Here is a 72089-nt window from a genome sequence, read left to right as displayed (position 1 = left end):
TAAACGACGTTGCGAAATTGTACCGAATACCTTCCGGAAATGAAGGAAAGTGGCATGATACCTTAGCATGTTTCTCTGTCATTCTGAATCTCATGGACGAACAGAGTGAGCTGAGTATCCAAGATCTGCAGCATTCTTGTTGATTTTTAAAGAAGAGGGTTTCTTTCTCCAAGATCGTCAAAATGCTTGACAATAAAACACGTTCGATAAACCTACAACTGATGCCATATAGGCCTATAATGATGTGCATCTGTTCTACGACCTTCTTTGAATGCGGAAAACACCTTGACGTTTGACAATAGCTAGGTACCCTTCATTGCTCCAGTGCTCTTCGACGAACTACTGCTGTAAGGGGAGCAAGTTTTTTGTCATAATGTCATCCGGCCCAGTTGCCTTTCCAGTGTTGAGCAGTGTCGGTTAATATTTATTCTGCGAGCGCTTGTCTTAATAGATGACATTTCGACATCAGTACGGTGACTGAAGGAGCATTTTCCGCGGTGAAACAATTTCGGTAGACTGAATTCAGTACTTAGGCTTTCTGTGTATCGTCTTCCGTTTGGAGCCAGTATAGTTACTGAGCGATTGAATAGATGATTTCGATCCGGTTACCAACTTTACATCAGACCAAAACGTCTTAGAATTTTTAGTTAGGTCGTTATGCAAATTTTTACAATGAAATTCATTGCATGCTTTTCGAAGCGCTCTCCTCACTCTCCTTCTGTTTGTCTACTAGGTTAAGCCTTTGCTTAAATCTGAGATTAAGCTGTCTTTGCTTTCGCAGCAAGTTTCTAACACGGCTTCTGAAGCACGGTGGGTCTTTCCGTACTTCCATCCCACACAGTCTTCCTTGGGACATACCTGGTGGTTATAATTAAAGTGCTGTTACTCACAGATGTCCAGTGTGGACTGTAATTATCGCATGGCAGCGAAACTTGGGAAGTATTTTAATGTGTAAATGTCTAACCGATTTACACTGTGAGAAACATTAGTCCTAATTTTGACCGCCAAGTGCAAATCTGGCGCTGTGAATGCAAGAAAGACATAGAAACGCTTCCATACGGGTTAGGAACGGAGAGTCCACTGAAAGACAAAAGAAGCAAGTGAGAAAGGCATAATATTGATTTAATTATTAACCGCCGCTTATACAATTTGTTAAATATGAGGATTGGAAACGTCGGCGAGATACTGCATCCGCAGATCGGCGTCATCAACAGTTGCTCCGACAGTTTGATGGAATCTCAGTAACGCGTTCCTGTCTGTAACAGCCTTCAGATGAGGTACAGACCGAAGTCTCATGGACATCAGGTGACCTTGAAGGCTTTGCATCTGGAAGAACCTCCAAAGCGCGGACAGTTACGTGAAGCAAATCTTCCACTGGGCGAGCGCCTTGAGATGCTCCCGCATATTGCACGAAAACAGTCGTTTCCTCAAAGCTGCGCTCTTCCAAAGTAGGAACTGCATGCCGTACAAGATTATCTCGATAACCTGCAGACGTCACGGGACATCTGACAGGCCCTCTGAGTGTGTTCTCTTCAAAGAAGAACGGACCGAGAATAAAGATTCTTGTGATTCCACACCACACAGTCACATACGGCGCCTGCAGTGGTTCTTTGTGAATGACACGGGTTTTATCAGTACCTCAAATTCACCTGTTCTGTGTATTCACTGCAACCTGGTGCGTAAAATTTGCCTCGTTAATCTATACAATATTGCCCAGTCACATGTTATAAGCTTCGATGCTTGCCAGAAACCGAAGATCAAATACAGAGCGTTGCTGCGGGTTATGAAGGTTCAGTTGCTGCAAACAAAATTTTCCGCACTGTTGACTATCGGATGAACCATTCTTGACACCGTACGAGTCCTAGCACTACTGGGGAACGTCCTGCACCTTCCAGATGCCGCACCACCCTCACCAGTGTTTTCGAATTTCAGTATCGCGTTCTGTAACCGGGCCTCTCCTCACACCTTTCAGTCGGCGTTACTCGATCAGTGCCGCACTATAATTGGTGTCATTCACAGAAAACGTTCACCAACAGCACACTGCCAGCTTTACTCTTTGTCTTCCTCATCTTCGTTCTCAGAGCTGCCTATAGGATGTTGACAGGTTAGATGCGGTACTCTGTGAATTCTCTCTTGTCACGCTTGCCAACCAAACTTTTTCCTTCCTCTCTTAACATTCCTTGTAATACTCATAATCACAGATGGCTGCCTACTCGACGTTAACTGACTAGAAGATTTCGGGTCTGTTAGTTGTTACGAAGTCTAAGACATTGCCTTTCCTGCTCCAAGTAATTCTCAGACAAGATATTCAAAATGATTATTATACTGGAATTCGTTTCTGCGGCCCCAGTTTTAACTGCGTGATTCTCGCATTATATAGATTTCGAGGTGTAGCCTCCCCCCCCCTCCGTCCCCACCCCCCTCCGTCCCCTCCCCCCCACCCCCACCCATTACAACAGCATGATCAGGAAACTTATTCATGATTTTCTGCAGCTGAACTCTGAAATGCGTTGGTACTACTACAGTCACAGACTCAGATGGTCTATAAAACCAGCCTATTACCGTGTGTGATATACCTTAATGCTTCCTTTTGCTCAGACTATCTCACATTGGGGATCTTGCGATAAGCTCTCAATTAAGAGTTCTTTAGGGCAATAAATAGGCTACAATCACTGGCGCGTAGGCTATCTCGGGTTGTACACCACTGGCCAATACAATTGCTACACCAAAAAGAAATGCAGATGATAAACGGGTATTCATTGGACAAATATACAGGGTGATTCAAAAAGAATACCACAACTTTAAAAATGTGTATTTAATGAAAGAAACATAATATAACCTTCTGTTATACATCATTACAAAGAGTATTTAAAAAGGTTTTTTTCACTCAAAAACAAGTTCAGAGATGTTCAATATGGCCCCCTCCAGACACACGAGCAATATCAACCCGATACTCCAACTCGTTCCACACTCTCTGTAGCATATCAGGCGTAACAGTTTGGATAGCTGCTGTTATTTCTCGTTTCAAATCATCAATGGTGGCTGGGAGAGGTGTCCGAAACACCATATCCTTAACATACCCCCATAAGAAAAAATCGCAGGGGGTGAGATCAGGGCTTCTTGGAGGCCAGTGATGAAGTGCTCTGTCACGGGCTGCCTGGCGGCCGATCCATCGCCTCGGGTAGTTGACGTTCAGGTAGTTACGGACAGATAAGTGCCAATGTGGTGGCGCTCCATCCTGCTGAAATATGAATTGTTGTGCTTCTTGTTCGAGCTGAGGGAACACCCAATTCTCTAACATCTCCAGATACTGTAGTCCAGTTACAGTAGCACCTTCGAAGAAAAAGGGACCAAAAACTTTATTGGCTGAAATGGCCTAGTCAACAGCGCCTCAAGCGAAGAAATGTACAACTAAATGAAACTTTATAGCTCCCTTAATTCGCCGATAGATAGTGCTTAGCTCTGCCTTTTGTCGTTGCAGAGTTTTAAATTCCTAAAGTTGTGGTATTCTTTTTGAATCACCCTGTATTATACTAGAACTGACATGTGGTTACATTTTCACGCAATTTGGGTGCCTAGATCCTGAGAAATCAGCACCCAGAACAACCACGTCTGGCCGTAATAACGGCCTTGATACGCCTGGGCATTGAGTCAAACAGAGCTTGGATGGCGTGTACAGGTACAGCTGCCCATGCAGCTTCCACACGATAGCACAGTTCATCAAGAGTAGTGACTGGCGTATTGTGACGAGCCAGTTGCTCGGCCACCATTGACCAGACGTTTTCAATTGGTGAGACATCTGGAGAATGTGCTGGCCAGGGCAGCAATCGAACATTTTCTGTATCCAGAAAGGCCCGTACAGGACGTGCAATATGCTGTCGTGCATTATCCTGCTGAAATGTAGGATTTCGCAAGGATCGAATGAAGGGTAGAGCCACTGGTCGTAACACATCAGAAATGTAACGTCCACTGTTCAAAGTGACGTCAATGCGAACAAGAGGTGACAGAGACGTGTAACCAATGGCACCCCATACCATCACGCCGGGTGATATTCCAGTATGGCGATGAGGAATACACGTTTCCAATGTACGTTCACCGCGATGTCACCAAACACGGATGTTGTAAACAGAACCTGGATTCATCCGAAAAAATGACGTTTTGCCATTCGTGCACCCAGGTTCGTCATTGAGTACACTATGGCACGCGCTCCTGTCTGTGATGGAGCGTCGAGGGTAACCGCAGCCATGGTCTCCGAGCTGATAGTCCATGCTGCTGCAAACGTCGTCGAACTGCTCGTGCAGATGCTTGTTGTCTTGCAAACATCCCCATCTGTTGACTCAGGGATCGAGACGTGGCTGCACGATCCGTTACAGCCATGCGGATAAGATGCCTGTCATCTCGACTGCTAGTGATTTTTTGGTCATCAGTCTACTGACTGGTTTGATGCGGCCCGCCACAAATTCCTTTCCTGTGCTAACCTCTTCATCTCAGAGTAGTACTTGCAACCTACGTCCTCAATTATTTGCTTGACGTTTTCCAATCTCTGTCTTCCTCTACAGTTTTTGCCCTCTACAGCTCCCTCTGGTACCATGGAAGTCATTCCCTCATATCTTAGCAGATGTCCTATCATTCTGTCCCTTCTCCTTATCAGTGTTTTCCACATATTCCTTTCCTCCCCGATTCTGCATAGAAGCTCCTCATTCCTTACCTTATCAGTCCACCTAATTTTCAACATTCGTCTATAGCACCACATTTCAAATGCTTCGATTCTCTTCTGTTCCGGTTTTCCCACAGTCCATGTTTCACTACCATAAAATGCTGTACTCCAGACGTACATCCTCAAAAATTTCTTCCTCAAATTAAGGCCGGTATTTGGTATTAGTAGACTTCTCTTGGCCAGAAATGCCTTTTTTGCCATAGCGAGTCTGCTTTTGATGTCCTCCTTGCTCCGTCCGTCATTGGTTATTTTACTGCCTAGGTAGCAGAATTCCGTAACTTCATTGACTTCGTGACCATCAATCCTGATGTTAAGTTTCTCGCTGTTCTCATTTCTACTACTTCTCATTACCTTCGTCTTTCTCCGATTTACTCTCAAACCATACTGTGTACTCATTAGACTGTTCATTCCGTACAGCAGATCATTTAATTCTTCTTCACTTTCACTCAGGATAGCAATGTCATCAGCGAATCGTATCATTGATATCCTTTCACCTTGTATTTTAATTCCACTCCTGAACCTTTCTTTTATTTCCATCATCGCTTCCTCGATGTACAGATTGAAGAGTAGGGGCGAAAGGCTACAGCCTTGTCTTACACCCTTCTTAATACGAGCACTTCGTTCTTGATCGTCCACTCTTATTATTCCCTCTTGGTTGTTGTACATATTGTATATGACCCGTCTCTCCCTATAGCTTACCCCTACTTTTTTCAGAATCTCGAACAGCTTGCACCATTTTATATTGTCGAACGCTTTTTCCAGGTCGACAAATCCTATGAAAGTGTCTTGATTTTTCTTTAGCCTTGCTTCCATTATTAGCCGTAACGTCAGAATTGCCTCTCTCGTCCCTTCACTTTTCCTAAAGCCAAACTGATCGTCACCTAGCGCATTCTCAATTTTCTTTTCCATTCTTCTGTATATTATTCTTGTAAGCAGCTTCGATGCATGAGCTGTTAAGCTGATTGTGCGATAATTCTCGCACTTGTCAGCTCTTGCCGTCTTTGGAATTGTGTGGATGATGCTTTTCCGAAAGTCAGATGGTATATCGCCAGACTCATATATTCTACACACCAACGTGAATAGTCGTTTTGTTGCCACTTCCCCCAATGATTTTAGAAATTCTGATGGAATGTTATCTATCCCTTCTGCCTTATTTGACCGTAAGTCCTCCAAAGCTCTTTTAAATTCCGATTCTAATACTGGATCCCCTATCTCTTCTAAATCGACTCCTGTTTCTTCTTCTATCACATCAGACAAATCTTCACCCTCATAGAGGCTTTCAATGTATTCTTTCCACCTGTCTGCTCTCTCCTCTGCATTTAACAGTGGAATTCCCGTTGCACTCTTAATGTTACCACCGTTGCTCTTAATGTCACCGAAGGTTGTTTTGACTTTCCTGTATGCTGAATCTGTCCTTCCGACAATCATATCTTTTTCGAAGTGCTAGTAATACGAGGCCGTTGGGATCCAGCACGGCGTTCCGTATTATCCTCCTGAATGCACCGATTCCATATTCTGCTAACAATCATTGGATCTCGACCAACGCGAACAGCAGTGTCGCGATACGATAAACCGCAATCGCGATAGGCTACAATCTGACCTTTATCAAAGTCGGAAACGTGATGGTACGCATTTCTCCTCCTTACACGAGGCATCACAACAACGTTTCACCAGGCAACGCCGGTCAACTGCTGTTTGTGTATGAAAAATCGGTTGGAAACTTTGCTCATGTCAGCACGTTGTAGGTGTGGCCAGTAGTGTATAGTCCTTTGTGGATTTAATATTTCGCTGTTGTTCATTTTCGGTTTCATCTAGATTTCTTTTCCTAATACTAAGTGCATGTTACGAGTATTACGTTTTGTTAAGCAAGACTAATACCGTGACGTTACCACGGATACGCGTGCGGGTTACTAATACACATCGACATTTTTTCTGATGTGCAGGACCAAGAGTTCTCGTCTGACAGTAATGTTGCTGATCTATCTTCGATTGTAAAGTGTTTTGTGACATCGTAGAAATCTTTTGTAAGTCAGTAATCTCATGTTAAGGATTAATCATTTCTGCACTGTATTACAAATTACGAAGTGTCGTTTTATGAGTTTTTCTATTGTTTGTGACATAAATGAGAAGAACACGTGCTGATGGTGGAGACTCGCAGAGTAGTGCAGATCTGGTTTGTAATGTATGATTTTGAATGGGGGAACAAATTTATTGTATGATAAATTTGAGAAACAGAGATGATTTGTTAATGCAAATAATGATTTCTAACTTCTTTCTTATGCATGAAATGGTATTTTATGAAAAGAAAACAGTAACAATTTTGCAATATTTTATAAAAACTTTATCAAACGATGTATTTATACAGATGTCACATATATTTTTCACATACTCTACACATATGTACAATCGTAAATCTCTATAAAAACTGGAGTTGTATCTACCGATTTATGTAATAAATAACTAGTCGGTCTTAAAATGAGTTTAAAGATTTAAGTGAAATCCATTTGTACTGAATAATAATTGTATCAAAAGAAATAAATATACGTACACTTATGAATATATGTACAAGAAATTATAGTTATATACACATTCATAAACTGAAACGTTCAGTGAATAAATGAGTGTTAGGCTGTGACGCAACAGAACGAAAGAGAGGTTATGGCTCTGCCACGTCGCACTCGGGCAGCCATCTGTAAGCCGGCCCAGCAGCGTCACTGCACAGCAAGCACGGTCGTCCCAGCTGTGGTCTCCTAGCAACCACGAAAGCCTGCTGTGAGTGCCGCGGACAGGAACAGGGCGCGAGATTCAAGGGGAGGTCGCAGGCAGCAGGCCGCGATCATCACGCGGGCGACAGGGTCGCCTCCTCTTCCCGCCGCTGTTGCCCCTCCTTCTTCGCTCCGCGATTCAGGTAAACAGCAAACCTGCAGCAAACAGTAGGCGATAAAATCTCGTATCCACTGCATCCATACTACTATATGAATCTGTTTATGTACAATGCCCGACAAAACTATACAACACCCTCGAGAACTCTAATTCACAGGCACCAGGGTATAATACGAGCATGCGTACTGACGGGGTTATAATATTACTGACACATCTGTCGCGGTCATCGACGATCGTATGGAGTTCAGGAGGGCTGTTCGTGCACCGTATGTTTCGACTCTGCAGGCAGTAACTGTGCTGAGTTCTAGGGTAGAAACATGCCCGCCGCCGCCGGTTTGAATCCTGCCTCGGGCATGGATGTGTGTGATGTCCTTAGGTTAGTTAGGTTTAAGTAGGACTAAGTTCTAGGGGACTGATGACCTCAGAAGTTAGGTCATGCCCCGCCAACGAGTACAGCTTCACCCATCTGCAATCTCATTGTGGGCCTACGGGAAGCTGGATGGACTATCTATCGATTGCCGTAATGTTGGGCAAAATTGAACGCTGGTGTGTACTTGTTTACAACTGTGGTCTTTGGAACATTCCCACACCTATTGACCAGGCTCTGGACGTTCTTAAAGATCGCCGCATTGTGCGAGCAGCTGTGGCCCCCTGAAAACCATCCAAGCATGAAATAAGGGCACCTGTTGCACCTGATGTGACACGAGAAACCAGTGGGAAGCGACAGCTTGCAGTAGAATTAAGATCAGGTGTGCCTCTGGGTAGGCTACCACTGGCACAACGACACCGCCGAGCGCAGCTACTCCAGAGTCGTGAAGGAGTTGACTGGAGAGTGGAATGGCGCTCTGTTGTCTTCACTGGAGGGCGTGGGCTCTGTGGGCGAGTGTTGGACATACACGTGTATGACGTGGACCTGGTCACCTGAGAATTCAGGAGTGCATTGGTCCACGACACACAGGTTCCATCCCAGGATTCGTGGCGTGTGTGGGTCTGTTATAACTGACAGTCACAGTTTGTGTTTCTGTAGGCTAAAGTAACCAGTGACCGTTACATTTACAGCCTGCTGTTTCTGGGACAGGAAAGCGACGTGCTTCTTCAGCAGTAAAATGCACGTCCACATACGGATATTGTGACAGAACGTGCCCTTTCTAGTGTCCAACAACTGTCCTGACCAGCAAGATCACCAGATCTCTCACCAACTGAACAGGTATAGAACACGATGAAACAGGAACACACGCGTTTTCCAAGGCCTGCAAGAATCCTTACCGCATTGCACCAAGAGGTACAAGATAATTGGGACCGTCTATCGCAGGATGCCACTCGGCACCTTCAGGATCTTTTGCATGTGAGAATACACGCCTGCTTTACCGGGAACTTGGACATATATTCGTCCTGTATCAATCACACAATAAAGAGCGTGTTATACATAACTGTACCGTTACTCCGCGTTAGCAGTATCCCATCCCAGAGTAAAATCTAAAAATTATTTAACTTTTTAGAGGAGATGACGCTATTTAGTATAGTTCGACGTTTGTAGTCCTATTTGTCGGCAACACCTCCCCAATGTCTGATAGACTAGCTTTCTCTGTTAGTACCTGCCATGAAAGATAAATGAATCTAAAGTTTGGAAGTTGACAATTAGTTCAAGTCTCTGTCCCTGACCTAGTCATGAGACAAATTTATGTTTTGATTGTTTTCGAACTTCTCGTCTCGCTGTAGGTATCTATCGTCCGACGGGTGTCAGCTAAAAAGGCTTGTGGCAGGTGGCTGGGCTCCACGCAGGCCGGGCTCCCAGACTGGCCACTGTCATCATCATCATCATCTCTATAAATAGAGTAAACCACAAGAAGATAACGCGGAAGACAACCATGGCTACCTCACGCAGTACTGTCAGCTGGCAAACGTTGACCGCAACCAAAAACAAATTACTACTGGCCGTTGCAGACACGACGATAAACACTAGTCTCCCTTTCATCTGCTATGACTGACGCACCTTATGATCGTTCATATTCGCATACACTTTCTTGTTAGAAGGTTCCTCTTCGCTTTCCGGCGGAGTACTGAGGATCGTCAACACGTAGAGGTACACACAGTTCCCGACGTACTACCATCCCCTCTCACGACTTTCGCAATGAATGAAACTAGATTAGATTTACACAACTGTGAACAAGGTTATACGCAAGCGAAGAACTTAGTATCGTCTGCAATGATGAGAGACTTAACTCTGTCAGTGGAATGACAACGCTAAGCGTGAGATATGCGGTTGTTACTAAGAATATATATCTGTGGCTGTTCAACCAGCTTCAAAATTTAATTTTCATACACTGCATTTCAATGATTGTTCTAATCGTGTTCAATAATGACGCTGCAAGCTAGAGTCTTACAAATGCTTCCAACATGGAGTCCACCAAGACTGTGCAATAGTATTGCATTTCAGCCGAGTATTAAGTTTGTAAACATTTCTTTCAATCAAACCAGAAGCTCGACAGAAGACAACTAAGTCCCCACTTACTTGGCGAATACAGATGGTCTATGGAGTTACGTCCTCTGAAAGTGTCACCGTTTCACGGTGTGTTCCATGAGGTGAATAGTACAGAAAGTGTGACATGTTGTTATTCCTGTCATATCATAATCGTAGACTAGGATATATTGGTGTAAGAATACTCACAGCAGCACAGCGAGGTCGAGTGCCATGATCCCCGCGGACAAAAGGTGGAAGGCTCCAGGGAAGTAATCGATGGTCGCCTTGAAGACGGCGTTGTAGATGGGAGGCCCCGCCAGAGGCGTCAACGCCTCCAGGGTGACCGCCAGCGCGAACACCTGGCCTGTGGACACACGAAACGGACGGGGCGCTGCTAATCAGACTCTCCACGCTGCATCCACATATACACCTTGCGCCTCAAACAAGTAACCATACGGAAATTGTTCCTCAATCTTGGTAGTACTGAAATCGGATACAGTCAGTGAATAGACTTAGATCCTAGTCTTCTGTATTAACCTATTCCACACCGAAAGTGATCTGGTGGTTATTCCCTATCTTAAATTAGAGTCTGCCATTTCTCAAGGTTCAGTACCTACAATGATAATACTGTTACTGTTCTGTAGTGGGCTCAAACATGTTTGCAGAATTTTTGATTAAAAGTTGAATGAACCTTCATCGCTACATCTTCCTATGATCCGTTCTGGCTGTGGCAGCTATCTGAAAAGACGAGGAATTCGGCTATCACTTTCAGCATAAACAGAACAGTGGCGCTCGACGTTAATAGGGAGGGAAACACCAATATCGAAATGAAGGTTTCCTGGCTATACTAGTCATGTTGCCGTGTAACACTATAAAAGCTTCCAACGTTTTGGTCACATTGAAGGTGTCCATATTAGATAAGCGAGTACTAATAACACATGACGCCGTCGAACGCCTCAAAGGGTATTTTGCGAAGGTACCTCATTCTTCCATTACATTTCATATCAATATTCGTACATGCAATGTATGAACTGCACCCTACCAAGAATTATGTTGCTCAGTGTCAGTACCCTCTCATTACGGTTATAAAAAAATAAGTAGAAAGTTGAAGCCATATTTTGACAGTTTTTTAGACGAATTGAAAAACTAACCAAGTTTAAATTTCTGTACAAACTATTCTTCATTCACTGGAACACAATTGTAGTTATAACATAGTTTCTGGTGTTTTCTGTCTCGCACCTTCGTGTCTCCAAGTAGATTCCTCTTCGTAAAATGCTGATATCCTTCTTACATTTCCAGATTCTTTACGTTTTTCCCATTTATAGTTGCTCAAAACTTTCGATGTATCAAATGAGAATCTGAGTCATTACAGATAACATTTTTTATGGCAAACTAATTCTCGGTAGAGAACTGTTCGTTATGTTACTTTTCGTTATCATACTTTGATTTGATGGATCTCTCCATGGTATCTTCTTCTGTGCCATTGTCTTCGTTTCAGAGATGCACTTACATTTAATATCATCAGTTATTTGTTGCACATCTTATCATCAATGGCTCTCAGTGCAATTGTTACTCTCTACGGCGTCCTCTAGTAAAATGTGCTAGCAATTATCCTATCATCCATACGCCCCTGATGGCTACAGTTTTTCACAAATCTTTACCGGTTCTGCTGATAGCCTCTTATCTTATTAGTACACTTAACATGCTGCATTCTTCTGTAACATTACGTCTGAAATGCTTCGATCTCTTCTTTTGCGGTTATCCTAAATATCATGATTCACGTCAATAAAACACTGCACTCCAGAAGTACATCACAGAAATTTCTTCCTCCAAATAAGATACATGTCTGATACTAGAGGAGTTCTTGTCTTAAGATGTGTTACCTCTCCTCGCGTTAAATTATGATCTGAGTTGGTGCCTACTCCTGGGCATGCCTTTCACTACATCATCTGATTTTGAAATCTGTGTCACATCATGATGTAGTACAGCTGGTATCTCTTTGCGTCTTCTAGGCTTTTGCAAGTACACCTCCTCCTCCTCCTGAGATTTTCGAATGGCGTATTCGCTATTATTCGATGGAATTTATGGCACAAATTATTCGCTGGAATTTATGGCACAATTCAAGGAACCATTCTCCTGCCTCTTTCCTATTAAGGAGCTCCTATTCTCTCATAACTCAATTCTGTTTTCCTGTTCTACATAGTTCCAATACTCTATGGTTATTAATAATTCTTCTCATTATTGCATACTAAGTTACGCGTTCAATTCTCTCAATGGTTCTCTTCATCTCGCCATATTCTGCTAGGAATGTTGGGATGTATATCTCATCTGTAGTCGTTCGCATTCTTTCGGTTTCGATTTTGGTGAGAATAGAGATATCACTGAATTTTTCACTATAACTTCTTCGTTGTCCTACATTCCCATAATGAAAAAATCCTAATCCTGATCCTGATATACTGTCTTATATTGCTGTTCATATTACCCTATATTCGTCTGGCGATATATCATTATTTTGTTTTCATTACAACTCCCAAGGTACTACTAGGATTATTTTTAGCATTACATTTGTCTGTTCAGACTTTGTAGCTTCCGTAACAGCCTTCATATGCTCCAGATTCGGATTCATAGAAAGTTATCATCCCTCTGGTTTTTCGCTGTTGTTGCCATGGTGTTCCAACGTTAAGCAGTACACTGTAATCCACTGCTGTAAAGGAGATCGTTTCTCAACTGCACTCACCTATCTCGTCCTTGGTGACCAGCCTCGTCAGCATCGCCCTGGCCAGCACCCAGATCAAGGCTCCGAAGCAACTGATGGCTCCGCCTGCAAACAAATCAGAACACATTTAATTGAGAGGCGATCTGTAGCGCCGGACTAGAGGAGTGGTGGCCATGGCGAAGAATAATACTCGTACAAAGACACATAAAAAACATATGAAGCTTGCAACATTGAGGAGGAAGCTTCATGGCGTAAACATTGGAATAATATAGACTAGGAGTCGGGAAAGTGGTTGTTGTTAATGACAAGTCATAGCCAATAAAACGTCGCGGTGTAGTTGACAACTTACCCAGAAACATAAACCAGGACTCCGGTGATATGGCAAAAATTATGGAGGCAGTGATCTTGCAGGAGAAGGTGATGAGGGCTATCCAGCCGTCGCCCAACTTGAGCCACCGCACGAACACCATCACGCCCACCAAGGTACCTGCAGACAGCGAGCGTGTTGTGTTGAAACAGTAACTCACTTGTTCATCGATCGAGTGAACCAGTGTAAATGTATGTCGATCATTGCCTGGTATTCGTAATTGAAATCTAAAATCTAAGAACGCCGAATATTTATAATCTTATTGAAAGACAATCTGTTCTACAGCTACTAGCAACAAAACTGGAAATATGTTTCTAATTCACAAGACTTTTACTCAACGTCTCTTAACACTATAAAATAATACTCATTAAGTTGAAAACAAAACCGGACACTATTACTAAGCAGAACGTGTGAACTGGACAGGACACGAAGAAATTCTCATATAATTGCTGGATGCCCAGTTGCGGTTGCACCTCGTATGGCTTTGAGCACAGAGAGAGAGAGAGAGAGAGAGAGAGAGAGAGAGAGAGAGAGAGAGAGAGAGAGAGAGAGAGAGAAAGCTATTTCCAGATCAATCTACGATTATCCCAATTGAAGTATTTTTAATGTTAACTGTATTTTCACTTGTCTTAAATGAATAGCAAATACTTCGGACATAGGTGGAAGCAGAAGTAATGCGTAGTGCCTCACCTACAGCAGTGGTGCCATTGTTGAAGAATCCATACAGAAGGTTCTGGTCTATCGTCCAATGGAATTTGGCGTTCACGAACTGGTAGTTGGCTATGCCTTCTCCTGAAAACATGTAACACAGTATTACGATTCGTATTTTATACGATGTTGCTTCCTACACGACTTTCTAGGCTAGGTTAATTAAACGTCTCTGTATAATTAATCTTTTCTGGCAATATTATTAAATCGAAATGTTAAAATGTTGTAAATAATTCGAACAGCTGTTTACCCTGCTAATAACACGAAAGCAAGTAATTGAAGAAGTTAGTGATTGTGTTCAGTCACCTCTCTCTATATTCTACACTAATTCATAGTTAAACAAAATAAACCACTCCTTGGAAACTGATGGATGGAAAGCAAGAGAAGAGACGCACAAAAAATTATTCGTCAAGAGATAACGAGGTAACAGTAAGCATAGTTAGGGAAGTGCTACAACCTTCAGAAGAAGAGGGTCCAATGACTTGATTCGAGATGATCTTAAGGGATTTTATTACAAAGAACGCTACTTTCTGCATTTTTCCCTACTGCGTAATGATCGCTGTCACGAAATACTATATTGGTTCAAATGGCTCTGAGCACTATGCGACTTAACTTTCTGAGGTCATCAGTCAACTAGAACTTAGAACTAATTAAACCTATGGACATCACACACATCCATGCCCGAGGCAGGATTCGAACCTGCGACCGTAGCGGTCTCTCGGCTCCAGACTGTAGCGCCTAGAACCGCACGGCCACTCCGGCCGGCAATACTATATTCTCTAAACGTTATTCCCTTGTGAAGAAGAACTTAAGCGTTGCGACCTTGTAGACATCTATGTAGGGAGTACGTGTTAAACAGCTTAACGTTCCGAACAGTTTTCAGTCATAAGGTAGACCTGGTGCGTATCTGCTGAATCGAGCTTGAAATTAACTGGAAAAATTAACTGAAAAGCCATATGGAAAATCTCTTCGATGTTTTTCGCTTTCAGCCGGCCGAAGTGGCCTAGGCGCTTCAGTGCGGAACCGCGCTGCTGCTAGGGTCGCAGGTTAGAATCCTGCCTCGGGCATGGATGTGTGTGTGTGTGATGTCCTTAGGTTAGTTAGGTTTAAGTAGTTCTAAGTTCTAGGGGACTGATTATCTCAGAAGTTAAGTCCCGTAGTGCTCAGAACCATTTTTTTTTCGCTTTCAGAACCAATATTACTGTAACAAAAACAGGTTCGTAGGTTTCTTTCGATGGCGAATGCGTGGACTGGCCGTACCTTGGGAGATGAGGACACCAGTGACGACCACGAAGATGACGATGAGGATGGCTGAGCGCCCGTGGTGAGGCCGCTTCATCAGGGACGTCTTGAGCGCGTCGCGCACCAGCTGGGGGCGGAAGATCCCCTTGCAGCAGCCACAGCTCTCCTGTGCGCACGAAACACGTTTACGTCAGTTTTCGCTAAACCTGTTGCAATTTCGTATGACTTGCAGTGAGAGCTCGGTTCATCTCGAGGCCAGCAACTCACGTCTTGCGGCGGCGTGTAGGGCGCAGTGGTCTCCGACAGCAGGAAGATGGAGTAGAGCAGACACAGCAGCATGAGGCCGGCGGCCAGCGCGAACATCCCGTGGTAGTTGAGGGCCGAGTACAGCGGCGAGGACAGCCCTGACGCCACCATCTGGGCCAAGTACATCGAGGCGTCCAGGATGCCCAGTCTGCAATCAGAGATTTCTGGGTGTCAGGAGAGATCCAGTCAAAAGGCTCTACTAGCTCTGCGATGGAAATGCCGGTTTCTGGCCCATTACATTTAGATCACAATTCCGCCTGTGCCACTGCTATGGTTTGTATTCGCAAGAGATTGTAGTTAACACGGATGCACGCCACTTCCAGTGTAAATGATATTTTTATTAACACGACTAGTTTGCTACAGGCCATCTAGTTTGTCGGGTCGCGTTCGAGAAGTATTGTGTGATAAATTTACAACTGAAGCCGGATTCTCAATCTTATCAGTATGATCATCAGTTCCGTTTCCAAATCAGACCTTATGGTGCTTTTATGCCATACTGGTGTCGTTACGTGCATTTCCTTACAATCAGCCTAAGATACTACATAGTACTCAATTCCATTGACGAGCAACTGACGCTGACTTTGACATTATTATGACAATACGACCATAGTGTCTCCAGGCGATTCATAGAGAATGTTTCGGTTTAATAATAGCAGATTTGTTCCATAGACTTAATACAATATTACATACTGGACTTTAGATAAATAATTTCTAAATCAGTCGGCTTCCATCGACTTTACCAAACCAATTGTAATTGTCAGCCATTCATGTCAGAAGCGACAAATATTGTATCTTTATTTATGGTATAATATTTATTTTACAAGTGTAAGTTAGCAACATTTTGTCTCCATATGTGTAATATTATACCAGTTTGCTTGGATATTTTATTCGATATGAGATTGCCATTAACGATGGGTGCCTAGGTAATTGATCATTTCTTTGACTGACACTGGATGACACCAAGTATTAACATTTGCTGTAGTGTTGCACGCCTGGGAGTTACTTTGAGCTGAGCTGGATGCTGGCGGCAGGGTGCCGTGACTGTTTCGCCTTCCTGTGACAGCAGTGGTTGGCAGAAGGCTGGTTAGAAAAGTCGCCGTCGTGTTCAACTGAGATGGGTGTTTGTTTGCTCTAAAGGGAACAGCGGAGAGGCAGCGATTTTACAGCCCTGAGGGCGGCCTCCCCATGGCGAGGCTGATGAGTGGACGTGAGACGCACTAATGCCGCGAAATAAATCAGGGAAAACACCCAGTTGGTGGAAGATGGCTGTGGAGAGCGATAGCATCTTCCAAGAGAGGGACACATGCTTTTAGTGCAAAGCAATGCGCAGAGGTCACAAACGGCGGATGCGAGTTGACCCATCGCAGATCTTCTCACGACAGGCAGTGAGCCACGTTTCCTTCCAGAAAGCAGAGAAGTGAATTTGACTCAATCGTAGGAGGAGTTTTAGACTGCCCTCAAACAGTGTTCTCTGTGTAGTATGAACTGCAGGCCATTGACTGGCAGCTTTATGACCAGTGTAGTAAGAGGCATTGCTTTTGTAACGGACGCGGGGATTCGTTGAAGGAAGCACACAGGCAGATGCTGTAAGCCTCGGAGTGAAAAGGGGAACTCTCCTGCTGATGTCAATAGAGAACACGTCACGCCGGTAGCGACTTACAGACATCGCTGAAAACAGCGTCAGGAGAGAGTTTCACTGTTAGAATTTTCGAAGCGCCGATTTCCCGATTAGGAATGAATTAAATCGTTTCTACGTAAGTATTCTTTGCTTCTCTGTAAAGTGCTTACTTACGAACTTATACCTTAGTTTAGTTTCTATTCCTGGCTTATGAGCAAAGAGAAATCTCGAAGATATCTATTCAACATTATCGACCTCCTAATTAAGCTAGAGTAGAATATCAACATGCCTAGATACCTCAACTAATGTATTCCTCTAAGTATAGTTTGTCAATGGTCTTTTTGAGTACAGTGACACTGACATAGATGAAAAAAATTAATTCGATCTCAAGTTGCACACACTCCACTAATAGCCTCATCTGAATGAGTATAATATGTATTAAACAATGAGCACCCACCTGAGCTCCTTCTGCCCCACAGGGCTGACGTCAGCAATGTAGACGTTGGCAACAGCCATGAGGTTCATCATGCCGCCACTGAAGGTGGCGACTATGGACGGCATCAGCAACCACTCTGCCGCTAGGTCTGGAATCGCAGACAGCCCAGAGAACAAGCCATAGCTGATGGCGTTTCCTGAAAGAAAGGTGACGATTTTTAGAATCGCTCGCTATCGTTAGCATGATGTTGTTCAGGGTTAGATTATTCATGACAGCTCTTAATCTATTAGTGACTGCAGTGGGCGTAAACTGTGAAGTAATCCCAGTTTGGAAGACATGTTAGAATAGTGAGAGACAACTGCTCTGGACATACCGGCAAAGGACCAGATGAAGATGGGACGCCGTCCAAACTTGTCGCTCCAGCTGCCGATGAAGAGTGACACAGCGGCTGGCACGACTGCCTCGATGATGCCTTTCCAGGTGGTGAGCGTGCTGGAGTAGGCGCGGTGCTCGTTGGTGCACACGTCGGGGTCGCTGGAACCGCACACGCGTTCCAGGAAGAGCCCGCTGACCACCGAGTGTGTCGTCACGTACGAGAACATGAAGAGCACCACCAGCGGCTCCACCGTCGGGCGGATGCGCCACCACTTCACTGCAACACGACGCACTTGTCTTAATTGCTGAGTATATAACCGTGACCCCGAGACAAGGAATTAAAGAGACTTGTGGCCTCGTCACCACTGAGAAAGGCAGAGACCCAACTATCATGTTCAAAAGTGATGCCGAGTGTTTTGGGGACTGCCACGGTGAGATGACAGATTACATATGTAAAGGGTAATCCGTCACAGAGGGTACTTCCGAAGTCTCCTTTTTACGGGAGGCCGTGAAGACGAAGCATTTCGGGAAGCCCTCAAAGAGCTGGTTTGGGTGCATAGCCAAGCCCAAACTAAGTCTGCACCGCACACAGACACACATGCTGAATGTCTGGAATTTTGAATTTGACCTCGATCTCAAATTTTCCTGACATGGCATTCAGCAACGTCATCCTGTTACCTCGGAAGAAGAAAGCATTGCATAGCAGGTCTTTCCAAAATGGTGAAGAGGAGGTTTTAAAGGTTTAACGGTTCCTGACGGCCAAAATACAGGCTTCACGCGCCAGAGTCTCCACCAAGTCAATCATATTTGCGTAAAATTTGTCGCACTGGAGCGTGAATGTGTTGAGAAGGTGTAACAGCTTGATTTCTTCAAGATGAATATTAAAACTTTGTGACTACCCACAGCATTAATATCTGCTTAGTAAAGGCTTTCATTTCAATTGATGCTTTCTTTTGTTGTTGTGGTCTTCAGTCCAAATACTCGTTTGATGGAGCTCTCCATGCTACTCTATCCTGTGTAAGCCTCCTCATATCAGAATAACTTCTGCAATTTACATCCTTTTGAGCCTGCTGACTGTGTTCATGTCTCCGTCGCAAATTCCCCTCCCCCCTTTCACTCACATACAAACACACTGCCCTACAAAACTTAACTGGTGATCTGTTGATGCCTCAGAATACGCCGTATCAAATGATCCCGTTTCTTACTCAAACTATGCCACAAATTTCTTTTCCCTCCAGTTCTGTTCAGTACTCCTCATTACATACACAATCTACTCATCGAATCTTCATCATCGGTCTGCAGCACCACATCTCAAAAGTTTCTATTCTCTTCTGGTCGGAACTGTTTATTGCCCACGTTTCACTTCCATACATGGCTACTCCAGATATATACCTCCATCAAAGACATCCTAACATTTTAATTTACGAGTTCAATCACTGTTAACAAAGTTCTCATCTTCTGAAACTCTTTCCTCGCGTTTCCCAGTCTACACTTTATATCCTTTCTATTTCAGCCGTCATCAGTTATTTTACTGCCCAAATGGCAACACTCCTACTACTTTTAGTGTTTCGTTCCTGTCTAATGTCTTCAGCATCGTCTGATTTAATTCTACCACATTCGGTTAACCTTATTTTACTTTTATTGGTGTTCCTCTTATACCTTTGTTTTTTCAAGACACTGTCCATTCCATTCAATTGCTTTTCGAAGTCTTATGCTGTCCCTGTAGAATTACAACGTCATCGGCATACCTCGGTGTTTTTACTTCTTCTGCCTGAACTTTTATTCCCTCTAAAAAATTCCCTTAGGATTCCTTTACCGCTAACTCAATGTTCAGATAGAATAACATCGGCCAGAGGCCACAACCCTGTCTCACCCCCTCCTCAACCAGCGGCTCACTTATAATTACCCTCTGGTTCTTGTACCAGCTGTAAATAGCCTTTAGCTTCCTGTATTTTGCCTTTGCTGAATCTTTGCTCGAAGAGATGTCGATGGGTTGATATCACCTCACATGTTCCTACATTTCGCCAGAATCTATAGTTATCTTTCCCGAGGTTGGCTTCTACCAATGTCTCCACTCCTCTGCAAATAATTGGTGACTGTATCTTACAACCATAACTTATCAAACTGATAATTCGCTAATATTGACACCTGTTATCATCTTCTTTCTTTGGAACTGGAGTTAGTTCATTCTTACTTCGGTCATACGTCACACCGCCATACATCTTGCACAATAGGTGGAATGTTTTTGACGCACTCCTCTCCCAAAGACATTGGTAGTTCTGACTGAATTCTATCTGCCTCCAGGGACTTTGTTTAGGTCTCTCAGAGCTCTGTCAAACACTTTACCAATTATCAAATCTCCCATTTCAACTCTTTTTGCGTCCTCTTCCCTTTCTATGATATTTCTTCGAGTTCATTTCTGTTGTAGAGTCCATCTGTAGAGTCCTTTTACCTTCGAGCTAGTCCCTTGTTTGGTTAGTACTGGTTTTCCATCTGAGCTCCTGATACTCATTCAGGTGCTCCTATTTGCGACGAATGCTCTATAATATTCCTATAGGCTGTATCTATCTTTCCCCTAGATAGATATATTTAATCGCCTTGCATTTGTCCCCTAGCCATTCCTGTTTAGTCATTTTGCAATGTCTGACAGTCTCATTTTTAGTCGTCTATATTCCCTTTCGCCTGCTTCACTTGCTGCATTTTTATATTTTCATGAATTAAATTCAATGTCTCCAGTGATATCCGAGGATTTTAACTAGACCTTTTCTTTTGCCATTTGATCCTCCTCTGCCTTCAATATTTTATCTCTGTCCATTCGTCTTCTACAGTATTTACTTCCCTTCTTTAAGGCCGTCGTTGTCTAATGTTAACTATGAAACTCGCAACAATCTTTGGCTCTTTCAACTTATCCTCGCCCCGCCTCCTTAGTTTCTTACATTTTTACAATTTCTTCAGTTTTAATCTACAGTTAATAATGAAGAAATTGTTCAATTTATTTCTTAAATTCAATTTCACTGCAGTAGTCATAGCTGTTCTAAATAAAGCGACATATGTGAATTACTGGTGGATCAAGGTTCGAACCCGGATTTCCCTCCTATCGCGAGTGCTCACCTTAAGACCGAGGCTACGCTAGCAAGCGTGCCGGACCTACCCAAACTTCCGTACATCGCAACTTATCTATTTCTTCTCATCATTTTTAATTCAATTAAATAGCTTTGTGACATATGGAAGTTTGGGTCACTCCTGAGGGCGTTCTAGGATAATTCTAGTGGAGAGGCAAAGTCCTGGAGCCGCGCGGGATTAGCCGAGAGTTCTAGGGCGCTGCAGTCATGGACTGTGCGGCTGGTTCCGCCGGAGTTAAGAGTCCTCCCTCGGGCATGGGTGTGTGTGTTTGTCCTTAGGATAATTTAGGTTAAGTAGTGTGGAGATGAAGAAACTTGCACAGGATAGGGTAGCATGGAGAGCTGCTTCAAACCAGTCTCAAGACTGAAGAACACATCAACAACAACAGTGTGTAAGCTTAGGGACTGATGACCTTAGCAGTTACGTCCCACAAGATTTCACACACATTTGAACATTTTTTTGCAAAGTTAGGGTTCGAATCACATCTGTATCGCTCACAGCTAAGTTGCATTTCAGAAATTAATTTCAATATTTGAAACTGTATTTCTGTATCAAATATAAACTATTCAGAGTCCACATCTGCGCCTGGAAATGTCTTACCGTTAATCTGTTCCTAAATCTCCATCTTACAAATACATAAAGTACCTGAAATCTTACTGAGTCTCCACGTCTTTTCCACCGATGATTCGTAAACCAAGTGTTAACGGTGATTAAATAATACACTGTGCAAAATTTTACCATATGGTTTCCTTTTTATTTCATTTCCCCTAGTCCATATCTTCCTACTACTTTTCCTTCTCTTCCTTTTCCTACTGTCGGAATCCAGTCCCCCATCACAGCTGAATTTTCATCTACATTAACTACGAGACTAATCTATCTTTTCATCATCTGCGGAGCTATATGGCATATAATCTTGCATTAGGGTGCTGGGTGTGGACTTCATATCTATATTGGCTGTGACAATGCGCTTATTGTGCTATTCATAGTAAATTACTGGGACTCCTATTTTCTTACTCATTATTAGTTTTACGCCTGCATTACCTTAATTTGATTTCTTATTTAGAACTCTGTACTCACTGGATTAAAAGTTCTGTGTCTACTGCCACCGGACTACACTAATTTCCATTGTATCTAGCTTCATCCTACCAACTTGCGTTTTTAAATTTTATGGCCAATCTTCCCTATTAAGGGATGTAAGATTCCACTCTCCGACACGTAGAATAGCTGTTTTGTTTTTCCTTGTGACGACATCCCCCTGAGTACTACCCACTTGGAGATCTGAGAGGGGACTATTTTATCTTCGAAATATTTTACTCAAGAGGATACAGTCTCCATTTAATCATACACTAGAAATGCATGCCCCAGGGAAAAATAATGACTGTAGTTTGTTCCCGCTAACAGCCGTTCGCAGTACCAGCACTGCAAGGCTGTATTGGCTAATGTTACAATTCCAGATCAGTCAAGAATCCATCCTGTTGCCCCTGCAAGTAATGAAAAATGCTCCAAGTTTCATAACTTGTATCCTTCGTTGACTTACATACTATCCGAAGCAGATGCCTTGATTCAGTTTTTAATTGATGTGCTTTTCAGTGGAAATTATACTACATTTTTCTGTAAAGTGCAGTTTAGAGGGAGCTTGATGAACATTTTACCACGTGTGAACTTACAGGTCTCCTGTTTTCGTTTGTGATTTGCAGTATAGTGAAACCTGAGCACTGAGAGAATTACTTTAAATCTGGATGAATGATTTCACTGCTTTTCATATCACAAGAAGAGCCAATTAAACTGGGAGGCGGTAGTCTATGTGACGCGATAGTAGACTTAGATCATGAGCTGCCAGGAACTAATGTCCCCATTGTTTCGCAGACGTGTACCTACAGTCCAGGGTGGCAGGGAGCTGTGGTAGTCGAGAGGAGGTCTATTCACGTATACTGAACTTTGACATTGGGCTCGTCTCAAAATCAACACTCCATTCCTTATCAGCTGTGAAGGCCTCCGAAAGAATCCTGCCAAAGTCTGTTTGTGAGTGAATGTTACATCTGGAGCCAGGCGGGGCGATACCTTTGTCCCTCCCCTCCCACCGAGGTGTGAACGCAACCCGCGTGGCATGCCTGGACACACACTCACCTGCAGGCCCTGGAGAGACTTCTGCAGGCTCGTCCTCCACGCTCCTCTTCTCATCAGACATCACTTTTTCCGGAGATGCGACGTCAACCGTAGATTTCATCGTGGCTGTTATCAAGCACTCTGAAAAGCAATAAGAGAAATATGAATGCAACATGACTTTCAACGAAGTGATTTCTGGCGCTGTGCGAATCGCGATTTCGAGATAAAGATCCGTGATAATACATGCGTGAATAAACTGTGGGTAGGGTAATTGTGTTTCGTCCTATGTGAACACACATAATCACTTCGTGAACTGCAATAAAAATTAAACATGACTTTCTTCTTAGTAACACAAGAAAATCTTCAGTGTTTTTGGAAAATGCACTCTACAGGGATGGAAAGTTAAAAAACGATAAGGTGCGTTCAACACAGGGAAAAAGTCTTCTTGAATCATTTAGCGTGTCAATTGTTAATGTTAACGGTACGTTATGATGATAATTTGCGTCATTAATTGTTCCACTATAATCTCAGCAGCGTTCCTAATTGATAGAATTTTCCTGCGCATAAATGCGAGTGACGCTGCTATTACGGTTATAATTATCATTATCCTACTATTACTATAATACTCGAAATATTTTCTCCAAAAAGGAATTGAAATTCATTGTATCAGTCTAACAGATTAAAGAAGGTTTATAAGCTTCTGTGGAGATATCTAAATCTTCCACTTATACGAGTATATCCCTCGACTTCAGTGCCAAACTCAGTTTCAACAAAAAAATTTCTACATTTTAGACAGCATTATTGAGTAATATAATAAACCGCCGTCTTGACCACTACAGCAACTTACATTCATCAGTGTATGATTTATGTAAAGTTTAGATTGTCATGCTGCAAGATGAAACAATCTAATATCTAAACCTCGCTGAGTCTGTTTATTTCAGTATAATATGTGTTGTTAACTGGCGATATTCGGATCTCATCGAATCTCAGTTTTTCATTAAAGTTTTTACAGTATAATGGTGTTATACATTTTAGCGTGTTAGTAATAGACTGAATATCTTCTTGAGAAGATTCAGTCGGAATATGTGTTATATTCCGTCCAGAAAACGGAATTTGCTGAGATAATGTTTTTACAGTATATGGTACCCTACAAAGAAGTAGTAGTGATATATGGAAGGAACTTAGCATTTCCAGAATGAGTAATAGATCAATGAACTAAAATGGAAAGAACATTTGAGCGAAAGAAGAAAATGGAATTCCAAAAATCTTGCTTCAGTACAAGCCAAAACGACGATGGAACGTACCAAGGCCCGTCCACAGAAGGGAAGAAAATTTCACATAAACAAAGAATCAGACTCACAGACGCAAGCATTGAAGACATGGTGACTCTTTCATATTAATATCTTATATGTGTTCACCAGTAAGGGTATATGTTACGGATGAATGTACAATATATCGGTATACCAAAATCCGCAATTTTTTGTTTTCAATGCAACTCAGTATATTAGACGAAACGCTAATCATAGATATCACGATAGAGCGCACCTTTCAAAATTCGTTCTACTACGAGTGTTTCTAATATATTTCATTGACCCGGCAAGTCTGTGACATGACAGGGTCGATTGAGAGTTATGAAACGAGAATCATCAACGGACTCTGAAGTGTCTTCAGAAACTGATTAGCAACGTGAAGAGATTACATTATTGACGCTTCCTCGTTACGATTTGGAATGAAATGTTAGTTTAACCTTACTGTTTGCTGCATGACGCTTTCTTTTATGAAAAAATCAGAAATTATTCTGAAATAAATTCAATAATGTTATGGTATTTGACATAGCATGCCAGTCAAGCTCAATCGGTAGACGTAATGTTGCATAGTGGAAGAAATTAACTGACCTGAAGAGAGATTGATAAAAAACAGAAATCGCTTATTACTTAAAATTTCTATTGTACTTGAGCAGGTAAGTAATAACTGTGGTGAAATATAAATTGGTTCTACAAGACACAATTTCTTTCTTTATAACCTGAGAGTTGACAACTATTTGAGCACTGGAATGACAGTGAGCACGAATGGTAACTGATTGATTATGTTCAATCATTTGTGATTGAAACAGGTGTCCAGCTTTCCGTTCATAGATATTGCCTGCAAAGGATTCAGCAATGTTGCAAGTATGAGGGAGATATCTATGAAGCAAGTTCAGTAGAGGTTACTGATTCGTGAGAAAAGAGTTGAGTAATTTTTCTAATGTTGATTAGTTATATGTGAAAAGCGCAGATATAAAAAAATTGAAATGACAGACAAGAGAGAAAATGAAATACAAGTGAAATTTTAGAAACCAGTCTCTCTCAAAAGTATGTGTGTTTAAAGAGTAATTTTAGGCACTAAACCTGTTCTGTGGCCTCAGGTGTGGTGTATATCTATTGATGGTGAAAGAAAAACACTCACAATCAATACCATAATAAATTATCTTGAATAGGGACTGAGAATGGCTGCTGAGTGACGGGAGTATTTTACCTAGCTTGTTGGTAATACACGACGTTCTTCGCAATTAGCTGTTTTCGTCAATGAACATCCGAGTGGTGTAACGAGATATTTTCCAGTGAGACACTGGGTGTCGGTGGACACATTCCACCATCCGTCTGTTTTTAGATTGACTACACATTCATATTACGTACAATGTACCCACAAAAAGAGAGCAAATATATCTGACGAAGCTTAAGATGGGTACGTACTCGATTTAACATTTACGACATATTAATTGCAACACTTAAATTACACTACACTGCAGTACCGCTCGTCAGTACAGACAGAGGCACACAGCAGAAGATCTCACCTGTGTCGTGGCTAGTCGTACCTGCAAGACTTGCTCTCTTCGGCTGCAGATGTGCTTTAAATACAGCGAGAACCGGATGTCACGGCGATAGTGGATCCCGATAGCCGCGATCCCCCGAGATAAGTTTTCACGTGACGGAGTACATACTGTCAGTAAGTATTTAATCACTATATCGTTTCCTGCCTTTGTGGAATCGGTTTTAAAAATATCGCCACAAAACATGATCGTTGCGACCTGAAACAATCGAGCTGGATTTCGACAACATAGGTCACGACATGGAGCTGCATCTTAGGTTATATGGCTCTTGCTACTTGTGAGAAAGCAGGGGAAGGCTCGAAAGGCCTTCATGTCCAGTGTAGTAAGCGATATTTGCTCCTTCCATAATGCTGCTGTGTGGTAACTTACGTGTGATGATTGGTGTGATGCAGCTCACCACACTAGTTTGTTTCTTCATCTCTACATAACTCTTGCAAACTACATCCACTTCGACCTTCTTTCTGTATCCAAGATTTGGTCTCTCTCTACCCTCAGGGTGTCACATTGCTACCGATTTCCACTTTCAGACACGTTCAGCCATAAGCTCGTTCGTCCTCAATACGACTATAGCTCTTCAGTAATTATCTGATCCACCCTTCTAATCTTCATCATTATTCTGTAGCACATATTTCAGAACCTTCTCTCGCTTTTCGTCTGTGCTTTATATGGTCTACGTTACACTTCAAATACTCTCAGAGAAGATTTCTCAGGACTGAAATTCATGTTGGTTGTTAAAATATATCTCATTTCCACTTAAAACTTCCTAGCTGATAGGCCGTGGTCGATGTATAAAACTCTCTCCTGACGTTTCGTCTCCGACTGCGGGAGACATCCTCCGATTAAAAGCGGCGAAGTTTTAAGTGAAGACAATACCGGCCATGAAAGCCTACATTGTATGATCATATATATATCTCTTTTCAAAGAATTTTTTCTTTCTATTGCCAAACGTTTTTCTTTCTATAGCCAATCTGCATTTCATATCCTCTAACTTCCTCCATCATCTGTTATTTTGCTCCACAAATAGTAAAACACGTTTCCTGCTCTCAGTGTTTCTGTTCCCACTTTAATTCCCTCAGAATCGCCTAAGTTAATCGACTGCATTATATTTCCCGTGAGTTACCATTGTTGATTTTTTTAACCTCTTTTAATACACTGTCCTTACAGTTCGACTGAACTTCCAAATCTTTTACTCTCCCTGACAGAGTTACAATGTCATCGATAAACCTCGAAGTTTTATTTCTTTCACTTGTATTTCATTTCCATTTGCAACTCTCTCCTTTATTATCTTTACTCTTTTCTCATTGCATATACTGAGTAACATAGGGAGGGGATACAGACCTCTCTCACTCCCTTCACACTGCTGCTTGCTTCTGATATCCCTCAACTTTAAGATATGAAGTCTGGTTTACTTCAAGTGTTAGATAAACTCTCTCTATCTGTATTTTATACTTGCTAACTTCAGAATTTCAGAGACTCTATTCCAGTCAACATTATCAAAAGATTTTTCTAGAACCACAAATGCTATAAATCCAAGTTTTTCTTTTTGCAATCGATATTTGCAATAATTCTTTGGGTCATCTAAGGAGTATCTTGTTTACTGAGTGGTTTAGCGATGGGTGATTATCGCAAAGATCCTAGTAATTCTGAGGGAATTTCGTCGATCCTTCTACATATCTTAAAGTTATCCGCTGTCTCAGCGATGCGTCGTGACTGTTTTACTTACGTACAACAAAAAACAAACCGCCTTCACCCTCAAATCATGATTTCTATTTCAGTGCAGGAAGCATTTCGAGCCGTGGGGCTCAACTTCAGGTACTTGATCAGTCTATACCATTTCTCAGACTTACGTTAATATTTGTCCTGCTAAGAATACATAGGTATATTACATAGCAGCACATTTCAAATACTAGTTTTACAGAACTAAGACAAAATTGAAAAATTGTTCTTTCTACAGGTGGTTACACGACTTTGAAATACTGTATGAGTAGACATATTTATGTAGGTATAACGTATTTTACAGACCATGAGATGCTCTTTATTTTTCGACAAATTGCCTCTAAAATTCAGATTCGTCTTATACTCTAAATTAATATGAAACTATTGAGTGTCTGATTCAAAATTTACAGACAGTCTTAAAAATGGCCATATGTTCGATGCCACTGGAAACCATCTCTATCTGACGCGAATGAATTGAACTGGCAGCAGCAGTGCACCGACGCTACGAAAGTAAGTTCCACATAAGCTTGTTAACACTGTGTGCTTCATGCCATCACAAACCCTGAACACTGTCTAGCCTATGATGCGTCATTGTAGTCTGCGGCGCTAGTGAACTTGAAATGAAAGTGATTTGTGTTATAGGTATCAGTACAATATTTTTGTTAGTAGCTAGTTTTGCAACGGAAAAAAATAAAAGGTGTCCATATGATGCGAGCTATAAATTGAAAGTAACAGCATATGCAGAAAAACATGGAAACAGAGCAGCTGAGCGGCATTTCGATCCTCCCCAACAGAAAAAAACCATTCGCGTTTGGTGAGCTAGTAAGGAAGAACTGAAAAAATGAGGAAGACTAAATGTGCAAGTAGAAGACTGAATGCAGAATGGTAAAAACTAGATGATGACGTATGGAAAAGAATTCAAGGACACCGTCAAAATGCATTGTAATTAATACAAAAGCGATTGAAATGCAGCCTCGTAAGCTAGGGCTACAGTGGAACTTTAGACTTGATGGGTGGAGTCGTTTGGTGCTACAGGTTTATGAAGAGTCATGGACTTAGCATGAGAACCAAAACCAAAATATCGCTGAAAATGCAACAAGAGTATGGAGAGAAAATATTATCTTTCCAGGCTTTATTATTCAAGATCGAAAGAAAACCTGAGTGTAATCAAGCCAAATAGCGAATACAGACGAAACTCCTCTGATATTTGATGTGCCGAATAACAGAACTGTTGCCCTGAGCGGTGCTAATATTGTAACATTAAAAACAAGTGGACATGAGAAAATGCACTACACCGTTGTCCTTTCATGTTGTGCTGGCCGTAGTAAACTAAATCCAATGATGATTTTGAAGCGCAAAACAATACCAGAACCTTCTGAAATACAGCCAGGTGTTGCAGTTCACGTACATGACAAGGGGTGAAGGGACGAGGCTGGTAAGAAATTGTGAGTTAACAGGGTCAGTGGATAAAACAGGCGTGGTCCAGTGAGAGAAGACATTATTGTTAGACATTTCAAGAAGTGCCACATAAGTAACGGTCTCGATGGCAGTGTAGACCCTCGTATATATGAAGAAAACAACGATGACGACGAAGACGAAGAAGAAAGTTCAAATGACAGTTTTCAGGTATTTTAAATCTCAGTTCGGTTTTATAAACTACGAATTTGTTTTTTGTATGGTTCTGCAGTTTAATAACAAAAATGTTTAAAATGTTATTTTTGTTCAAATATGCATTTCATGCCGTATTTCCATATTTTAGTCTAGCCCCAGCATGTATGAGAGTTTCATCGCTAGAGAACTGGAATAGTGTCTGAGCTATAGATTATTAGTGTCATTATGCAGTATATCTGTCATCAAATGGTGATCTGAATGTTTTAGTGTAGTCCACTATTGGAACTCTTGTGTGTTGTCATGATCGGTCATGACAAGTGCCATTGTAACTGAAGTGATACAGAAAATTTTGATTGTTAGTTCCACTCTTATGATTAGCAGTTGGGAGATATTGTTGTGTTGGCAGTGTTTGAAACCAACCTGCTGACTCTTATTGGGGTTGAGTGTGAAACTTGACAGTCGAGGTTGTACCCGATTTTGCACATCTGTAAGGTGATAAGTTCATTGAAAATAATGCTTTTAGTAATTTTGCTTAATTTATTTACTTAGGAAAGTTCATGCTGAATTATGAAAAATTTTTGTTGTCAGTTACTATATGAGGTAATGTGGGGTCTTGACTGCTGAAATTTTTATCTTTTGCTTTGCTAGTACTGGTCATTTACTGCTTGTATTTAATATTTATGCTTTTCAGATGTACTGTTCTTTTCTTTGTGTGTCTTTGGGAATCTTTGATTATTTCTTTGGACATGTCTGAATTCATGCTGTTAAACAAACAGATTTGGGGCTTCGCCAACCGGAGATTCTGGAAGGAGGTGTACCTACGAGTGTACCCTGTATTAAGATTTGAAACTTCCACTTTGAATGTAAAGAAAGACAGTGCTGGTAAACTTCTACGTTATTTGATACTGAAACAGCTGAGTAAAACTGAACGTACTCAGACAGTTTTCTCTTTACTTATTCTGATCATTTCTAAACTGACACATAATATTTTAGCGCAACGTAATCTGACTCATAATAATCCCTACAAAAGAATAGCCCTGACTAACAATAACCTATACCCTCCATGAATCACTTACCTCACAAAAGTCTTCGTTACTCGAACTACCTCAATACAGCGAGCGCCAGTGCTGCCAGCTAAATAAAAGATTCTAACTGCTGAAGGCACTAACTATGAAAGATTTTGATAGAGAACAAACAATGTATTTACCTTAATAGTGTTCAAAAGTCATAATATACATATAAATTCTTTACATCTATTTTAACAAGTTTCCTTTTTCTGAAGGACACACGTCCAGATCTTCCGCTCAAAACTTTGGCATCTCTCTCCCCACATCCACCGCTGCTGGCGGCTGACCTTCAACCGCCCAACGCTACGGTCTGTTCACATCCAACATCCCAACACTACACTAGCGAATAATCCAACAATGAGTCCAACCAGCCGCAGACTACACACAGCGCAGTCAGCGATTTTAATACAGAGCGCTACGTGGCGTCACTAACATAAAAACCTAAACAGTCTACTTACAGATTCATTTAGGATGTCGAGAAGATCACGCAAATTAACCAGTGTCAAATGGCACTTTGTTCTATGCAGGAGTTTTAATCAGCGCAGAGTGATTTACTGCGTGTAGCTTACAGATTAACAGTAGCGTAAAAGTAATGGGTTAATTAGCACAATTGGAGAATTTTTCCTGTAATTCAGGAGTCGAATGATGCAGGATAGTCTGCTGGACGCAACAGTGATGTAATCAGTAGATCCCAAGGGTTAGTTTGAAGTGGTACCACATTAATTGTACTAAATCAAACATTACCAGTTATCGTCTTTGGAAAGCGACTGAGATACTCTGTAAACGCACTGCTTTAAAATAATTGATATCACAAAAATTTCACAGGCATACATCTTTATCTTTATACCTAATGAAGGCGCAATAACTGACAACCAGTTTGTTAACTAATACATATTATATAATGTTACACCAGTGTCCCATGTCTTTTCAAACATAACGAACAAAATATTCTACCAAGAACCAACAGAGCTACCAACTAAAACATATTACAAAAAGGAAGGACATAAAGAGATGGGGCCCCTTTATGAATTGAAAACACTTAAGGCTGAGAGTGCCGAATGAAGAAGAATATTAGGTAGGATATTGACAGACTATTAGATAGAATATTCCCTATAACAGGAGAAAGGTACACAATAGATGTCAAATGAGTAGCTTCAATAGCTGTAATAGTGAATGATGAAAATGAACAACTGGGAGATAAGAACAGACAGAAGAGAAATCCTTGGATAACTCAGATCATATTAGTATTGATGAAAGGCGAAAATATCAAAATATAGCAATTAAAGCAGGCAAAAGGAAATATAGACATCTAAAAAATGAGACTGACTGACAACGCAAAATGGCCGAGAAGGAATGGCTAGGATACAAATGCGAGGATATAGAATTATACATAACTGGGGGAAGTATACATAAAAGTGTTCACAGGTATGGGGAAGGTAGATTTCTCTTACAGGAAAATTAAAGAAATATTTGGGCAAAACGGGAGCTATAGGGATATCAAGAGGTCACATAGCAATCCAGTACTAGGCAAAGAAGGGAAGGCTAAATGGCGGTAGAAATATATAGAATTTTGTTTAAAAATGTGCTGCAGAACTAAAAGTGTATACCGTATTTTAAGGACTAGAAGGAGCTACGGATTGTAAGACGCACCATAATTTATAAGCACTTTTTTTTAAATAACATATTTAGCATTTCATGTTCAAAAACGCTAGCCTGCAGGTTGTGCCACTGTACTTTTCCACTAACGTCACCTGTGCAATGTCTTCAGCAGGTTGTAAGCATCGGTCATGGTCTGATATGTGTAATTGAGAGTGCATTATGTAAGAGTCAAATGAAAACAAATGTGGGAAAATTGGTGATGGTCATATGGAGGAACTGAAGCCATAAAACCTTGACTTTTGAGCAACGCAAGAAAATCATTTGGTCAGATGAGTCTTGTTTTACACCGTTCCCTGTAACTTGGTGCGGGTTCGGTGATGACTTTAGCAGGCATATTGTGATGCTGCGTGGTCCCCCGTAATTACTCTGCAAGGTCAATGCACCGTCAAGGATCATGTGGCCAATTTGGCTGATCAGGTCGATCTCTCGATTCAGTCTTTGTTCCCCAGTGGTGATGCTGTGTTCCAAGAAGACAGGACTCGTGTTCACACAGCTCGCGTCACCCAGAACTGATGCTGTCAGTTTACCGGAAGTGCCACTATTTCGCAGGAACAATCGTAAAAGATTCCTTTGAAAAGCATGCAGAATATGTACTTACACATTCCAAGACTATCAGAAGCTGTTTCGAATGCCAACGGTTTTCCTACACCGTATTATACATAACAAAGTACTGTGTTTTAAGTGTTTTCATATTTTTGCACATTTCCTGTAGACTAGAGTATGTATTGGTTCCAAATCAATGTTTCAGAATATCAAATGAAGAAAGATTAATCTGGAGGCAAAACTTCAGTATTCAACACAGACTTTCACACATCACTTCTAACAACAAGTTCAGTCCTTAGTTTCCGAGTTGAAAGAGTAAAAAACATTCCAGTGCAAAATTAAATTGATATGCACTCCACAATAGCGTAAAATGCCATATAACATCAACAGACCCTTCAAAACGCTAATCCTCCCATCAAAACTTACAACTTTCAGTCGGAGTGATCATAGAACATCGTCCTGTTAATCGTCTGTATGTGTGAGTTTTTGTGGTTTATGGGTGCTCAATGGCTAGGTTATCACCACCTGTACAAATATTAGGAGGGACGAATGTGATCAAAGTGGTATAAAATGAAAAAGAACAAGTCTTACACAAACACACAGACTATCTCGCAGCCTCCCTCACTGCCAGCTAGACAATCACACCAGTTCGCATCATCTAAGATAGTGTAAAGTTGAGCATATGGTCTGAACTGGCGAATAAGAAACACGTAACATAAGAGAAAACCTGAAGTAATTACACAGGAAATTGTGACTAGCTGATACTTGACAAAACACATGGACGGTCTAGCCATACATTTCCGACCACCTTTGTTCAATTGTCAGTTAAAATAGAGCGCAAAACACGTCACAAAATAATCTGCTGCCCTCTTGTCTGAGCACAGTCTATGAGTATCTGGCGCACCGTGACCTGTTTGCCACAAGCACCACACAAAGGAGAGTCCTCTCGCCGGAGCAGGAAGCCATGCATCATAGGCCTGTGTCCTGTGCGAAGACTTGTGGGAGAGACCTCATCCTGCCTGTATGGCTGGAAGGGGGTACGACACGACAGCGTTGTTGACATTATTAGGCGCAGCTTATTTTTTGTAAATTACAGCTACTCTTCTTCCCATTGACACACAATTCTGTAACTCAACAGTAATATGGCAGCGTGTGGGGGTGGCCACACTGATCTATCTGAGAATCACCACACGCTTCCTTGGCTGTTACATCCGCCATTTATTTACCTTAATACCTACGTGCATTGACACCCAGAAGAGAGGAAAGACATCTCCTACCCCAACCTTCATAGCTGGAGAAGGCGTCCTGGATATCCTGGATTGCTGTATGTGCTGAATTGTAGAGAGTGAAGGACACCCAAAGTTTCGGAACGCCGGCCCCTGGTGGCCGAGCGGTTCTAGGCGCTTCATTCTGGAACTGCGCGACCGCTACGGTCGCAGGTTCGAATCTTGCCTCGGTCATAGATGTGTGTGATATCCTTAAGATAGTTAGGTTTAAGTAGTTCTAAGTTCTAGGGGACTGATGACCTGAGATGTTAAGTCCCATAGTGCTCAGAGCCATTTGAACCATTTGAAGTTTCGGAACAGCCGAGGAAATTACAGTCACAACACGTCTCATCTGCTCCACTGCCCTCAAGATCCCGTATAATTCGAAGTGGAATATGAGGTAACTGGATCTCGAGGAAAGTAACAAAGGAGCAAACGGAGTCCCCTTGTTTACACCTACGCCTGAATACAGCTATACACTTGTGATGCTCATTTGAAAAGTCATAAAATATTGTATGAAAAACACTTGCAGCTAGTAAATTAGTCCTGCATAGCTCTACATCTAAAATTACTCTGTGCCTCCGCAGTAAGTAAGGTAGGAGTCGATGAAAAGTGGCTCAAGTACATCTTCCACTGCATCCTGAATGACCTTGCTATTCGTGGACGATTGAAGAAATAGCTTTCCATAGCTAGACAGGCAACAGTGAGGAATTTTTATGCTTGATGCACAATGAGGAGCTGCCGCCGGACAGTGTGTGGCGGTTCCCCAGTCTCAGCACAGGGACCGTCTAATGGTGCTCGTCCTCTAGACACCCGTGGCCAGCCTAATCCCGTCATGGTGGACAGCATCAATGATCTTCAGGTAAGAAGGACTCGCCGATATGTATACCATGCGCCCACAGTGAGTCCATCTGTGATGTCATGAAAGTCCTACAAATTTGGAGTAGGCATATCCTGTGTGCTCCGCTAGAACTGTGGCTGTGTCAGTTCAACACATTCAGTGCTTTCTGGGCCCTAGCCTTCAGGTTCCTTAGGCGTGGTAACAAAGACAGTTTGGAAGCCCGAAAACCTCACGAAATCTTTAAAATATAAAATGTTTTCTTTCATATTCAAATCTAACAAATTAAAAATACAACGGTAAATGCTATAATTAAGAATACCTGCCTTTGCAGCCCACTCCTCCAGCCTCTTCACAGTAAGCTGCAACTCCCGAGTCGCTGTTGCAGTTGTAGAGGAGGAGCAGAAAATTGCAATATTGTCCACAAATAAGGAACACTGTACAGGACTCTTTACTGTAGGTATTTCGCTGTTTTTGGCTACGGAAGAGAGCCATCACTTAAATCACTTTCATACAGAGCTCCACTCTCGTGTTCATAACTATTCGACAGCATGTCACCAACTCGCTGCCAAAAAAGCGTATAGATAAGAAGAACAGAGGGAATATGACGAGATCGCCACGAAAGGCACATTGGAAGAGTCTTCCTAAAATACTGTGTCCTGACATAGTCTCATACACCTTACTGATGTCAAGGAATATATCTATACAATGCTGTTTACATAGGAAAGCTTGCTGGATCGCCTCTTCTAGCGGGATTAGGTTGATGGTAGTGTATCAACATTTCCTGAATCCACAGTAATAGCGACTAAGGAGATGTCGGCCTCTAACATCCATACCAGACGATGACTCACCATTCGCTCCATGCCCTTTCTTACATAGATCGTTAATTCGACCTTCCAATAACTATTGGGACATGTCTGGTGTTTGATTGGTAAGAAACGAGATGTCAAAGTTACCATCCTCCAAAATTTGGGAAATTGTCTTGTCTGATATATCATATTAAAACAGTGAAGCAGGACTTATAAACTCTTCAAGCTGTTCGACTTCCCTAACATTACATGTCCACAAAAACATCCATTTGTACTTTGAATTCCATGTAAACTTGTAAAGGCAAACGTATATGAATCCGCTGTATCTTTCGCCTACATCTGACCATCTATTAATTCTGCACCACCTAAGTTCCTTTTGCGCTAAAAGCACAAGAAAACAACTAATTCCATTTAAAAAATGAATAAAAGTGTGAAAATACACCATTGCAAGCTTATCCAACTTCAGTATCACTACAGACAAGCCCTTGTTTCTGAAGATGTCTCTAACACCTGCTGTTGACATGTCAGCACACACAATAAAATTAATTTCTCACTACAACGCATTAAATAACCAGCCTGAAGTTGGGTGATTCAATATGCAGTTCATGTCACTCCTGAAGCACTTTAAATTATCCCCAAAAGACAGAAGGAAGGAGCGACATCAGCTTGGTTCAGACTGCTGCGCTTTGACACGAGCAACAATCGAACATTAATGAATAGCTGCGAGGTCTACATCTCAAATGGATGCACTTCACAAGCAGTTACTGGTGCTGACGGTAAACTAGGAGACCCACAACAGGCGAAGTAAAGAAGGAGAATCAATGGGTGGCCCACGGGCGTGGAGGCAACACGATTGTCAGGTGTGCTGGAACCACAGACGTTTTGGCTGCAGTTAGGCCACCAAGTTCAAGTTCCCATGCACATTCTCAAACTGCCTCAGCAGCCTGCAGTAGGCGCGGCAGGCCGCACTGTTCCACAAACGCGCCAAATCATAAATGAAGGATCTATCGTACGCAGACCCGAAAGCCTAATATGAACTGCCCTTACATCTACTGAAGAAGAAGGAGTATATAGAGGGTCTATACAAGGGCGATGTACTTGAGGACAATATTATGGAAATGGAAGGGGATGTAGATGAAGATGAAATGGGGGATATGATACTGCGTGAAGAGTTTGAAAGAGCACTGAAAGACCTAAGTCGAAACAAGGCCCCCGGAGTAGACAACATTCCATTGGAACTACTGACGGCCTTGGGAGAGCCAGTCCTGACAAAACTCTACCATCTGGTGAGCAAGATGTATGAAACAGGCGAAATACCCTCAGACTTCAAGAAGAATATAATAATTCCTATCTCAAAGAAAGCAGGTGTTGACAGATGTGAAAATTACCCAGCTATCAGTTTAATAAGCCACAGCTGCAAAATACTAACACGAATTCTTTACAGACGAATGGAAAAACTAGTAGAAGCCAACCTCGGGGAAGATCAGTTTGGACTCCGTAGAAACACTGGAACACGTGAGGCAATACTGACCTTACGACTTATCTTAGAAGAAAGATTAAGGAAAGGCAAACCTACATTTCTAGCATTTGTAGACTTAGAGAAAGCTTTTGACAATGTTGACTGGAATAATCTCTTTCAAATTCTAAAGATGGCAGGGGTAAAATACAGGGAGCGAAAGGCTATTTACAATTTGTACAGAAACCAGATGGCAGTCATAAGAGTCGAGGGACATGAAAGGGAAGCAGTGGTTGGGAAGGGAGTAAGACAGGGTTGTAGCCTCTCCCCGATGTTGTTCAATCTGTATATCGAGCAAGCAGTAAAGGAAACAAAAGAAAAATTCGGAGTAGGTATTAAAATTCATGGAGGAGAAATAAAAACTTTGAGGTTCGCCGATGACATTGTAATTCTGTCAGAGTCAACAAAGGACTTGGAAGAGCAGTTGAATGGAATGGACAGTGTCTTGAAATGAGGATATAAGATGAACATCAACAAAAGCAAAACAAGGATAATGGAATGTAGTCTAATTAAGTTGGGTGATGCTGAGGGAATTAGATTAGGAAATGAGACACTTAAAGTAGTAAAGGAGTTTTGCTATTTGGGGAGCAAAATAACTGATGGTGGTTGAAGTAGAGAGGATATAAAATGTAGACTGGCAATGGCAAGGAAAGCGTTTCTGAAGAAGGGAAATTTGTTAACATCGAGTATAGATTTAAGTGTCAGGAAGTCATTTCTGAAAGTATTTGTATGGACTGTAGCTATGTATGGAAGTGAAACAACGACGATAAATAGTTTGGACAAGAAGAGAATAGAAGCTTTCGAAATGTGGTGCTACAGAAGAATGCTGAAGATTAGATGGGTAGATCACGTATCTAATGAGGAAGTATTGAATGGGATTGGGGAGAAGAGAAGTTTGTGGCACAACTTGACCAGAAGAAGGGATCGTTTGGTAGGACATGTTCTGATTCATCAAAGGATCACCAATTTAGTATTGGAGGGCAGCGTGGAGGGTAAAAATCGTAGAGGGAGACCAAGAGATGAATACACTAAGCAGATTCAGAAGGATGTAGGTTGCAGTAGGTACTGGGAGATGAAAAAGCTTGGACAGGATATAGTAGCATGGAGAGCTGCATCAAACCAGTCTCAGGACTGAAGACCACAACAACAACAACAACAACAACAAGATTCCTAGGAATCGTTCATTTCTACTGCCGATACAGCAGAGATACAGGCACCACCGGAAGCAGCACTGACAGGTCACAACGCCAGAGGCCAGCAGCCCCTTCCGTGGACGCCAGAGATGCAACATGTCTTTGAAAAGGTAAAAACCAGCTATCAAAAAGCACTTCTCTTGTCTCATCTAGTCTGTAATGTATCATTAGCAGCAATAGTAGATTCTAGCCAGTATACTACCTAGCTTTCCATCAACAATTTGAGAAATGTTGGAAACCTCCAGGTTTTGTCCTCCTGCAAAAAGACAGAAACACAAACGGATTGAAGCGCACACAACCAAGCGCTGCTGTCCGTCCCCGAAAGAATGAAGCACTTCTGTGTTTAAGTAAAAGCAGTTGTTGTTGTCGTGTTCATCAGTCCAGAGATTGGTTGCCATTGCCATTGCTAGTCTACATTTTATCACCTCTCTACTTCGACCATCATCAGTTATTTTGCTTCCCAAATAGCAAAACTCATCTACTACTTTAAGTGTCTCATTTCATAATCTAATTCCCTCAGCATCAACCGACTTAATTCGACTACATTCCGTTATCCTCGTTTTGCTTTCGTTGATGTCGATCTTATATCCTCCCTTCAAGACACTGTCCATTCCGTTCAACTGCTCTTCCAGGTCCTTTGTTATATCTGACAGGATTACAATGTCGTCGGCAAACCTCAAAGTTTTTATTTCTTCTCCATGGATTTTAATTCCTACTTCAAATTGTTATTTTGTTTCCTTTACTGCTTGCTCAATATACAGATTGAATAGCATCGGAGATAGGCTTCAACCCTGTCTCAGTCCCTTCTCAACCATTGCATCCCTGTCTTGCTCCTCGAGTCTTATAACTGCCATCTGGTTTGTGTACAAATTGTAAATAGCCTTTCGCTCCCTGTATTTGATCCCCCGCTGCCTTCAGAATTTGAAAGAGAATATTCCAGTTAACATTGTCAAAAGCATTCTCTAAGTTTACAGGTGCCAGAAACGTAGATTTGCCTTTCATTACTCTATCTTCTAAGATAAGTCGTACGGTCAGTATTGCATCACGTGTTCCAGCATTCCTAGGGAATCCAAACTGATCTTCACCGAGATCGGCTTTGCCAGTTTTTCCATTCGTCTGTAAAGAATTCGTGTTAGTATTTTGCAGCCGTGACTTAAACTGATAGTTCGGTAATTTTCACTTCTGCCAACACTTGCTTTCTTTGGGTTTGTAATTATTATATTCTTCTTGAATTCTGAGAGTATTTCGCCTGTCTCACACACCTCGCTCTTCAGGTGGTAGAGTTTTGTCAGGACTGGCTCTCCCAAGGCTATTAGTAGTTCTAAGGGAATGATGTCTACTCCTGGTGGCCTATTTCAATTTAGGTCTTTCAGTGCTCAGTCAGACTCTTCACGCAGTACTATATCTCCCATTTCATCTTCATGTACGTCCTCTTCCATTTCCATAGTATTGCCCTCAAGTACATCACCCTTGTATAGACCCTCTATATACTCCTTCCACCTTTCTGCCTTCCCTTCTTTGCTTAGAACTGGTTTTCGATCTGAGCTCTTGATATTCATACAGGTGTTCTCTTTTCTCCAAAGGGCTCTCTGATTTTCCTGTAGGCAGTATCTATCTTACCCCGTAGTGATATATGCCTCTAAATCCTTACATTTGTCCTCTAGCCACCCCTGCTTAACCATTTTGCACTTCCTGTCGATCTCATTTTTGAGATGTTTGTATTCCTTTTTGCCTGCTTCATTCACTGCATTTTTATATATTCTCCTTTCATCAATTAAATTCAGTATCTCTTCTGTTACACAAGGGTTTCTACAAACCCTTCCTTCTTTACTTACTTGATCCTCTGCTGCCTTCACTATTTCATCTCTCAAAGCTACCTATTCTTCTTCTAACGTATTTCTTTCCCATATACTTGTCAATCGTTCCCTAATGCTCTCTCTGAAACTCTCTACAACCTCTGTAAAAGCCAGATAATGCGAAATCTGTACTGACCATAAACCAGTTACGTTTTATTTTAAGACGCTCAAAGAGCTTTCGAATCTAGTCTTAACGATCCCTGTGTGAATGGTACATAAGGGATTGTAGTACATTCCTAGAGTCATCATTTATAGCCAGTTCTTGAAACTTTAAAGAAGGCTTCGAACAAGCCTGTGACAATTCTTGGTCTCCCTCTCGTATACGTTCAATATCAGCTGTTAGTCCTGTTTCGTACGGGTCCCGCACATTTGAGGGACATTCTAGGACTGATCGCACCATTCATTTGTGAGTAGTCTCCTTTGTAGACTGATTGCACTTCCCCAGTATTCTACTAATAAACCGAAGTCTCTCACTCTCACCTGCTTTACTCATGACGGAGCCCAAGCGATCATTCCGTTTCACATCCCTACAGAGTGTTACACCCATGTATTTGTATGAACTTTCTGACTCCAGTTGTGACTCATTGCTATTACAGTTGTAGGATACCACGTTTTTTTTCTTTTTCTTAAGTGCACAATTTTACACTTCTGAACATTTAAAGCAATTTGCCAATCTTTGCACAACTTTGAAATCTTATCAAGATCTGACTGAATATTTGTGCAGCATCTTTCAGACAGCACTACATTCTAGAAAACATGCGTTATCTGCAAAAAGTCAGAGGGTACTAATATATTGCCCAAGGTCATTGATATAAAATGTGAACAGCAAGGGCCCCAACAAAGTTTCCTGATGAACTCCTACACCTGAAGAAGACTATTTTTCCGAGATAACATGCTCCAGCTTCCCGGCCAAAAATCCTCAATGCAGACACAAGTTCGCTTGATAGCCTCATGATCATACTTTTGACAATAAGCGTAGTTGTGGTACGGAGTCGGATGTTTTACGGAAATCAAGAAATTCTGCATCTACCAGATTGCCTTCGCCAAAAGCAAGTATTTCAAGTGAGAAACGTTACAGTTCGGATTCATATGATGATAATTTTGAAATCCATACTGGTTGGCATGGAGGTTGTCAGTCTGCTCGAGATACATTATTATGTTTGGGCTCAGAATGTATTCTAAGATTTTACAACAAATTGTAGTCAAGGATACTCGACGGTAGTTTTGTGGATCAGTTCCATTGACCTTCTTGTACATTTGTGTGTCCTATGCTTTCTTGCAACCACTGGGCACAGTTTTATATAGAGGGATGTACAATAGATCATAGTTACAGTAAGGACTAATTCAGCCAAAAATTCCGTATAGACTCTGGTAGGGACTCCGCTGAGCTCTGAAGCTTTGTTCAGTTTTAATGATTTCAGCTGTTTCTCAACACCACCTTTCCACTGATACCAGTATTAAACTGGGTCAGTTCTTCTGTGTTTTCACTACCTAATAGAATATTTGAAAAAGGAGTTAAGCATTTCATCGTTTACTCACTTCGTATGTGAGTGACTGGACACTCACTGTGGTGCCATTAATAGCCTTTACATACAACCAGAATTTCTTTGGGTTTATTGAAAGATCGTTTGACAATATCCTGCTACGGTAGTCACTGAAGGATTCACACATTATTCTCTTGACAGCCAAATGCGTTTCAATTAGCCTCTCTCTACCTCTAGTCCTATGCTTTGTTTCGCACCTATTATGGTACAGTAGCCACTGTTTCTTTATGAGTTTCTTTACAGTGACTTTATCCCACGGAGGGTCCATCCTATAACTGTTCTACTGAGTACGTATCCATCCAGTGCAAGGCCAACTAATCTTTAAAACTTGAGTCACAGTTCCCCTACATGCTAGACAACTACAGGAGTATTTAAAAAGGAATTCACCAGTCTTCCAGCTTACACAAATGCAGTTCATAGATACCAAATCCCTTATTTTGTGCGATATGTCTCGAATCAACGATAAGATTTGTGTCTGGTATTCTATGTAAAGCAGTATTTGACCGCCTTAACAATTTTTTCCTTCCCAGCACAAAAGTCACCATTAAACTAAGGACAGAGAAATTTGTGGCCCAGCATTAAAAAAGACTGTCGCCAGTGGTCCAGAACATGTGTATTATGTCAACAGTGCACAGTTGTCAGACATAAATCAAGCCAGTGTGAGAATTTCCTGAAATAACAATCCGTTTCTCACCTGTATACGTAGATTTTGGGGCCAATTTACGCCATCTGAGGTGTATCCCTATGTATTTACGGCTATTGGTAGATGCATTCGCTGGGCTAACGTGCCGTCAACCAGTGACATCTCAGCGGAAACAACAGCAGAACTTTTTTAATGACTTGGATTTCCCAATTCGGCTGTCCTGCTCATGTCACTGCGGGTCGTGTGCGGATAGTTATTACAAGTGTATATATTGTTCTGCGATCTACCTACCATGCATTGCCGATGTTATGTTTTCCCTTTGTTTCCCTTTCGACAGTTCCTTGTTTACTTTCGCTTGTCACGGTGTATTTATGCACTCGCCACAATTAAATGTTTATTTTATTACATGCGTATTACTGAATTATTACTGTCAGTGTTACGGAAGAATCCTATAAATCTTTATTTAGAACGCTGGTAATATGCCTGTAGTTTGAGTCACATTCATCAGACGTACGGTATAAGATAAATCGCGAGAAGTGATTTGAAGTGTTGTTGATAATTACATTTAGTTACAGAAAAAGTTAACGGCAGACTAGGATTCTTTAGAAAAATTCAGGAAAGATTTAGGAATCTGCTAGGCAAAGCGCTTCAAGAACCATCGTTTGACTCTTTGTTCTTGGAGTGTGTTGTAGATATATAGTAGAACTAATTATCGATTTTAAGTAAACATTAATAAGATGAAAATACTATAAAAATAGAATGATGCATATAATTGTAACACATAAGAGAATCATTGAAGCGTTATGAAAGTTCCACACAGGTGTTCAGTGGAAGCCTTGGAGAAGAAAAATCGTTCCTCTCGTCATATGTTGCAAGATGTCGTTCAAGAGTTCGATCAAGATCATAATCGATGTTGACATCAACATAATAACCTTCGGATAGACGCCAAAAGACTACGATAAGAAACGCTTTTACAATTACAGAGATAAATAAACCAAACATATCTTTCACTTCCTCCGCACTTTACACCAGACTGAATGTACTGGACAGCTGCTTGCGTATCACTGGCACAAATATAACAGCACAGATAACTCAAGTATTAAATTTGTTACTTGCGATTAGTCTTTAATGTTGCTCAAACATAATGAAAAACTACATTATAGTCCAGAAACTCACAAAAAACTAGGTTATTACGAAATGAAGATGTTTCCAAGTTATTTCAGCCCAATTCTCAAGGTGTGTTATCGATGATGTTTAGTGCAATACCGAAAGTAACTCTTATGAGTGTGTAATCTCACATCCTTGTTAACCAAAGGTTTATGATGAGGGCATTTTGTTTCGAATCTATAATTCACTGTCGTTTCCTGTGGGATATAATTTGTGAATGTTGTATGCCACTTAAGTCGTCTTCTTGCAAGCGGATTCAAACCGAAACTGATCAGTCGTGGAAATAATGTTATTTAGTCGTATTTGCGAAGAATGCGATCATTTAAAGAATACATTACATTTGTGGTACTAATGATAATTGTACTAAATCAAGAAAGAGCAGGGTGTAAAGCCCAGAGTATATTTCCCGTGGTTTCACCGAACTGCTTATGGCGAATTTAGGGATAATCCCTTTGAAAATCACACAGTTGTTTCCCTTCTTCTATCACTGTTCAATATGAGCTTCTGCGCTTGTGCTCTGTTTCTGATGATCTCGTCCTCCAGATTAGCACTTGCAGCCTATGTCATCATTTATTTGTGCATGTATTCCAATCTCAGTCTTCCTCTACAGTTTTAACCCTCTGCAGCTCCCTCTAGTACCGTGGAAGTCATTCCCTGATGTCTTAACAGATGTTCTCCCATCCTCCCCTTCTTCTTGTCAGTGTTTTTCATGTATTCCTTTCCTCGCCGATTCTCTCGAGAAGTTACTTATACCTTACCTTATGAGTCCACCTTCCTCAAATTAAGGCCTACGTTTCATACTAGTAGACTTCCCTTGCCCAGTAATGCCTTTTTTGTCATTAATAGTCCACTTTTTATTTCCCCCTTACTCCATCTGCGGAATTCCTTAACTTCATCTACTTCGTGATCACCAATCCTGATGTTCAATTTGTCGTAGTTCTCATCTCTGGTACTTCTCATTAATTTCGTCTTTCTTCGATTTACTCTCAGTCCATATTATTTAATCACTAGACTGTCATTTCCATGCAACAGATAATGTAATTCTTCGCCACTTTCTCTGAGGACAGCAACATCATCAGCGAATCTTATCACTGATATCCTTTCACCTTGAATGTTTATTCGACTATGAAATCTTTCTTTTATTTCCGTCATGGCTTCTTCGATAGCTTCTTCCAGGTCGACAAATCCTACGAACGTGTCTTGATTTTTCCTAGTCTTGCTTCCAATATCAACTGTAGGGTCACAAATGCCTCTATGGTGCCCTTACCTTTCCTAAAGCCATGCTGATCGTCATCTAACACATCTTCAGTTTTGTTTTCCATTGCTCTGTGTATTTTTCTTGTCAGCAACTTGCATGCATGACCTGTTAAGCTGATTGTGCAATAATTCTCAAACTTGTTGGCTCTTGCAATCTTCGGAATAGTGTGGATGATATTTTTTCGAAACTCATATGTTATATGGCCAGACTCAAACATTCAACACACTAATGTGAATAGTCATTTTGTTGCAATTTCCTCCAAAGATTTAAGAAATTCTGATGGAATGTTATCTATCCTTTTGCTTTATTCGATCTTGATCCATAAAAAACCCTTTTCATATCTCATTCTAATACTGGAGCCCACATCTTTTCTATATCTTCTCGGGTTTCTTCTTCTGTCAGTTCATTAGACAAGTCTTCACTGTCATAGAAGTCTTCAATGTACTTTTGTACCTATCGGCTGTCTCTCCTGCATTTAACAGTGAAATTCCGATTACACTCATAATGTTACCACCCTTGTTACTACTTTCACCGAAGGTAGTTGAAATCTGGTTTCGGAGGACAGAGAGGATCAGGTTGGAGAAAGGGGCCAAGGTCAATTACTGTTAGTTATACAAGAACACACACAACTTTATTCCTCAAACCAATGCACAGTTTTCTCTTTAAAACAACAAAGATCAATTCACGGCTGAGGGCCCAATTAACTTCTCCAGAATACGTTTAAACGATTGCTTTTAAAACACCAGGATTTAGAGTAACGGCTGAAGGCCTTACTTAAGTAAAAATACAATATCTTCTCGGCTAAAGGCCGAAATAATATTTCAGATCAGCCAAGGAAATTCTTTAAAGCCAAGCATTTACAAATTCCGGCTAAAGGCCAGACTAAGGAAAATTTAAGTTAATTCTTCGGCTGAAAGCCCAAATAAAAAAAATTTCTTTACATAATAAAAGAGGGACTTTAAAGATAAGCCTTTACGCAGTACAACATAAAAACATCTTAGGATATCTTGAAGTATCTTGTCAGTTAAAGTCCCAAACAGTTACTCAAAAATGATTAAAGACAATCCTAAGATAAACATTTACAGAACGCGGCCGAAGGCCGTTTCAAGAATTCAAGATAATTAAAGAGAAACCTTACAGACAAGGATGTACATCGATAGATTCTGAAACAAACGTGGCTGAAGGCCTAAATGCAGAACAACAAGAATTTTAAATGAAACACAGGTGAAGCCCTAATCTTAAAGGTGTTATGAAGTTCGGCTGAAGGCCATATACTAAACATAAAACAAACAATATTAATACACGGCTGAAGGCCTGGCACAGTACCTGAAACCAAATAAAATGACAATCACAAACAACAAACAGTGGTGCTCAGAAGTGTTCCAAGGGTCGGCCTGGGGAGGAAACTCTAACCACAGTTCAGGTGAGACAGACAGCCAAGCGTAACACTAAACAATCGGGTTGCAGCACGACCTACAGACGGCTGACGAACCAACCAACCGCCCAATCAATTCCCATCCACCCAACCACCAGCACGACAACCGAAAGTACAAGCGAAGACGAGGATCGCAGCAGGGTTACGCGTTAATAATTGGCGTATAAACACAGTCAAGGCACAATAAACACTCAAAGGGAAAAGAGAACAACACCAAGCTGTCGAACTACACGCTGTGCCGGACGGCATGAACACGGCTAGGAAAACACACCGCTGCAAAACTACACTAACGACCAGGGCAGGTAACCGGAATGTTAATGACGACGAGACAGAGATACAGCTGGTGCATTTCACTAATAAATTATAATAATTTCAATGGTTAAACACCATACAGGGAGACGGCTGCAAACTTTTGCCGACTCCAACACACCATCGCATTGCTGCATGCGGGGACAGCCCAGGATGCAACAACCAGCAATCAACGAAGAGATGTCACAACGGTTGAGCTTTCATGATGGTATGCAGGTGTGGTGGGCGACGAACTCAGCAGTTTTCGCAGCTAGTGCCACACAACTCCGACCGCGCGTACACTCCGGCCAGATCACACACCGCAAAGACTTGCTCGTTCAGATAGTAACTGAGGGAGGAATAAGACGCCACTCGAAGGTGACAAAATTCCCGAAAGGAAAAGAAACGGCATTAACGCGAGCCGACCACGGCTCAGTTGTTTTGCCCTTTCTATATGCTGAGTCGGTCCTTCGAAAATCACTGCTTTTCCGATTTCTTCAGATTTTCCATGCAGCCATTCCACCTTAGGTTCCGTGCATTTCGTATTTATTTCCTTCCTAAATGACTTGTATTTTGTATTCATGAATCTTTTTGGACATTTTTGAACTTCGTTTTTTCATCGTTTTTTCATCGATAAACTGAAGTATTTCTTCTGTTAGCTATGGTTTCTCTGTGTCACCTTCTTTACACCTATGTTTTTCTTTCCAACTTCCGTGTTTGCCCTTTGTAGAGATGTTCATTCTTCTTCAGCTTCAGTGGCTACTGAGCTACTCCTTATCACAGTATCTATAGCATCAGAGAACTTCAAGCGTATCTCTTCATTCCTTAGTATTTCTGTATCCAATTTCTTTGTGCATTGTTTTTCCTGGCCAGTCTCTTTAACTTTATCCTACTCTTCATCACTAGTAAATTGTTATCTAAGTCTATATCTCCCCCTGGGTACTCTTTAAAATCCAGTATCTGATTTCGGAATCTCTGCCTGCCCGTAATGTAATTAACTACAATCTTCCCGTATCTCTCGGCCTTTTCCAAATGTACCTCCTCCTCTTGTGATAATTAAACAGAGCTGAAATTTATTGCAGAATTCAATTATCGTTTCCCCTCTTTCATTCCTTGTACCATATCCCTTTCTTCTGTTCACTGTTCGACACCAGCATTCCAATGACCCATGACTATTAGATTTTCATCACCCTTTACGTACTGAATTATCTGCTCAGTATCCCCATATACGTTGTGTGCCTCTTCATCTTCAGCTTGGGACATCAGCGTGTATAGATGAACTATTTTTATCGGTGTCAGTCTGCTGTCAATTACGATGGTAACAATCCTGTCACTGATCGGTTCTAAGTCAATCACTCTCTGCCGTACCTCCTGCTGCTGTTGAGAGTATCCTATACTCATCTGATGAAAAACGCTTGTGTTCTTTCCATTTCACTTCACTGACCGCTACTGTATCTAGATTGAACATTAGCATTTCCCTTTTCAGATTTTCTAGCTTCTCAACCACGTTCAAACTTCCGACGTTCCACGCCCCGACTCTTAGAACGTTATCCCTTCGTTGGTTATTCAGTCTTTTTCTCATGGTTACCTCCCCCCCCCCCCTTGCCAGTCCCCTCCAAGAGATCCGAATGGGGGACTAGTCCGGAATCTTTTAACACTCAAGAGCTCATCATAATACCTTTTACAAGCCATATGTGCTGTCGGTACACATCATGTGGCTTTAATGCATTGATTTCCAATGTCCTTCTGCATCCTCATGCCGTTGATCATAGCTGATTCTTCTGCCTTTAGGGACTGTTTTCAACCCGAAGGGTAAGAGAGTGCGCTGAACCTCTGTTTGTCCTTCCGTTCTTTTTGGGAAGGTTGTTGGCTAAATGAGGTTGACTTCTTACGCCGAAAGTATTCGGCCGACCCTGCTGATAACTTTTATTCAATATTTAAAGGGTTGTGGGTCCGGATCCCAGATCTAAGACATTTTGATTACTAATCGCCGTTTTTGGGAGGGAAAGGGGGATAGATGGCCCCGGGGACAAAGGGCACAGGGGTCATTTTAAAAGGTCTGGTGATAATGTCTCCGTCGCCGGTAACATATGGAAGGGATAATGTCCACAGGAGAATATTGATTTATTTATAGACAAGAAGTAAATCCGCCTTTCCTACGAGCCCTGAACAGAACGATAAATGCGATTCTTCTGTCTTTTTCCTTTACTTGCCAAGAGATGGAGGATATAGAAGTAGATAGAAACTGGCTTGCTGATACTACAACGGTTGGACAAAAATATTGAAACGCATATTTGAACATAAATGGTTGCACTGTTTTACGTGGCCACCAACGGCACCTGCAGAATCTCCTCAACACGTTGCCAGTGTCAGTCGTGATTACAACAGTATTCCGGGGAATAGTGAGTGCATTACCTTGGAGCTCGTTGCAATCGAACGTATATAAATAATTATTGGTGCTCGTATGGCAGGTGTTTTCGTAACGAAGATAGCCGAGATTTTCGGTGTTTCAAAAGGTCCCGTATCGAAGATTTATACCGCATACAGGGAAAGCGGAGAGACATCATCCGCTAAGTCACAACGAGGACGAAAATGTGTGTTAAGTGGTCGTGACAGTCGGCATTGAAGAGGGCTGTCATGAAGAATAAGGGGACGACTGTTGCGGATGTCAGCGCACGACTCAATATACGAGAGGCATTCAATAGGTAACACTCATTTCCCACCCAGTTCAGAAGGCGATGTGGAGTTTGTTGTGAGACACAGTGGAAAATTCGCGTTTCAGCCCCTATAGTTTCGTGAAGTTCCGACAAGTGGCTGAGCTGTACGTAGCCTTCAAAATGGCGTCTGTAACGGAGGTGTGTTCCATGCAGAGAGGTGTCACTGAGTTCCCTTGGGTGGAAATCGAGAGCATTGCAGATATTCACAGGCGCTTGCAGCATGTCTACGGAGACCTGACAATGAACAAGACCACGGAGAGCCGTTGGGCGGGTTGTTTGTCATCACCGCAACGAAGTCGCGCAAATCTGCCTGATCTTCCGCATGCTCTCCGGGCGCACACAACTATTACTCCTGCAATGTTTTGGAACGAGCTGACACTCTCATTTGAGGTGATACCTGGACCACAACAACACACCTCGCTCATAAACTGGGCGTCTCGTCCACCAGTTGGGGTAATCAAAGCCGTATACTTGCCGTCTAACGCAATACCATAAGAGCAACGAAACCAAAAGAGTGGGGAATAATATGTTGTATTGGAATCCTGATTAAACCACCCTGATTTCAGAAAAAAACGTATTTGATTACGTACTGAACCTCCTTCGTCTCACTCTCGAATCCTGTCAGCACCAAAACAACTCGAAGAGAGCTCCATAAGCAGCGAATTTGAGGGCAAGGTGGAAGTCCTAAACCACTCATCATTGACGCAGATGCCTGTAGAAGGGAAACGTGATGCCAAAGCCATAAAACCTGGGATTTTAAACAATGGAGGAAAGTCTGATTTGGTCAGAAGAGTCTTGTTTCACACCGTTTCCAACTTCTGGCCTAGTTTACATCCAAAGAATGAGAGACGCCGGTGGTTCGGTGATGATGTGGGCAACCACATCCGGGTATTGTATGGTTACTCTGCAGCATCGCAGTACTGCCAAAGATTATGTGACTATTTTAGGTGATAAGATCCATTTCACAGTACAATGTTCGTTCCCCAGTGGTGATGCTATGTTCCAAGAGGACAGGGAGCTTGTTCACACAGCTCGCGTCGTCCATGACTGATTTTGTGAGCTGGAGGATGAATTGGCGCATCTCCAGTGGCCACCACAGTCGGCAGATCTCAATACTGTTGCGACTTTGCGGTATACTTCGAACATAAATGTGGCTGATCGCCATCGACCTCTAGAATTGTTACCTGAACTTGCCACTATTTTGGTGAATAATGGTATAATATTCACTTGAAAACAGTACAGGACCTGTATTTATCCATCCTGAGACAACTTGAATCTGTTCTGAATGCCAACGAGTTTCCTACACCTTTTTAGACATAGTGATGTGTCTTTTTTTTACTGTTTCCATATTTTCTCCATATTTTGCAAGTACAGCGATATCTGTAGATACCGCGACCTCGAGAGAGAGTGGTTTGAACAAAACAAAACTCGGGTGATTTATAGAGCAGTATTCAAGCACTGAATGACGAAGACTGCAGGGAACTGGCATATATGTTGTCTCAGCAGGGCCTTCACTTGCGTCACTCGGAATGAAAAGCGTTACAGCATGCTTATTCATCGAAGAGTCTCCAAACGAACTGTAAATGAAGTGAAATTGTAAGGGCAAGTAAACGTTTCCAACATCAAAAGTTGCAATGTCAGTAAGTGTGTGAGTTTGAACAGAATGAGATGGCTGGTTCTTTGGTAACGGCTTTCTCGGGACATGGCAGTGTAATATACACCATCTTGAAAATGCTCCCATCAGAGGAAAAAAAATGCTGACATGTACCTGTTTATTTGAAAGATTCTCTCTAAAACATGGTACACCAGCTGCCTCAGTCTCCGTTCCTCAGCACCTTTAAAGATTTAAAAACTTGCGGCATGCAAACATATTTGCGCTTTTTTCAACACGCAGCTCACCTCAAACTCCGCGATTGTTTGGTCTGCTGTCACAGTTCGTTGAATCTTGAACGAACTGTGACGGAGGCCCGAAGGACAGGGGACTGACGTACTGGGACATGCATTGAAACTATGAAACAGTGCATTGATAATGGCTTCGCACTAACCAGAATCTGGATTTGCTTAACATAACCTGAAAGGAAAGGACGACTGATTGCTGTACTTCATATCACAGTCATATCACAGTCGCTGATTGCATCCACATTCCTAATGAAAGGTAACTTTATAATTATTGATTTTGAGCATTGACTGGGAATAGTCATTATGTGATGGGATGACCCAGCTGTTGCCGGTAATACTGGATATTCTTATTTGCTGCACAATCAACGAATATCCTTCTATTGACTAACGCGTCGTACTGATCTGTCACCGCTCTATCGACTAGACATACAAAAATTCTCTTTAATCAGTATTTTTATGTTCTCAGTAAATACAGATATTTTCTAACGTCGAAGGACACATTCCATTAGCCGTCTGTTCTCAGATTGACACCAGATCCATATACAAAAATTGGAGTGGAAACATCTCCAAAAACAAAAGTGAAAATACTATGCAAGACGACGCTCATGAAGGATATCCGCTACGTAAGTTCTTCACTTCTACTTGCATATCCTTACTGTGCAAACCACTATAAGGTACATGGCAGAGGACACTTGCTGTTTCACCAGTTATTGGGACTCTTTCCATTCAAGCATAGCTATCAGAAAGAATTTTTAAAGGCCTCTGTGTGCGCAGTAACCAATTTAATCTTGCCATCGCGCCCTTCGGGACTGACAGATAGGGGGCTGCTACATGTTTCTGAATTCAATATTTAAAGCTGATTCATGAAACTTAGTAAGTAGATTTTCTTGCTGTAGTTTGCGTCTATCTTTACGTGTTGCCACATAAGTATCTTCAATATCTCCGTGACACTCTTGCACGAGTCAGACAAACCAGTGACAATTCGTGCTGCTCTTTTCTGTATAGGTTCAGTATCTCCTGTCGGTTCTGTTTGACACGGGTCCCATGAACTTCACCAACATTTTGGGATGGACCGCACGAGTAAACTGTATGCATCCCACTTGTTACACTGATTGCATTTCCGTAGAATTCTATCAATGAATCAAAGCCTCCCACCTACTTTTGCTGCGAGTGAACCTATGTGATCGTTCCATTTCATAGGCATACACTTTGGTGCACCGTGGTGTTAGTATGAGTTGACCGATCGCATGTGTGGCTCGTCCATATTGTAGTCATAGGATACTAAGTTCATAGTTTTCTGAAAGGCATAATTTTATGTTACTGAACGTTTGAAGCAGTGTGCCAATCTTTGCACAATTCTGAATTCGTATCAAGCTCTGACTGAATATCTGTACATCTTTCCCCAGACAATACTTCATCTGCGAAAAGCCTAAAGTCACTATAAATACTGTCTGACAGCTCATTAATACGCAGTATGAACAGCAAGGGACCCAACACACTTCCTTGTAGCAGGTCTGAAGATAATTCTGCTATACCTGTAGACGTCTCTCTGTCCAAGATAACATACTACATTCTCCCAACCAAGGAATCCTCAATCCCTCAACAAATTTCGCTTGATACCTCACACGACCATACTTTCGACAACAAGCGTAGATGTGATACTGAGTGAAATCCTTTACAGAAATCAAGAAATACCGTATCTGACTGCCTTAATCCATGGCTTTCGGGATGTCATACGAGAAAAGTGGCAGTTGGATTTCACATGATCGATGTTTTTGGAATTCAGGCTGGCTGACATGGAGGAGGTTATTACGTTCGAGATATCTCATTAAGCTTGAGCTCAGAATGTGTTCTAATACTCTGCAACAAACGGATGTCATCGATATAGGACGATAATTTGTGGATCATTTCTGCTACCCTTCTTGTAGACAGGCGTGATCTACCTTTCTTTCAACTAACAGGCACTGTTTTCTGTTCGGGGGATATGCGGCAGATTATACGTCCAATTGAAGGAGGGTCTAACTTAGCCGCAATTACGGTATTGAATCTGATAGGGATTTCATCGGATCTTGGGCCATTGTTCAGTTTGGTCGATGAACTCAACACCACAGACTCTAATATCTGCTTCATTTTTGTAGCGGTGCGAGAATTACACTGTGCCGATACCGCGTAATTTCCCTTTGTAAAGGAACATTTTAAGACTGAGTTCTGCGCGTCTTCTTTTGCCTTGTACCTCAATTTCAGTTCCTGTCTTGTTCATTAGTGTCTGTACACTGACTTCCGTACTGCTATATCCTTTACGAGCCTACATGCCCATAATTTCTTTGGGTCTTATGAAACATCTTTCGATAGTATTTTGCTTCGAAAACCATTGAAGGGTTTATGCATTGTCCTCTTGACAACCAAATACGTTCCACTCAGCGTCTCCCTATCTATAGCTCTATGCTTTGTTCTGCATCTGCTACGCAGTAATTAGTCTCTGTTTTTTAAAAAGATCCTTTACAATGACTGTGTACCACAGAGGGTCAGTCGCATCATAAACTGTTGTATTAGGTACAATCTATCAAGTTCTTTGCCAACTACTCTTCTAAACCTGACCCTTTGTGATTCTACATGTTCGCCTCCAGAGATAAATGTTTCGAGTTGGTTATTGAGGTATGACACTGCTGCCTCTTTACCTAGTCTGCTTAACATATAAAACATTCTGTCTGTTTTTGGTTCCCCTTGTACTTTGGTAGACATTGTTGCTGCAGCTGCCACATAGTCACTGATAACTGTTTCATTGTGGACACCCCCGAAGATGTCATGTCAATTTCTTCATTAGGTCATACATATTTCCATCATGAGTCAGCCTCCGAACAATCTGTTTCGAGTCGTTCTGAGGGAAGGCATTTAGTAGTATTTTGCAAGACGCCTTGTCACCCCTACCACTTGCAAAACAGTAATTTTCCCAATTTATTGTTCAACGATTGAAGTCTTCACGATGATAGTATGATTTTAGGGAACTTTTGAACCATTGAGTTGAGCTTCCCTCAAAATTATTCTACTACATCTAGAGGTCAGCCCAGGTGTTGGTAGAAGGACCGAATTATAACTTTATGTATTCTTCAGATACTGAGGCTTGCTCAGACAATCTCGCATGCATCAGTTTCCATCTCAGTATATTCGAATTTCTTATTTATTGAGACATATGCAACACCTCCATTTGCCATTAGCCTAGCCTATCGATATAAATGTAGATTTTCCCCAATAATCTTACTCCTATCAATTTAGGGTTTTAACCAGTTTTCTCTATCTGGTATTATATGAGCACCATTGCTCTTTAGGAGCGCATCAAACTCTGACACGTCGTTGTGGAATTTTTTGCAGTTTAACTCTCGGGTTTGATACTTTCCCTATTAGGGGGCATTTCTTTGGATCTTACCCTGGCAGTTCTGGATCCCATATACCTGACATTACCTGGGCTACATGGAGAGCCTCCTAATCTAAAACGCCCTTGTGTGTACCCACGTACATTTCCTAATCTAAAACGCCCATGTGTGTACCTACTTACATTCTGGTCTATGGTTCGCAGTCTCTGATGTATAGTGCACACATGATCTATTTAGGGGGACCACATAGTTCTCAACCCCACGGGACTTTGCTTGTTAGAGAATCTTTTAACTCCCTGGTTCACTCTTTCCACTCACCTCAGAAACAGAGGGTCATGATCAGTTCTTGGGACACTGCTGTAAATTGTGAGATTCAGTGAAAATTCATGAGCAAGGCTTGTCTCGTCAACCTTCTCTGCCAGTCACTGGAATGATCCAAGTATGACCTCTGAGCCCATATGAGAGGCATCATTTGTTCTAATGTGTGCTCCAGTCTGCCGTTCTTTGCATATTGTTCCCTCACTTTCTGCTGAAACAGCAGCTTCAACATGCTGAGTGAGGCCTCCAAGTATAGACACTAGGAGCAGCTGGTGTTCCTTCCCATCCACTACTGCCATTTCCCAAAGGTGCACCATCTTTCGCTGTACGGTTGAACTGCCGACAATTAACGGATCAAAACCCTTTCGCTTCCCTTCTCTTGACACAGCACACAGCAGGTTTCTCAGTGGCTAAAGTGAGTCTCATTAGCTTGGTTTCAGTTTCAGTGGAAAACAGCACCTCGAACGTGTTGGTTAGGGCGATGGGAAAAGCACAATGAGTTATCCGTGGTCTCTCTCTGTTTCACCCGCGCAGGACGCCTAGTCCTACCACTCTCCACCTCTCACAGTCAAGTGGACGAGTAGTGATGCAGACATCTCTTTCTGTAGAGGAGAAAGCGCCTACACGAGAGGAAGGTAAATGAGGTATCTTTGATTTTTCCCTTACACAACTCACAGGAGCCCTCCTAACACACCCATTTGCAGCATGTTTCAATTATTTGATAGAACTCAGGATGATTTGCAGCTGCTTACAAACGTCAGCTAACTCATCCTGTATTCAAAACCACCATTCGTAATGAGCTGCAGTGTTTCTCAGAACATTAAACAAATAATTTAAAAATAAGCTTGCTGATTCTCTTGTTTGTTGATCTGTTAGGGGAATCTGTAAATATTAGTAATTCCCTTTACGTATTGAAGCAGTTAGTACGAAAAACTAGATTTCTATTAGGATAACACGAAAACCTGGGATAGAACGTACTATTTTCCTGAAACTTTTTGACGTTATATTCGCTAACAAATTGGAAAACAGGGTCGATTTACGATAAATGCACACAGAATACACTACGAAGAAAAGGTAAAATAAATGTTACGTGATGTGTTAGTTGTATTGTGTGCTACAATAACAGCAAATCACAAACGCGATTTGCTACGAAATATGTGATGCCAAGCACTCGCAACTTCCGAAAATCGTCGACAATATATGTTTATTCAGATTAACATACACTGAATTTCTTTAAACAAGGATATTAATGCTGAGATAGTATAACGCATATGTTCTAACAGATTATATATCATAAAATACGATTTTCATAGCACTCTAAGATACAAAATATACCACGACATACGCACGAGTTTTAACACTGTCAAGGCGAAAAGCACTTCTAAATTGTACTGAACGCTTTTGGTCGTGTGTTTTAGAAGGTAAATAATCTGGCAGATGTAATTTTTATCGAACACAAACTAAACATCAGAGTCCGCTTGTATATATAAATACTCGGATAACTGAATAAACACGAGAACTGCACGGACTGAATCAGTGCCTGTGTCGCAGTTACTCGTACGCTGGAAGACTCTCTGTCTCTCGCTGTAGCTGTACTTTGAATTTAGAGATAATCGGACGTCGAGACGCTGTTGATTCACGAAAACGCCAATCACCGAGATAAGTTTGCACTTGGAGCACAGTCCTGTCAGAAAGTATTAAAAGTAATCGGGTTATCGTATCCTGCCTTCTTGCAATGACTTCTAAAAGTATTGCCACAAGACAAACGGAAACGTGGATTCACATTTCGACACGAGCATACTTTACAACAAAATATTCTCATCGTAAATCCTTTATCGTGGATGACCTGGGTCTTCCTGTTTATGGGTAGGAGAAGTAAAGATACCTTTGTTAGTAGTCTGAAATAGAACGGGTATTGTTTCACAACAGTCATATTCATTTATAGAGTCAGGTACTGTGCCGATCGTTTGTGATAGGCCGTCTTCGTCACTTAGTGTGCAGATCTTGAACAGTTTGTCGATTTCTCAACAGCAACTATTGTCACTCACTGAATCAAATGTTATCAGTAATTTAGAATCCGGAAGTAGTTATCAGCGTCTCCTCAGGCCAATAACAGTGATTATTGGCTTTAGTTCTTTCCCAGCGTTTACACCCCACAGTAGTGTAGATACTCACGTGAAGGCTCTCTGATGGGATGCCCCAAACAGTGAACCCCTCAGACATGGCTCTTCTGATCTCTCAGTTTCTCCGTCTGCTCGTTCCACTAGAAGAAATGTGGTCCGTGATGACACATACCGGCTATCATTTTACAGTGTCGGGAGCCTGTCTGATTTCTCACATAGGGTAGAATCTTCAGGCGTGCGCGTACTTTAGGACACAGGTTCCCCACCTGAGACCACGGGGCAAGGAAATTTGGGAGCGCAACCAAGCAGGATCTATCCGGTTTGACGTATAAGACAAAATGTTTTATCTCGTGCTTGGAGAACGTGTTCAACAGATATGTGCAGGGAGTCTTTCTTGTTCTTCCTCTTATTACTTGTAGGCAGTAGATCTCGCAACCCTGGATAACACAGTACTTAAAATTTCCAATTTCAGTGGCCGAGCGTTGTGTACACAGTGGGCACTGTGTGTCAACAGTTGCGGCATGGCTCGTAAGCGAGTACGGTAGGCAAGCAGGCCAGCAGTAACAGTAAGCTCAGCGAGGCAGTGTGTGAATGCGAGTGATTCAGCAGAAAGCGTGCGACACAGACAGAACCAAGCAAGCCTCGATAGGCCTTCGTAACGTTATGCAAGAAGCGTGATTCGCTTCACTCATTGTGGGTTTGTCAAGAGGGCCAATGTATTGAAACAAATCGTTAAGCAAACACAGCAATGTGAGAGACTGTTGACTGCTAGGAATAAAGGGAGATGGTTTAGTCATTATGAATAACGTCTAATAGCAAAACTCCTTCCCCAACACCAACCAACAGGTCAGTAGACACTTTATCAGAAGGATTGATGTCATTCGCCTCATTCCCACTCGATTCTCTCTTTGGTGTTAGGTAACAGTTTGTGCAATACAGTGCCACTTCTCCAGTACATCTCCGGCACACTGTTGGGCGAGGAAGGCTACATCTTTGTGACCTGCCACGAGGCATCTTCGAGACCGGTATGACAACTGCCACTGATGAGCACAAAAGAGACCATCACCATGACACCGAGCTGGGACACGAGGTACTTTAATGTCACCGCCTCTGATCCACCACCAGCTTTCTGAAGGGTGGATCAGGTTCAGCGAACAGCATGACATTATGACAATGCAGTCACCTGATGGGCACTAGCGTCGATCATAACGACAGCCTACAACTCAGCAAGATGGAGTGCCTGGTAGAACAGTAGTGTCGGGCATCATGGCAGCCAACAACTCCACGACATGGTGTGGGAAGGCAGTCGCAAGAGAGACCCAGCACTCCTTCATCCTCTAAGACGTCCAGTCAGAGGACCACACCAGCAGACGACACTGAGGGTCCATCCCATAGGGCTAGCACAGAATAGAAGGTGCTGTTGTTCAAAATTATTGTATAAACATGTGTCATAATTGATCCTCCTGTAACCGCATCTGCCTAAGCGTCCAGGAATCTACCACGACCATCCTGAGCACAGTAGAGGCACCAGCTGGACGTGCTGGCCACTGCAATATTATGCTGTAGGTGACATGCATCTGGGCTTCTATCGGACCTGTGGCAGTAATCGAAGGTGCAATGATAGCTGTGAACTGCATTTTCTGATGCCAACTTTTCGACTTCTACTGAGATAATTTGCAGCTTTTTTTGTGAATATTCAGTTCTGTTTGTACAACTGTGGCACTGGAATGGTTTGTTAACTGGATTTCGTATGTGCCTGTACCCACTGCCACAGTTTTATACTTTCGTGGTACTTCAGTATGAATTTGGGTTTCACATAGACACAGACCGTTTCGAGACCAAAAGTGCATAATATCTCTGTAATTCGTGACGATTTGGATATGCTCGTGTTATGATTATTTTCTTTTATTCAATACGACTTTTGTCGTAAGGTTATTATGACAAGGTGTGATTCGTGTGTACGTTAGTTTGTTGACCACAACAGAAACATAAGAGAGAAAATTAATAATCAGCAATATAGTCTCCCACATTATCTAAACGAGTTTGACGGTATTTGAATAATGTTCCGGCTTCGAGTGTGTTGAAATCTCTTACTTTGGAGTTGAAGAGGGCCGTAAAGCCAAATTTGAAGCACATTTGCCGGCCGCTGTGGCCGAACGCTTCTAAGCGCTTCAGTCTGGAAGCCCGCTGCTGCTAGTGTCGCAGTATTTGATGTGGTTTACGAAATATATCCAGCGGTAACGTTAGGTAACTCACCCCATGTATATATATATATATATATATATATATATATATATATATATATGTGTGTGTGAGAGCCGGCCGGTCTGGCCGTGCTTATCTAGGCGCTTCAGTCTGGAGCCGCGTGACCGCTACGGTCGCAGGTTCGAATCCTGCCTCGGGCATGGATGTGTGTGATGTCCTTAGGTTAGTTAGGTTTAAGTAGTTCTAAGTTCTAGGGGACTGATGACCTCAGATGTTAAGTCCCATAGTGCTCAGAGCCATTTGAACCATTTTGAAGCACATTTTCCGCATTGTTACTCGATAAGGACCGTAATATGTAAAATTTCGGGGGTGCTAAATCATAAGAACAGCAGAGTAATAGCGGACATTATCATGGAGTAGCAGTACCTGATGCAGTCTACTTGACCGTTTTTCCTTTACTGTGACCGCGAGTCGGCTCAGTTGTTGAGAGCAGATGGCAGTTACGATGGACGTACCTGTGGAAGCAGTCCATAGTACACAACACATTTTTTGTGCCAGGAGATTCATAACATTACCTTTGTGGACTTACGAAGGTTGTTAAGATGATTTTATTAGAAGTAATAATTTATTTTAATGGAGTTAACACGAAGAATCATGTCTTCTCACTAGTTATGATGATTTGAATGAGAGAACTCGGTACCCTTACAGCCTTGTCCATGGACTTGTTGGTTCAAATCACCATCTGATCATCTTCCTTTAGATTTGCCACGATTTTCCTAAACGGCGTAAAGTAAATGCTGGTATGGTTCCTTTGAGAGGACGCGGCCAGTTTACTTCCCTATCCTTCCCGCCACATCTTCAATTCCCGCGTTGTCGTTGGTATTTCCTTGAATTATGAACCTTCCACATTGAGTGTGACGAATAATGAACTTTAAAACAATCGTTCTTGAAACCACAAATGTCACCACCTACGGCCAGTCACCCCTTGAGTTATCCATATTGAAAGCGAAAAAAATGTCACAAGTGTTAGACTTTTTCCGTGCGTTGCACGTTTTCCTACCGCTTAAACGACTCTCTTCATAATCTTCAAACGTGAAATACTCAGTATGTCAGCACAAGCAAAATCCTAGAACTTTAAATTAAAAATCACCGTTGATAAATAGAGTTATAACCACCAGCGTGAGCCGGCCGGTGTGGCCGTGCGGTTCTAGGCGCTACAGTCTGGAACCGAGCGATCGCTACGGTCGCAGGTTCGAATCCTGCCTCGGGCATGGATGTGTGATGTCCTTAGGTTAGTTAGGTTTAATTAGTTCTAAGTTCTAGGCGACTGATGACCTCAGAAGTCGTCGGTTAGTGCTCAGAGCCATTTGAACCACCAGCGTGACGGCACGCCAAACAAAAACGCCGCGAATACACTTGTTGTAGCTGGGATTCAGAGTCTAAAATACTTTTTACGGACATCATCTTTACGCCAGTGGCTGTAATAAGTTTTTATTGCACTATTGCAATTTCGGCCTTAGGCGATTATCATAATGTCAGCACTTGATAATGGTATAAGGCCGATATTGCAATAGTGCAATAAAAACTTATTACAGTCACTGGCGTAAAGATGATGTCCTTCGAAAAAACCACGAATATTATTGCGGACCACCTGCGTTCATTCACGCTTGACGTCTTCCCCGACGCCGAAGGCATCTCCGTGCAGGATGACTCTCGGTGTCACAAGGCCACAACGACGGTGCAGCTGTGTGAGGAGGATGATAGTGAACTCAGGTTGGTACTCTGTCCATCAACTTCGCCTCATACGAACACGATGGAACACATCTGAGCCGGCCGGAGTGGCCGAGCGGTTCTAGGCGCTACAGTCTGGAACCGCGCGACCGCTACGGTTGCAGGTTCGAATCCTGCTTCGGGTATGGATGTGTGTGATGTTCTTAGGTTAGTTAGGTTCTAAGTTCTAGGGGACCGATGACCTCAGGAGTCAAGTCGCATAGTGCTCAGAGCCATTTGAACCATTTTTGAACACATCTGAGAAACGGTCGACCGCCAGCTCAGCGCCAACAGTTCAAGGGCCGTATTTTACGAGAACTGCGTAGTGTGTGCGTAGACATCAGGAGCCATATGTCTCTGGAAACCTACCAAGAACTTGCACAGTTCATGCAACGCAGAATCGCTGATGTACTGAGTTCCTAATTTATACCAACCGGCTATGAGGCAGGTTGTCATAGTGTTTTGCTCATTGGTGGATCTCCATCACGTGTTGAGTTAGTTTAGGCGCCGTTGTCACGCAGATCTCTGGACGTCGTACGTTAATGCCTAAAAGACTTGTTGCCTGTTGAGAGAATCTACTTTGTGTGAATGTGAGTTGTTGCGTCCTCTAAACCATACGTCATCTGATGTAGTTCACCCTGACGGCAGAGGCGTTCGGCCCTTAATGAGGACTTGCCTACCAGTCCAGATAATAATAGTGTATTCTCACGACTCCTCTATTCATTAATAGGGTAGATATTTAATCGTGTTCTAGGATGGATATTTACATAAGGGTGAAACCTTCCCGTCTCTTCGATATCTCTTTTGTTACGCAAATTTCCCTTCTACAATAGCCTATGAAACCTTCCCTTAGGATTTCTATCTCTTGCTTAATAATAACAAATGAAATCTTCCCTTTGAAATTAATTCTCTTTCTCAATAATAATAAGTGCAATCTTCGCATACAAATTTAAATTCTGCTTATTAAAAGTGATTTGCTGATTATTTCGATGAAACATAGAATGTGTCGTCGTCGTGGCTCTCAGTCGTTACCTGCAATAACCCAAAACTGTTCCTTACCTTTTTTTATTGTTACTGGATCGCCATCTGACTGCTACATCGAACTGCGACATGAATATACTAACTCTGTTTTACTATACTCTATTAGCTGCTGCTGGGCTGTCATAATAAGTGGCTGTATTTATTACCAAAGCTGACGTTGTTCTTTAATAGCAAAGCTGACGTTATTCTTTAATTAATTTGAATGAAGTTACGTAAATCATAGTTAAACTTTTTATTGAGAACAAAATTTTGCAAAGTTTTACATTGATAGTTTTTGGGATGGATTATAATCAGTAATGTAATATTGCTGGCAAAAATTAATTATATTCTGAAAGCGAGTCTTCAAATATTTACTGTTGGTTATGAAATTATTTTACAAACGTTCAAATGGGACTTTTTACAATAATCTTACAACTATCATTGCGCAAACATACCTTCAGTTGTCTTGAGTTTCTCAAAAAAATAATTCAATAATATTAGTTCCTCTTATGATAATAGTTAGCTGATGTCTCTGTACATCCGTTTATAATCTCTTGTAAATCATAGCTGGTGGCTGGCAGGCAAACCGCTCCTCTCACCCTCTCGCTTCAGACCTGCTACCGACTCGCTTCACATCTCGCTTACTACTGACTTCCTACAAACGCTAAAGTGCGGTCTCTCCCGCCAATAATGGTTTCAGGTGCAGACAATCCCTGCTACCATTACAAAATGTGTCAATGCACGGTCTTTCCCGCTCATTTCTTAAAATGTATCCGCACGCTGTCTCTCCCGCCCTTTTTAAAATTATATCAATCTGTGGTCTCTCCCGCCAACAATACTTTGGTGCAGGCATTCCCTGCTACCGCAATTATTTCCAAAATGAGAAATGTTTATTATTCCTACTTAATCCTATTAATAAAGTATAAACATATTTCATAAATTGTGGTTAGAGAATAGACAATATAAATATACTCGTCTTACAAGGGTTTCTGGTACACTTGTTTACATGCATACATGCGAGCATGTACGCCAGTGTGTACGCGCGCGCGCGCGCGGGTGTGTGTGTGTGTGTGTGTGCGCGCGCGCATGTGTGCGCATGTGAGACAGAAAAATAGATGTATTTACAACTGATTTTGGTTGGTTGGTTGGTTGGTTGGTTGTTTCGGGGAAGGAGACCAGACAGCGAGGTCATCGGTCTCATCGGATTAGGGAAGGACGGGGAAGGAAGTCGGCCGTGCCCTTTGAAAGGAACCATCCCGGCATTTGCCTGGAGCGATTTAGGGAAATCACGGAAAACCTAAATCAGGATGGCCGGACGCGGGATTGAACCGTCGTCATCCCGAATGCGAGTCCAGTGTCTAACCACTCGCAGTTCGAATCCTGCCTCGGGAATGGATGTGTGTGCTGTCCTTAAATTAGTTAGGTTTAAGTAGTTCTAAGTTCTATGGGACTGATGACCTTAGAAGTTAAGTCCCATAGTGCTCAGAGCCACGTGAACCATTTTTTTTTTAATCATGGTCGCACGACGTGAATTAGCAGACTCTGAATGCGGAACGGTAGTAGGAGTTAGTCGCAGGAAACATTCCATTCTGGAAATCGTTAGGGTATTCACTATTCCACAGTGTCAAGAATGTGCCGAGAATACCAAAGTTCAGGTATTACCTCTCAGTACAGAAAATGTAGTGGGCGACGGCCTTAACTTAACCACCAACGCATAGGCGTTTGCGTACAGTTTTCAGTGCTAACAGACAAGCAACACTGCGTGAAATAACCGCGTAAATTAACCTAGGATGCACGACGAACATATCCGTTAAGACAGTGTGTCGAAACTTGGCGTTGATGGACTGTGTCAACAGACGACCAACGCGAGTGCGTTACTAACAACACGACGTCGCTTGCATTGCATCTCTTGGGCTCAAGAGCGCATCTGTTGGACCCTAGACGACTGTAAAACAGCCGGCTGCTGAGGCCGAGCGCTTCTAGACGCTTCAGTCCGGAACTGTGCGGCTGCTACCGTCGCAGGTTCGAATCCTGCCTCGGCCATGGACGTGTGTGACGGTGTAGTATAAGAACTATTAGTGTCGTTCTACGAACTCTGCAAACGGAGTAATAACATGCAAAATCCCAATTTCACAATCCCAAGGCGCTCTAGTAGTAATACGAAATGCAGAGGCAGGGAAAACCGTCAGTAATTGAGAAACGTGATGCAAATAGGTCCACTGACACCACTGGTTAAACGAGAGCAAATGGCCGCCTAACCTGCTACGATGACGTTGTGTCTGGCTTTAAATACCCCTATTACAGACACCTCGTCCTCAGTGTCTGCTCATTCTGCCTACATCACCTGTGCTGAGGGACTGACACTCTCCCTAGTTGGCGGTTAACTCTGCTGGCGAACAGCGCTCTGTTGTTTGCTGCCTGCTTGAAGACTGCAGGCTGTGGTTGGACTTCATCGCTCCATGCTGCCGCTACCGGCGGGTCGCAGCCGTGACTGACAGAAGATGCAGACCTGCTGGGTCGCCTACCCCACTAACTGCAAGCTGCCATCTTCTAATTGCTGGCTGTGCACCTGAGTTATTTATTTGCTACCATTTTGTTACTAAGGCAGGTTGCATTTTCACAGTACGAAATTATAAAAAAAAAAAATGGTTCAAATGGCTCTAAGCACTATAGGACTTAACATCTGAGGTCATCAGTCCCCTTGACTTAGAACTAATTAAACCTAACCTAACCTAACCTAACCTAAGGACATCACACACATCCATGCCCGAGGCAGGATGAATCTGCGACCGTAGCAGCAGCGCGGTTCCGGACTGAAGCGGCTAGAACCGCTCGCCCACAGCGGCCGGCACGAAATTATACATGTACAGATATTTCTCATTTTTTTTAACAAAGTTTAACAGCATTGCAGCTTTAAATACTTACAGATTTAAAAGTAATTAAGAAACAAAAAATCTTAAAATTAATGATTTATGTATAGAACACAGAAATTTAGGAAGACAGAAGTGAGGTTATAACATAATATTACTTTATGACATATTATAAATTCTGAAAAAGTTTCTAAAATAACGGGATTCTTGCATTAAAGAAGGAAAACAAAAGATAATAGAAAAATACAAAGATTTGTAATAGAGATTCCACCACCTAGCTATCTCGGCAAATCATCGTGTCCGTTGCATTCGAGGTAGCGTTCAAAATATATCTTTAATATTCATGTGATAAATTTTTGTGTACGGAGGTGTATTTGTATTTGTCGTATATTACATTTGCAACAGGTCATATGTGCTTTACATATGGCATAATCGGTACATTATATGTGTATCTTTCGCTTCCTTATTTCTGCGTGTTATGTGCATGGTGTTTGTGTTTCTGTAAGGTAAAACTTGATCTTACTAACCAATTACACCGTTTTCATTACAGATATTACTTTACCTAAGATTTAAAAACAATTACATCATTTAAATTTCACGAGTTACAGAAGACGTTTCTACATATACTGAAATATATTATTGCAGTTGATCCATTTCAGTCTTCCTTAATTTCAGTGTTCTTACATCCATGATTGTATACTAACTTTACTATCTGTATCTCTTTCAGGGGTTCATAGTTCCACACAACTGCACATGGCTGTTCGGCTGAGACCAAATCGATGGTGCAGGTCCGTGAGGAAGTGGACCACGTCGCATGTGGGATCTATATTTTTAGGCTCATTCGTCGTTTGATGTTTGGGAAAAAGGGGTAGAAGTGACGCCCCTTTTTCGCCAAAGCACATTGTTTCTGCCAGGCAGCGGTGTAATTGTCGCCTTTCTATGATGTCCTGTCCTATAATTTCAATTACCTTATCGCGCCTGCCTGCTCCTTGACGGATGGTAATGTCAAAGGAATACACTCCCATCACCGTGGACAGTGCCTCTGCCGACGTTGTGCCAAAGATATCCGATATCTTGAGCAGAACATTATTTTAGCCACGTCTCCCAAAGATTTTGTGTGTTGCAAGCTACAACTGATGCACCCAAGCGCTCGCTGCACAGCGTACTAAGGATTCGAATAGTGAGATATGAAACGTACTTATTGTCTTTGTGGCTAGTCTATATTTTGTAGCTTCTAGTCTTGCTAATTTAAGCATTATTTTCATTGCTTTGTCAGTCGTAAGTCTGGTATCTTCAGTGAACTTCAGTTTGTCGTAAATATGTAAATCTGGTTATTTTATCAGTCTTTTGCGTTGCAAGGTTGCGTTATTTAGTTTGATGCAGAGATTTCTTTTAAGTTCGCATTCCGGTAGTAAACACTCCGTTTTATTAGCTGCAGTTAGTTTACTGTTGTTACACTATTGATTAATGCCTATGAGAAGTTGTGTAGTGTCTTGTTCTAAATGTATTCTTTAGTTTGCCAGTATCACTACTATTGCCTTATCTTTGCGAATAGCAGAAGACGCCGAAGGTTATCAAAAGGGCCAGATATATCAAGTATCTTATCTTTGCGAATAGCAGAAGACGCGGAAGGTTATCAAAAGGACCAGATATATCAAGTAACATTGCCACCACATATTTCTCTTGTCGACTGAGTTACCTGTAAAGCCCTATTTACCACATCGTCGATAGACTTGTCTAGCCTAAACCCGTGCTGATGTGGACTGAGGACTGTGTGACAGTAGTCTGTCACACAGTAGCCTCTCTTGCATCTGGCTGCCATCTCCCATGCTGTGTCCGTATCGCCTTGCTGGCTGTACGCTGTGTGTTGAGGGAGCCCCTGGCTTCCGCTTTCACTACAGCCGTCAATAGCCACCTGTGGATGCAAGTCTAACCACGCGTCCACCTTAGAGCGCTGAGGCCCAGTCTGCGGACTGCCTCGCTGGCCCCAACTCCCGCCTCGCTATCAGACAGTGTGCATGACCTGCCACAAGCTACGTGAGCTATTAGAGTTCTGTGTCCAGCATTCCTCGCTGATGCCTGAGTGAACAGCCGGCCCGTTTCCTGCGTGCCAGAGAAGATAATATTCCTTGCAGCATTGACATAACTAAAATGTCATGAAGAACACCGCTGTTTCACTGATGCATTCGGACGTAAGACTGAAACACTCACCAGACCTCAGAGCTCTGTCTGCAACACTTTTAACATCACCACCTAACCTGTCTAACACTGATGCCCACTGGCTTCCTGATCCTAGGGTGATCGTTACAGTATTGTGATTCTTACGCATCAGAAACAGTTGGACAAATTAAAATTAATCTCCTTCATCGCATTCCTTTACTAATACCACGAAATAGCCGAAAATATGAAACAAAGGATTAAAAGTGGACGTAAAATAGTATCACGAAGAAAAACAACGATGCAAATGACGTCAGTTCACCAAATATTTAATCGTTGATGATTTTAAGTGTTGTAAACTAGCGGAAATGCGTCTGGCTACGATAAAGTTAACGCTCGTGTGAGATCTGCACATATACGTGACGTGTTTGCATTTTCTTATCCAACCATGCCACCCCCCCTCTCTCTCTCTCTCTCTCTCTCTCTCTCTCTGTCTCTCTCTCTCTCTCTCTCTTTTAATCGTACCGCATCATAACCTTTAAAATCGAACAGTAATTATAAACGAAGAAAAGCATATCTCGTTATCGTTCAGAGCAGGCACAACGCTAGCAAGTGTTGAGGGGTTGCTCAGAAAGCCACGGTGTCAGCCATTTGGCGCAATGTTATGCTACACAAGAGGTAACTTGTCGATACTAAGGGTAAGAAGGACGTATCAGAAAAGATCACAAATTAGTTCAAGAAGTTGCAGTGTGTACAATGCATAATTAAGAGGACAAAATACTGAGTGATTACCGTTAGTTTCTGATTTGCTTCATTGCATTTAGCTTCGTCTGACTATAATTGATTTCTTTGCGTCGAACTCTTAGGGAGATCATTGCAGGCTGTATGCACTTGTTTCCAATGAGGACATTTACCTTGGTTACCTTTCTTGATTTAATGCTTGCGATTTTATAAAAAGGGGTTGGCCCAAAATAATTGTTTACTGTTAAATGAAATTCAAAAAAAATGGTTCAAATAGCTCTGAGCACTTTGGGTCTTAACATCTGAGGTCATCAGTCCCCTAGAACTTAGAACTACTTAAACCTAACTAACCTAAGCAAATCACACACATCCATGCCTGAGGCAGGATTCGAACCTGCGACCGTAGCGGTCGCGCGGCTCCAGACTGAAGCGCCTAGAACCGCTCGGCCACACCGGCCGGCAATGAAATACAATCTGATAATCTCTGCACAACGGATAACGCATGAGAGGGCTCAAGCAACCAAAGAAGTTAGCAGTCAGACAAGATCTATCTTTCATTGACTTTTACAAATTATTTAATGATTCATTATAGCCCATCAATTGGCATAACTAATAAGGGATCCTATAAGAATGGATTTTGGGGCTGAAATTACTACACTATGAAACCAAAGATTCTCAGCTGAAGATGTAATTTATAATGGCATGTTAGCCATCACAAGGAATATTATGTTACTACTGTTCTTTCCACTGCTCTTGTTTGATCATCATACTCGTCATTCATTCTCATTCTACTGGAAACGCTTTTAATTAAATAGCAACTGAGCTTAGTTACTGGCACTATTTGATTTTGGCGGGAACACGCTATGAAATACCATAATCTGGGGCATGGGGATAAGCAGACAAACAAATTCTTAAATTAGGCTTATATAAAATTTATTACATCCTACTAAATTCTCCAAATGCACATATTTGTCCTAATATGAATTTCAATAAGAATGGTCATTTTTCAATGGCTGTGCAGCCAACACCACTTTGGAAGTCAAAGCGGTAGACTGGAACACAACGTAGTCGATCGTTCGTGGAACATAATCAAAAGTTCACACTCGACACACGCAAATCCTAGATCAATTACCTTAAGGACGTTCTTTGCTCATTGATTTGTGTATCCAACGCCACCTGGATAGTAGGAAATCAATGTTTCTTATATTTCCTCACCCGCGTGGATAGTTCTCGGTTCTATTGCAAAATTAAACTTATACCCATTTCCTATCTGTCCCTAATTTAGGATTCAGGTAGTCAAGTATCCTTCCTGAACGGCTCACGTGGCAGTGAGGAGACAACGACCAGCAGACCAGAAATAAGTAAACTGGCGTGTGAAATTCCTTGCTATTTTTTTAAGTATCTCACACAATTCACACACAAAATGCCTAACCAGAAATCGTACTATAACCTCTACTGCCTTTTGTTGTACAGTGGCGACCACATAATTGTACTCAACACACTGGGTGAGGCCCATCCTACAAAGAATATTAGTTTAATATTTGGCAAACTAATTTACGTCAATCATCAAAGGCAAGAATAACTGATAGCAGAATTCAAAGAATACCAAAAGCTCTGAAGGCACCTCAGGATTTTATTACTGGATTCTATTATGCTCCATGCTCTCGGCAAAATACCAAACTTCTAACCATTGAATTTATCTTCAAAGTTACTAAAAAGGGTAGTCACCACGTAACACTGCCTATAACACCGCTGAAAAAAAGAATGGTTTAGTAATCTTAACAATAACATACCTCATCCTCTTTAACTGTTGCAAACTGCATAACGTAGCCCATCACAGCTTCCGTCCACCTTCTAGCCAGACCAGGAACCGTATGCCGAAAACTGGCGGAGCGCCCCTAACGGTCACTTTGCTCTTCCCTGAGGGGGGAGTGCGAGGGCGATTCTATCAGCCCTCGAAGACCCTACTGCTACAGGTGTATATTCACCAGATCCCGATAGCAGTTATCTTGACACCAAGATCCAAGTAAAGAATGCACTCTGTCCTACAGTTGTGGAGCAGACGAACCTACAATCAAAATAAACACTCCTTCTTTAATTCATAGCAACATAATAAGGATGACGGAAAGAATATACATAATAAAGTAATTACATAAATGAACACATTAGCGTCCATCGCTTTTCCAGAGGCTCACTTTACCATACTACACTTACAAGAATGGCTAATGCGTCGCACACAATAACTGTCATGGTGTACAATGTGACACAGCAGTAAGGTGAAACAACTTCCTCCATCTCAGTACACAAGGAAGCAAAATGAATGAGTTACATATTAAAACCTTCCTTACAAGGCAGATTTTAACGACAGTTGTGGGTTAGTATCTTATAACACTAGAAAGAAATGAGGACCCAAACGACATCTTAAATAGCCTAAGCAGAAATATAAGCTGTCGATGGAAGGAACATGTCAAGAGTTTATAAAATAAAATCTGTAACCACAAGAAGAACTGTAGTAACGATATATATAGGTGTATTTCAAGTAAGTATTGTAGTTGCATACAGTATTGACGAGGCTGGCAGAAAGTTGTGAATGTAGCAAGTAGGCAATTTCGGCTTTCTTTGAAAACAGTTACAGCAGAACATTAATTTACACTGGTGTGAAAAACTCGAGGGCGAAAGTAATTTAGTATAACGCGTCACTGCCAGGCAACACAGATCGATGAATCTTCGACCATACCTAGAAAGAAATGCTAGAGTATTGTACAGAAAGTAACTGAAAGAAATACGCAATGTGACGAACAGAAAAGACACTCTCATTCCAAAACAGTCTCTTTACGATAGGATGTATTCGTTCCACGGGGCAAGCTCCTTGACAACATGTCTCCACGACATGACTACTTGTTTGCTGCAAGCCCATTCCAGTCTGGTTTTTAATCTACTCTATCCACTGCAATGGTGCGCATCCTCCAGGTCATTGGCCATCAGTATTGAGGTAAATTGGGTCCTGAGCCATTTTCTTTGCGTGGGTTGTATACATTCAGGGGTAAGTACACTCCTGGAAATTGAAATAAGAACACCGTGAATTCATTGTCCCAGGAAGGGGAAACTTTATTGACACATTCCTGGGGTCAGATACATCACATGATCACACTGACAGAACCACAGGCACATAGACACAGGCAACAGAGCATGCACAATGTCGGCACTAGTACAGTGTATATCCACCTTTCGCAGCAATGCAGGCTGCTATTCCCCCATGGAGACGATCGTAGAGATGCTGGATGTAGTCCTGTGGAACGGCTTGCCATGCCATTTCCACCTGGCGCCTCAGTTGGACCAGCGTTCGTGCTGGACGTGCAGACCGCGTGAGACGACGCTTCATCCAGTCCCAAACATGCTCAATGGGGGACAGATCCGGAGATCTTGCTGGCCAGGGTAGTTGACTTACACCTTCTAGAGCACGTTGGGTGGCACGGGATACATGCGGACGTGCATTGTCCTGTTGGATCAGCAAGTTCCCTTGCCGGTCTAGGAATGGTAGAACGATGGGTTCGATGACGGTTTGGATGTACCGTGCACTATTCAGTGTCCCCTCGACGATCACCAGTGGTGTACGGCCAGTGTAGGAGATCGCTCCCCACACCATGATGGCGGGTGTTAGCCCTGTGTGCCTCGGTCGTATGCAGTCCTGATTGTGGCGCTCACCTGCACGGCGCCAAACACGCATACGACCATCATTGGCACCAAGGCAGAAGCGACTCTCATCGCTGAAGACGACACGTCTCCATTCGTCCCTCCATTCACGCCTGTCGCGATACCACTGGAGGCGGGCTGCACGATGTTGGGGCGTGAGCGGAAGACGGCCTAACGGTGTGCGGGACCGTAGCCCAGCTTCATGGAGACGGTTGCGAATGGTCCTCGCCGATACCCCAGGAGCAACTGTGTCCCTAATTTGCTGGGAAGTGGCGGTGCGGTCCCCTACGGCACTGCGTAGGATCCTACGGTCTTGGCGTGCATCCGTGCGTCGCTGCGGTCCGGTCCCAGGTCGACGGGCACGTGCACCTTCCGCCGACCACTGGCGACAACATCGATGTACTGTGGAGACCTCACGCCCCACGTGTTGAGCAATTCGGCGGTACGTCCACCCGGCCTCCCGCATGCCCACTATACGCCCTCGCTCAAAGTCCGTCAACTGCACATACGGTTCACGTCCACGCTGTCGCGGCATGCTACCAGTGTTAAAGACTGCGATGGAGCTCCGTATGCCACGGCAAACTGGCTGACACTGACGGCGGCGGTGCACAAATGCTGCGCAGCTAGCGCCATTCGACGGCCAACACCGCGGTTCCTGGTGTGTCCGCTGTGCCGTGCGTGTGATCATTGCTTGTACAGCCCTCTCGCAGTGTCCGGAGCAAGTATAGTGGGTCTGACACACCGGTGTCACTGTGTTCTTTTTTCCATTTCCAGGAGTGTATATATCAGGGGCATCAGGGTCAAATTATCCCCCAGCTCTTTACCTACTGTTAAGCTAATTAATTTATGAGCCCTTGCGCATTGATGTAT

The sequence above is a fragment of the Schistocerca serialis genome, chromosome 1 (genome assembly GCF_023864345.2).
Source record: "Schistocerca serialis cubense isolate TAMUIC-IGC-003099 chromosome 1, iqSchSeri2.2, whole genome shotgun sequence".
Taxonomy (NCBI): domain Eukaryota; kingdom Metazoa; phylum Arthropoda; class Insecta; order Orthoptera; family Acrididae; genus Schistocerca; species Schistocerca serialis.
Note: the sequence above shows the minus strand (reverse complement) of the source record.